This window comes from Pocillopora damicornis, chromosome 1, assembly GCF_964200805.1.
Source record: "Pocillopora damicornis chromosome 1, jaPocDami1.2, whole genome shotgun sequence".
NCBI classification, from domain to species: Eukaryota; Metazoa; Cnidaria; class Anthozoa; order Scleractinia; family Pocilloporidae; genus Pocillopora; species Pocillopora damicornis.
In genome coordinates, this window is record NC_142670.1 from 34,070,265 (window position 1) to 34,136,113 (window position 65,849).

A 65,849-nucleotide genomic window follows, 5' to 3' on the forward strand; every position below is an offset into this window, starting at 1 on the left:
ATTTCCCAAAATTTTGCACATTCATAATTAATCAAATAAAATAAAAATAAACGGGTTTTTGAAAAGTGGTACAGCTTAAAATTAAAATAACGATAATAATATTAATAACAATAGTGGCAATAATAATTATACTAATAGCAATAATAACAACAATTAATGAATTGATTGCAATCCTGTTTGGCGGAAAACCCAAATAAATGCGATCGTTGAGATAATTTATGCTCACATCGAATGACACTTTCAAGGAAATTTTTTTCTTTCTAGGAAAATAATCAGCACACTGTATTACTGCTGCTTTCATTTACCAGGTAAAAATATTAGCAATAATTGTAATTTTGATAATAACAATAGCAATAATAACAATAATAACAAAAACAACAATAATAATAATCATAGGACTAACGATGACGATGACAATGAAAGGCCTATGATAGTGACCATAATAATTCAACCCTAATATCTTAAGATATTTCAAATATTTCAACAGGTATCTGATGAGGTGGGTAGGAAAAAATTTACCTTTCACACTTTTTTCATAGCGAGCTCGCCTTGCTACAGGCATTGTGTTCCTCTATGTTAGAGGATCCCCCGAAGGATCACCACCATGTCGTGGTCGGCGGGCTTGAGTGCCTCGGAGACCCCTAAAGCTATGCCAGCGGGAGCATCGTCTCCTAGTAGGGCCACCCAAGCCAGACAGGTCGAAGGGTAGAGGTCCAACGAAGCGCGATCCACCGGTCCTCCAGTTTAGGGGGTTGGGCACAGGGATAACAACCCTGTCCCGTAAAACACCCATGATACGGAAACGGCAAAAAAAAAAAAAAAAAGCCGCCCTACGTGCCACACGGCATAATGGGCATAAGTGAGTGAGTGATGCTAGAGGATGCTTTAATGCCTCACCAGTAAACACTATGTCTTCTTAGATCGCTCGTGCCTCTATTTAAAATCAGGTATCCTGACGCTCGAGGCAAAGTCATCATAATTTGTGAATACTATGTTCCAAAAGCACCTTTTATGATGGACATGCTTTGTAAGTGAATCCGCATCGGTGCATCACTTTTCAAAAGCCAAACTCGATCATCCCTAAAACTTACTTGCATAAAGGAAAGATGGTTCCTTGAAAATCCGATATCAAGTTCTTATATCTTAAATCCTAAATGTACTTCAATGAAATTATGTTCAGAAATTGTCTCTCTAAATAAGGCCAGGCGGCCGCGCCTAAAATATTAACAACTCATCTATCACACTCAAGGAAACATCATGAAGCCTACATGTTTACGAGGTACACTGCTTTCGAATAAAACTTGTCCTGTTTTTAAGATCGTCAATTGTGTACCACGTTTCTCTGTGACAGTAGGGCTGAAACGGTTATGAAGATTTATGGAGTCAAACCGAATTAATTAAATATGGGTTAAGTTGTGATCACGCCTCACATCGGTTCATAAATTCTCGAATCACGCTCGCCATTCTATAAAATGCACGCGTCACATTTATTTTGGCTTTAATCACGCGATACGTTTACTCACTCGTTCCGTTAAAACCCTTTGCCAATTATCACAATTGTGTTGAAATCCGATTATCCTGTTCATAATTAATAATGAGTCATGCTTTGATAATTTTTGCACAATTAACAGTCACCTTCGTAAAGGTAGACTTTCGTTATCACAGCTTGTAATTAAGTTTGGGCAGTTTAGCTAACTCTATTACGTTTGAATAAAAATTTCCACGATAGGATCAGTTGCGATTAAACCTTTTACTACCACGATCTCATCAGCAATTCTCCTTGATGTCTGCCATTCAGTTCTTGTGATGTTAGTTTGGAGAATTTGGTATCGGATCAATTTATAATCCCCTAATTGATATTTACCTTTATTCTCATCACTTTTCTGCTTGATATTGTATTGATATAGTAAGGAGAAAATCTGTCCTTGTCACTCATGGGAGTTAAAGGATTAAAGATCAGAACGTGTATCGAAAGACGTTTCAATTACAGTAAGGACATCACTGATCGAAGTGAAACCTCCAAGCAGAAACAAAATTCAGACAAATGTCAGCTGAGAGAATTTTTATTTTTGCACAACAACGCTATAGCAATGAAACCAGGTCTGTTTAAAAAAACATTTTCCATCAATGAAAACTATAAAACTTTTTTAGACAAAGTTAAGCCTTTTTTCTCGTTTTCGATTTCAAAAAACTTTGCCCGGGGCAATTACAAAAATTAATGATGAAATGCCATCTGTCTCAACCAAACAGCATTTAGTAAATTCCCCCTTCTATTTCGTAAGCGGAAAAGCATTCCTTTATCCTTCCATTAAATAGGCACTGGTCGCGCTGCTCTCATCAGGGTCTTCACATTTCGCCGACGTTGGAGTAACACCCAAGTCACGGACTAGCGTCGATGCCTGGCCAGGAGGAGACTCATCATTTTGTGTTGGAGCTGACTCCACGAAAACGACGCAAATGGTCAGCAAAAACACGGCAAACAAGTAGCTTTTCATGTCTGTTAAATGAAAAATCCATGATCACAAAATTGATTCAACATAGAGGTGTAGGTCAAAGAAGGCACGAAACAGTCTATTCACGTAAAGAAAAATCTTAACCACGCTAAAACAAATGTCAAAAATACACTAAATGACATTTTAAGGGTCAGAAACGGACGTGGGGTGTGGTATTCAAACTACTTCAATATTTAACAAGCAAACAGATATTCATCGAAGTCGCAAATTCCTTGCAAAAAAAAGAACGTAACAAAGGGTATCTATTCATGCACTTTCAATCCTTATTGATTCAAGCTTGTATCTAAATTACGTTCAGCTTTCTGTGTAATCCCCCAGTGGTAGGGAAAGAAAACAATAAAGTTGAGAAGGTTTAACACAGTTTATAGGTGTTTTCCGAGTGTGAAGTGTTCTTCAAAAGAGGAAATAGAAGAGAAGATAGGGTGATGGGGTCTATCGACAGAATTATAACAGGTAGTGACATTGGATCAGGAGGCGATCTATCAAGCTGACATATTCATGGTCAGAATTTGCTCTTCGAGAAGTCACTGCTCCTGAAAAAAGAGTTGGTGAAAAAGCCATGGAATGTTGCTAATTTTCTGTATATGCAAGCAAACTATAAATGTTTGAATAAGAAATAATGGAGAGGAAGGGGACCTGTCCCTCGAATGTTGCCTGTGCTATTATTTCTATCCCAGTATTGCCTTTTCTTTCTTCTTTTTAATTCAACGATTTATCAAATTACCAGCAAGTAACCTCTCGGAGCCGCTGATTGATAAAACAATTTTTAAACTTTGTGGGTAGGTCCAGAAAATAACGTTGGCTAAAGTATCCAATCAAACAACATAACTTACCTTCAATTAGCCTCAGAAGGTCGTACGGCAAATTATGTCTGCACTAAGGTCTTCCTTCGTCAACAACAAGAGCGTCAATATGATCAAGGCTCTTCAATACCCCCTTTAAATAGTGCTTTAGTCATTAAAGTTTCAAAAACAAGGCACGTTTCAGTGTGGTATTTTAACCACATTCAACAGCTATAATTAAGCACACAAAATTCAATGGTAGAGTAATATTGAAGGAATTTATATAGCGACATATCCATGACGTTATGAAACTTTACAACACCTAGCGGGAGACTTCGCCAGACTACATTAACAACGTAAGCAATTTTTTTTTAGGATAAATTTGTTCTTAACTAGCAAATTTTGGAGCTTAAGCCTAACCACAACAGCTTGCTAACCGGTACAGAGAAGTTTCGAGAGAAAGAGTCTGCGGTTCATAGTTATTATCCGAAAATACTAGACTGTCTAAACATTTGCAGATGTCATACTAAAGAGAGCGTATTCTCCTCTGTCGCTTTAAGACCCCGACTGTTCGTCCGACCTTTGCTTCGCAGCTTTCGCGCTCTACAACATGAGCGAACCAAGCGGCGGTTTTTGTCTTAATTTTGAATGAGTGGGATATAGGAAACACTCATGTAGATAAGCATTGTAAATAATTTGGCTGATGTGTATTACCTTGCGAAAGCTAGCATCTACTTTACATGACAGACTTATACGACATGAGGGTCCAGCAGAAGGAAAATTGTATTGGTAGTGGGTCGATCTGTAGTCCTTGATGGCAATTTGACGACTATGATTTTGAAATTCGTCAGCGGAGACTGAAAAATATTCATGACCTACGTTGGAAAGTGGATGGGGTAGAGATGGGAAGAGATAGAGACATGTTTTTTTAAGTCTGTAGCCCTTGATGGCAATTTGACGACTATGGTTTTGAAATTTCGTCGGCGGAGACTGAAAAATATTCATGGCCTACGTTGGAAAGTAGATGGGGTGGAGAAGGGAAGAGATAAAGACATGTCTTTTTAAGATGCGTGTAAATTTAGTCGCTAATGTGGATCAATCTAGATATTAAAACACACATACCTTAGTATCTATTGAGTTTAAGTCATGCGACATAATCGGGCACGTTCCATTTAATCAAAATTTCCGGCGAAAGTTCCGATTGAATAGAACAAAAAGGTTCCGGAATGTCTTCGGTTATGCTGCCAAGCTCTAGGGGGTGGCCATTTTCAGGAAATTTAAAAATTCTCCAAATTTCCTGATTCATTTGGCATAAACACTCGGTGAGATTAGGTTTTACGTCTCCCAGCTTTGAATGTTGGGGCCGGGTCTCATTAGAGCGAATTCAAATATTTGCCAATTTTTCGCGAACCAAAACTTGGCAAAAATTTAGCAATACCTAAACTTTTGGCGGCGGTCGCATCAAGCTAGTATCCTCTGACCAAAACTTCATTGATTGACACATTCGTCAATCACAAACCTGTCTCTCTACATTAAAAGATAAACAAAAATTCTCGCTTGAATTACCGGGCAAGAATGGATCGTCGTCGAATGATTATCTTCGCAGCTTTCGGGATTTTTGTGGAAGTTTGGTTTTCTTTCTTGGTAAAACAACGTAGCGTTTTTTACATTGTTGGTAAAATATCAGCAGGCTTCTATGCGGCTAGTATCAGCTTTTAGACGTAGAAGACGACGACTTTGCTTAAATAGCAGGTACTTTATTGTTAACAACTGGGTTGAAAATGTAAATTAGCCACCGTAAAGGGTAAAAAAGCTGACGTTTCGAGCGTTAGCCCTTCGTTGGAGCGATGGAGCTCGCTTTCGAAACCGTCCTTGGTTGAGGTCTTTTCAGCGTCCGGCGTAGTCATGGTTCGAGATTGGGACCATGTATCCGTACTTAGCTTTCTTTTATTCCGCTGATCTTTTTTGGTTGCAGCTTGCACTGCTTGTGCTAGCTTCTGTAATTTGTTAGTTAGATAACGACGTAATATGTGAATAACAAAGTCTATAGACTGTAAGATTTTACGCCACTATCTGCGTCGGTGTATATATAAACATAACCGACTGCAAGAAATTACGCCGTTAGTTACTGGTGTAAAATCATACATACAAACACAACCGACTAAAAGAAATTACGCCGTTAGTTACTGAAGTAAAATGTTACATATAAGAAAACCGACTGGAAGAAATTACGCCGCTAGTTACTGTTGTAAAATATTCCATATAAACACAACCGACTGGAAGAAATTACGCCGTTAGTTACTGGCGTAAAATCGTACATATAAATACAACCGACTGGAAGAAATTATGCCGTTAGTTACTAGCGTAAAATCTTGCAGTACATAATATTCCGACTGGAAGAAATTACGCCGTTAGTTACTGGCGTAAAATCTTACATATAACTTTCATGTATTCTTAACCGTCAAAACTTACCCATTGTTATTATATTAATTGATAAATAAGCAGAATTCGCCGATCATAATTCAAATACGACCATTCCATCAGTGTGTGGCTAGGATCACATTGTGTCTTCGTGAATATTTCTCCTGATGGTATCTACGAAGTGAGGGAAGGACACTGTCAGACTTGTCGTTCTTAACCGGAATGGTTACACCCGCCCCAATTTGGTTTGCATAGTTTCCTGCGAACCAACACCCCTCGGAAGAATGCGTCACCTTTATCATTCTGCCTCGGAGCTGGCTCCACCAAAATGAGACAAATTGTCAACAGAAACACAGCAAACAAATAGCCGTTCATAACTGTGAAATAAAAACTCCTTGATCACAAAATTGATGAAATCTCTATACAGAAACCACATTGAAATAAATGTAAAATATAACATAAATCGTATCAAGAAAAGCGGATCAGCTGAAAGTTGAGCGGGCTTTGTTTAACGATTAACAATGACCGTATATGGCTACTTTAGAACAATGGCGGAAACAGCTTTAAAATACACGCGGGATTTTTCAAAATTTCCGATTATCATACGAGCGGCAGATTTAGACCATCGGCAAAACTGATGATACGACAAATCCTCCCCGTGGGGGTGATTCTGGTAGATTTTTTAGGATGCAAATAGTCACGGTGGGGTGGATGGTGGGACGACTGTAGCTTTAAAATCTGAAGTAAAAAAATGACACCGTTCTTTCCTTTACATTGCTTAAAACTGGCGAAAGATATATTCAATTAGAGGCTCACTGTGCGATACAAAGGTGATGAGAGCATGTGTAACCTGGTATTAACGTCCGAAGTCTACCGCGCCGTTGAATCATGTAGAAGACTATCGTCATTTGCTCGATTGTTTAATGTACGGGTATTTAAGAAAGTAGGACCCGAAAGTTAAGGTATTGCACCTTATAATGCACATGTGAATAATATGTATATTTTTTGCCTCAAAGTATTTTGGGTTTGCATTACCCTAGAAGTTCCAGGGAATGTTTGCAAGTTATAAAAATGGTTCTTCCAAGAAATCCTTCCAGGGAAAGTACTAGAAGGCTTCCTGTTTTTTTAACTGTAATATATTATTATTGAATTTGGATGGATTTGGATAGGATAGCATAAGAAAGTTAAGTGCTACTGTGATTAAAAAAAAAAAAAACGCTTCTCTTTTTTTTCAGATTTTGAAAGTATATTTTCAAAACATTTACTATGCCAAATTGTAAGCCATTATTTAACGCAGAAATATTTTTTTTAAAATGCTTTCCTGGTTTGACTGTCCACCGTTAATAAATTTTGTTTCAGTCATGTGGCATTGAGAGTTTTATGGAGCTTGAAGTGACGTTATTTTCTCACTAGTTAAAAGTTACTGTGTGTGAACAATGCTAATTTAGTATGCAGATTGTGTGTTTTACTTTTTGGAAGCTCAAAATATGGTGCCGCATAGTTTATTAGCCATCGTCACTCACCTCAATTTTTAACTGTTCAGTAAATGACATCACTTTCAATCTTAATACAACTCTATCATTGCCACTCGAATTTAGTAACGGTGGACAGTCGAACAAGAAATCACAGGACAAATAGACTTCTCCTTGAAAGAGAGGCTTAAAATTCATCATGGTAATTGTTTTGGAAAGATACTGTCTTTTGAAATCTAAAAGAAAGAAAAGTGTTTTTTGATCATTTTGATCACACTTTAAGGGTTCTGAATATTATTGATTTTGTTTAACTTTATTAACAGTTTTCATGAACAGTTACTGCAAAACTATGGAAATTCTTTTGTTTGCCCACGGTAATGCGAACCCTAAAAAAATTGCCCTAACAAGCTAGGGGGAAATGTACTTGTTAGAATTTTAAGTAAGTTGGAGGTGTCCAAGCTAATGAAAGCTCCCGGGTACCATGTTGTTATAAATGCAAATTGAAAAAACAGTGCTAAGTGATCTGAGTACGATAAATTTTGTTTCAGTTACATGAAAGAGGATTTGAGTTAATGTGATTTTATTTACTGTTCTTGTTTCTTAATAACCATATAATAATTGGGTGATAAGTGCTTTCAGTTAGTTTTGTTTGTTAAGAGGAGAACTAACCCTTCCTTGCCCCCTTTGAGATGTACTACCCTAAAATATCTCACAGTTAGTTAGACGAGGAAAACTTTATTTCAAACATATTTTTTCACCTTAAAAAAAGTAAGCAGTAGTTGTAAGTAATAGTGAGTGGGATAACCTTTTATACTCATTTTTTATTGAAAACAAACAAACAAAAGGAAGCTATCCAAAGCGAGTATTAACCTAGCAGATCTGTTTTATCCAATCCTGTAGTGAATTGTGTACAAATCTAAGTCGTCCAGTTGAAATTTCCTTTGTTTTCCTTTTTCCCACTGTTACGACTGCTGTTAAAAATAAATTAATAATAACAACAAGTCTGGATGGATCGTTTACATATTTCCGCTTTTCCACTCTACCCACTGTTCCTCTGTGCCCATTGTCACTCTGCACCCACTGTTCCTCTATGCTACCGTTCCTAGTTTTCCACTGTACTTCTGTGCCTACTGTTCAAGTTTTTCATTGGAGTCATTGGCAACCATGGACAACAGCATGACGCATAGCAATTTAATACAGTAAACTCATTCAATTAAGATAAGTTACTGACTTTTTAAATAAAAACGGAGAAAAACAGTGACACACAGCTAACACGCATAATAAAATGATTACAACGGGCTCTACTGATGTCTTTAGCTTCAATAGTGCACTTTTCGGTGCCCAAATGTACCATTTCTATACTAAATAACCGAACAAACACGCTGGTGAAACAACAAGTAGAGATTAAAAAAGCTGTTGATAGTGGCGGCGAGGGATGTCGGCCTTGACCAGCAAGGACTACACCGTACAGTTTTACTTCCTGCTACTTAATGATCACTAGACAATGTCAAGAATATACTGGGCAATGAAATTTGTAATTCTACTTTCCTCTGCTGTATTGATGGTAAAATAGTATTCTTATAGATAGAAATTAAACCAGTCATCTCCTTCGAATGTTGGCGCTCCACTTACAAAAAGTGCTCACTGTTTCTCTGTGCGAACCTTTCCTGTGTGCCTACTGTTCCTCTATGAACACTATTCCTCGATGCCCACGGTTTCTCTGAACCTAATGTTCCTCCGTGCCTACTGCATCATTTCCTTAATTTTTTTTTAAATTGAATACCGCAGATACTAATTTTGCTTATGAAGGGATACCAATCCTGCAGTGAAAAAAAAAAAAAAACGTAGAAATCTAGGTCGTTTAATATAGCTCTAAGGCTCGTTTGTTAGGCTTCTTTCCACCGTCCCGACTGCTTTTAAAAAATAATAATAATAAATAAATAAATAATAACAACAAGCCTGGATGGATTAATTACATATTGTTGCCGTTCTGCTGTACCCACTGTTCTTCTATTCCTACTCTTGTGCCCACTGTTCTTCTGTGCCTACTGTTCCTCTGTGCCTCTGTGCCCACTGTTCCTCTGTGCCCACTGTTCCTCTGTGCCTCTGTACCCACTGTTCCTCTGTGCCTCTGTACCCACTGTTCCTCTGTTCCTCTGTTCCTCTGTGCCTGCTGTTCCTCTGTGTCTACTGTTCCTCTGTGCCTCTGAGCCTACTGTTCCTCTGTTCCCCTGTGCTAACTGTTACTCTGATAACGTCAGTCAGGTCGTCGTACATGAGCCATAAGCCAGCACTCGACAAAATAAGATCAACTTCATTTTCTGCATCTGAAAACTTGCAACTCCGCAAGTGACATGAAATGTCTTTTTAACAATCACACAAGGGAACGACTTGTTCTTCTCGATAACTTAACCCACAAGTTCCACCAGCGAACGATTTAACTAAATAGCAAATCTCCATGTTAGCATGTAAGATGAGACGCTTATAAAACAGATCAGTTAGCTAAATCAGTATGTAGCTTGTCAATCAAATTGACCATTGTAACCATACTCTGACTTCAGCCGGCAAAGGAATCATTGATGGATCTGGACATTTTAGTTTTCTGAATGCAGTAATTCCTGAAAGGTTTGTCTAGATGTCATGCAAAGAGGAAAAAAAACCCACCACTTGGTATTTCAGAGGTTGATTCATCTTTGAATTTCTGTGTCACGCTTGTCACGCAACTGATATAATAAGTTAGAGAAGATATATAACCTGGAACTCAAATCTGGCTAGAATGTGGTAGAGTGATCATCAAAACAGCATATAAAATCATAAATAAACAAGATAAGAGTATTATGTTAGATTTTTTTGCAAATTGTAGAGATTTATGCCAGTTAACGGCGGCGACAAGTAGGCGCACCATGTACATTTCATAGTCGCTATCAAGTAAATTTTGCCGGACTTTGAGTTCGTCCCAAGATAGAACAACACAAATACACAAGGAAATTTTTACAGTAACTTTATAACCATCCTTTTGTCTTATGAAAGCTTGAAGCTCAGTAGATTGTGTCATATCGGTCATTGTTAAAACTGTCTTTGTTTTGATACTACTTTTCGACATAGGAAAAGTATGTCGGACAAAAATATTCACCAAAAAATAAATATTTCTTTGGCAGCTTCAATAACGACAGGGGATTAAGTTAAGATGATAAAACAAAGGATTATGTTCACAGAAATACCGTAGGTCTAGTACATTCGATACATGAGGTCACACAACTCGGGTAATATTCATGGTGAAAATTTGCATATTTGAGCGGTCAAACGAAAAAAATTATTTCTCAAAAAAACTAAAATATATTTTTACAAAAAAACTACACCCCAATTATTAGAACATATTGGGCTACAAAATATAAAAGTAGGAGGGAAAACAAATTTGGGTGACTTGCCGCTGTTTGTTTGATTCATGCTAACATTGGCTCTTAATAACAATAGAGGTAATAATAATTATACTAATAGCAATAATAACAACAATTATTGAATTGATTGTAATCCTGTTTGGCGGAAAACCCAAATAAATGCGATCACTGTGATAATTTGCGCTCACATCGAATGACACTTTCAAGGAAATTTTTTTCTTTCTAGGAAAATAAGGACACTGTATTACTGCCACTTTCATTTACCTGGTAAAAATATTAGCAATAATTGTAATTTTGATAATAACAATAATAGAAAAAACAGCAATAATACTAATAATAATAATAATAGTAGTAATAGTACTGACAATGACGATGACAATGAAAGGCCTATGATAGTGACCATAATAATTCAACCCTAATATCTTAAGATATTTAAAATGTTTCAACAAGTATCTGATGAGGTGGGTAGGAAAAAATTTAACTTTCACATTTTTTTCACAGCGAACTCGCCTTGCTACAGGCGTTGTGTTCCTCTATGTTAGAGGCTCCCCCGAAGGATCACCACCATGCCGTGGTCGGCGGGCTTGAGTGCCTTGGAGACCCCTAAAGCTATGCCAGCGGGAGCTTCGTCTCCTAGTAGGGCCACCCAAGCCGGACAGGTTGAAGGCTAGAGGCCCGACGAAGCGCGATCCATCGGTCCTCCAGTTTAGGGGGTTGGGCACAGGGATAACAACCCTGTCCCGTAAAATACCTATGTTACGGAAACGGCAAAAAAAAAGCCGCCCTACGTGCCACACGGCATAATAGGCATAAGTGAGTGAGTGATGCTAGAGGATGCTTTAATGCCTCACCAGTAAACACTATGTCTTCTTAAATCGCTCGTGCCTCTATTTAAAATCAGGTATTCTGAGGCTCGAGGCAAAGTCATCATAATTTGTGAATACTATGTTCCAAAAACACCTTATATGATGGACATGCTTTGTAAGTGAATCCGCATCGGTGCATCACTTTTCAAAAGCCAAACTCGATCATCCCTAAAACTTACTTACATAAAGGAAGGATGGTTCCTTGAAAATCCGATATCAAGTTCTTGTATCTTAAATCCTAAATGTACTTCCATGAAATTATGTGTACCACGTTTCTCCGTGACAGTAGGGCTGAAACGGTTAATGAAGAGTTATGGAGTCGAACCGAATTAATTAAATTTGGGTTAAGTTGTGATCACGCCCCATACCGGTTCATAAATTCACGAATCACGCTCGCCATTCTGTAAAATGCACACGTCACATTAATTTTGGCTTTAATCACGCGTCACGTTTAATCACGCGTTCCGTCAAAACCCTTTTGCTAATTATCACAATTGTGTTGAAATCCGATTATCCTGTTCATAATTAATAATGAGTCATGCTTTGATAATTTTTGCACAATTAACAGTCATCTTCGTAAAGGTAGACTTTCGTTACTACAGCTTGTTATTAAGTTTTGGCAGTTTAGCTAACTCTATTGCGTTTATGATCAGTTGCGATTAACCCTTTAACTCCCACGATCTCATTAGTAATTCTCCTTATTGTCTGCCATTCAGTTCTTGTGATGTTGGTTTGGAGAATTTGGTATTGGATCAATTCATAATCCCCTAATTGATATTTACCTTTATTCTCATCACTTTTCTGCTTGATATTGTATTGATATACTAAGGAGAAAATCTGTCCTTGTCACTCATGGGAGTTAAAGGATTAAAGATCAGAACGTGTATCGAAAGACGTTTCAATTACAGTAAGGATATCACTGATCGAAGTGAAACCTCCATGCAGAAACAAAATTCAGACAAATATCAGCTGAGAGAAATTTTATTTGTGCACAACAACGCCATAGCAATGAAACCAGCTCTGTTAAAAAAACCAACAAACAAACAAACAAAAAAACATTTTCCATCAATGAAAACTATAAAACTTTTAGACAAAGTTAAGCCTTTTTTTTTGTTTTCGATTTCAAAATACTTTTCCCGCGGCAAGTACAAAAATTAATTATGAAATACCCTCTGTCTAAGCCAAACAGCATTTAGTAAATTCCTCCTTCTATTTCGTAAGCGGAAAATCATTACTTTATTCTTCCATTAAATGTACACTGGTTGCAAAGCACTCATCAGAGTCTTTACGTTCGGCCGACTTTGGAGTAACACCCAGTCACGGAGTGAAACCGTTATGTGGGAAGGTGGCTGAGGCTCATCATTTTGTGTTAGAGCTGACATCGAGTCACGGAGTAAAAGCTTTTTGTGGGAAAGTGGCTGAGGCTCATCATTTTTTGTTGGAGCTAACACCGAGTCACGGAGAAAAAGCTTTATGTGGGAAGGTGGCTGAGGCTCATCAGTCTTTACGTTCGGCCAACTTTGGAGTAACACCCAGTCACGGATTGAAACCATTGCGTGGGAAGGTGGCTGAGGCTCATCATTTTGTGTTGGAGCTGACATCGAGTCACGGAGTAAAAGCTTTTGGTGGGAAGGTGGCTGAGGCTCATCAGTCTTTACGTTCGGCCAACTTTGGAGTAACACCCAGTCACGGATTGAAACCATTGCGTGGAAAGGTGGCTGAGGCTCATCATTTTGTGTTGGAGCTGACATCGAGTCACGGAGTAAAAGCTTTTGGTGGGAAGGTGGCTGAGGCTCATCAGTCTTTACGTTCCGCCGACTTTGGAGTAACACCCAGTCACGGAGTGAAACCGTTATGTGAGAAGGTGGCTGAGGCTCATCATTTTGTGTTGGAGCTGACATCGAGTCACGGAGTAAAAGCTTTTGGTGGGAAGGTGGCTGAGGCTCACCTTTTTTTGTTGGAGCTGACACCGAGTCACGGAGTAAAAGCTTTATATGGGAAGGTGGCTGAGGCTCATCATTTTGTGTTGGAGCTGACATCGAGTCACGGAGTAAAAGCTTTATGTGGGAAGGTGGCTGAGGCTCATCATTTTGTGTTGGAGCTGACACCGAGTCACGGAGTAAAAGCTTTATTTGGGAAGGTGGCTGAGGCTCATCATTTTGTGTTGGAGCTGACATCGAGTCACGGAGTAAAAGCTTTATTTGGGAAGGTGGCTGAGGCTCATCATTTTTTGTTGGAGCCGACACCGAGTCACGGAGTAAAAGCTTTATGTGGGAAGGTGGCTGAGGCTCATCATTTTGTGTCGGAGCTGAAGAGTCACGAAGTAAAAGCTTTTTGTGAGAAGGTGGCTGAGGCTCATCATTTTGTGTCGGAGCTGACACCGAGTCACGGAGTAAAAGCTTTATGTGGGAAGGTGGCTGAGGCTCATCATTTTGTGTTGGAGCTGACACCGAGTCACGGAGTAAAAGCTTTTTGTGGGAAGGTGGCTGAGGCTCATCATTTTGTGTTGGAGCTGACTCCACGAAAACGACACAAATGGTCAGCAGAAACACGGCAAACAAGTAGCCTTTCATGTCTGTTAAATGAAAAATCCATGATTACAAAATTGATTCAACATAGAGGTTTAGGTCAAAGAAGGTACGAAACATTCTATTCATGTAAAAAGAAATCTTAACCATGCTAAAACAAATGTCAAAAATACACCAAATGACATTTTAAGGGTCAGAAACGGACGTGGGGTGTGGTATTCAAACTACTTCAATATTTAACACGCAAACAGATATCCATCGAAAGTCGCAAATTCCTTGCAAAAAAAAGAACGTAACAAAGGATATCTATTCATTCACTTTCAATCCTTATTGATTCAAGCTTGTATCTAAACTACGTTCAGCTTTCTGTGTAATCCCTCAAACGTAGGGAAAGAAAACAATAGAGTTGAGAAGGTTTAACACAGTTTATATGTGTTTTTCGAGTGTGAAGTGTTCGTGAAAAGAGGAAATAGAAGAGAAGATAATGAAAGGGTCTATCGACAGAATTATAACAGGTAGTGACATTGGATCAGGAGGCGATGTAACAAGTTGACATATTCATGATCAGAATTTGCTATTGTTGGTGAAAAAGCCATGGAATGTTGCTAATTTTCTGTATATGCAAGCAAACTATATACGTTTGAATAAGAAATGGAGGAGAGGAAGGGGAAATGTCCCTCGAATGTTGCCTGTGGTATTATTTCTATCCTAGTATTGCCTTTTCTTTCTTCTTTTTAATTCAACGATTTATCATATTACCAGCTAGTAGCCTCTTAGAACTGCTGATTGATAAAACAATTTTTAAACCTTGTAGGTAGGTCCAGAGTATAACGTTGGCTAAAGCATCCAATCAAACAATATTATTTACCTTCAATTAGCTTCAGAAGGTCGTACGGCAAACTATGTCTGCACTAAGGTCTTCCTTCGTCAACAACAGGAGCGTCAATATGATCAAGGCTCTTTAATACCTCCTTTAAATAGTGCTTGAGTAATTAAAGTTTCAAAAACAAGGCACGTTTCAGTGTGGTATTTTAACCACATTCAGTGGCTATAATTAAGCCCAAGAAAATTCAATGGTATAGTTACATTGAAAGAATTTCTATAGCGACGTATCCATGACTTTATGAAATTTTACAATACTTAGCGGGAGACTTCGCCAGACTACATTAATAACGTAAACAATTTTTTTGAGGATATGTTTGTTCATAGCAGCCTAATTTTGGAACCTTAGCCTAGCCACAACAGCTTGCTAACCGGTACAGAGAAGTTTCGGGAGAAAGAGTCTGCAGTTCATACTTATTATCCAAAAATACTAGACTGTCTAAACATTTGCAGATGTCATACTAAAGACAGCGTATTCTCCTCTGCCGCTTTAAGACCCCGACTGTTCGTCCGGTGTGGGGCTTGAACCCTCGACCTTTGCTTCGCAGTTTAGCGCTCTACAACATGAGCGAACCGAGCAGCTGTTTTTGTCTTAAGTGGAATATAGGAAACACTCATGTGGATATGCATTGTAAATAATTTGGCGGATGTGTATCACCTTATGAAAGCTAGAATCTACTTTACATGACAGACGTATACGACATGAGGGTCTAGCAGAGAAAAAATTGGATAGGTAATGAGTCTGTAGTCCTTAATGGCAATTTGACGACTATGGTTTTGAAATTTCGTCGGCGGAGACTGAAAAATATTCGTGGCCTACCTTGGAAAGTGGATGGGGTGGAGAAGGGAAGAGATAGAGACATGTTTTTTTAAGATGAGTGTAAATTTAGTCATTAATATGGATCAATCTAGATATTAAAACATAAATATTTTAGTAACTGTTGAGTTTAAGTCATGCGACATGATCGGGCACGTTCCATTTGATCAAAATTTCCGGCGAAAGTTTCGATTGAATAGAACAAAAAGGTTTTGGAATGTCTTCTGTTATGCTGCCAAGCTCTGGGGGTTGTCCATTTTCAGGAAATTTAAAAATTCTCCAAATTTCCTGATTCATTTGGCATAAACACTCGGTGAGATTCGGTTTTACGTCTCCCAGCTTTGAATGTTGGGGCCGGGTCGCAGTAGAGCGAATTCAAATATTTGCCAATTTTTCGCGAACCAAAACTTGGCAAAAATTTAGCAATACCTAAATTTTTGGCGGCGGTCGCATCAAACTAGTATCCTCTGACCAAAACTTCATTGATTGACACATTCGTCAATTACAAACCTGTCTCCCTGCATTAAAAGATAAACAAAAATTCTCCCTTTAAATACCGGGCCAGAATGGATCGTTGTCGAATGATTATCTTGGTAAAACAACGTGGCGTATTTTATATTGTTGGTACAATATCAGCAGGCTTCTATGCGGCTAGTATCAGCTTTTAGACGTAAAAGACGACGACTTTGCTTAAATAGAGCTCGCTTTCGAAACCGTCCTTGGTTGAGGTCTTTTCAGCGTCCGGCGGAGTCATGGTTCGAGATTGGGACCATGTATCGTACTTCGCTATCTTTTATTCCGCTAATCTTCTTGGTTGCAGCTTGCACCGCTTTTGCTAGCTTCTATAATTCCAATGGAAGGAGAAGTACTCGTTGAAACCGATTTTTCTCCAAATTGCCGCCAGTGACCGGGCTTATGGTACGGGCCGACCATTCGAATAAAAAGGTCGCTAAAACTCCTCGTTACCCTGAGGGTCAGATGGACAAGGAAAAAAAATTGTGTCCTGCTATCGCGCGGATAGCTGCACTAGCGGCCCACAAGGTACTTCTCCCGCCTAAATATTATCTTAATATGTCTCGCGTACAATGACAGCTTAATGGTTAAAAAAACACGAGCCAGGTATTTGGTTTGCTAAAATTTGTAAGTCTCCGAGGCAGGACATCGTGCTCCTTTGAAGATTGGCGAAATTTTGGCGATCCGGAAAAATTAGACGATTTTTTTTGAAATTGGGGGTCGCACTTTTTTTACACCACTTTTTGACAGATTTTCCGCTTAAACAAAAAAAAAGAAAGGTCCAGTGCGACTTGGGCCTTCCTTCGACGAAGCTTACAAGATAGCGTTGTAACCTGAGCTGTATACCATTGTTCTGATCTCTCTCTGAAAAGAAGCAAAGTGGAAAAAACAAAACAAAAACAGGGAGCGATTGTGCCTGAAACACACTTCATTCGGCTTCAAACTTCGCAGATCTCCCGTGGAATAATTTACCGAGCCACATTATACAATATGCAAAATAAAGCTTAACATACTAAACAAAACAAGCACATAATGTAAAACCAATAAGCCAAAGCTACAAGAACACAAAAACTTAACTGAGCAAAACACGAATCGAAAATCTCTAACAAAGAAAAGGAGGTAACTAATCCTGCCAACATTAAGCGCACAAAAGAAGCTTGCTAATTGCTTGCACCATATGTGCGAACTAATTACATAAACGGGAAAATAAACCTGTCGCTTCATTGGCGCTGTGAAGGAGTTGTATTTTGTGGATTCAATTCTAAGCCTTCTAAGAAAACACACGTTTGTTTATTAAGGGAAAAGTTAATGGAACATCACCGTGTGGAAATGACACAAGATCTGTTTGGTTATGCAGAAATTACAGTGCCTTTTGATGCGAAAAAATTTTAGAAATTCAATCCGGAAGTTCTTGTCAAATGGAATGCACTTATGATCATGAGCCTCAACATTATCAATTTTTGTACAATCAAGACAACCATCAAGCACCAAATAATTACCCCTCTATCCATGATAGTTCGACAGCTGTTATTAGAGTTATGAAAGGTACTTAGATTTTGCAATATACTTATCACGAGAAAACGCATAGTTTGCTTGTTTCTCTTTGGTTAAATCCTAAGCTCTGTACATGAGATGTTCCATATCTATACGTTCTTTCTTAAAAAAAAAAATAAACAAGAAATGAAGGCAAAGTTGAACTTATTTTATGCTTCGTTGTCCTAAGAAGGAATAAGCAGTAAATGGATTTTTCATAAAGATGAAAGAGAGATGCTTTCATTGCATGTCTGAATGTCTGCAGAGCGCTCTTCCTACCCGTATTGTGTAGTAAATATAAGTATGTATTGCACAGAGGATATCAGATCTCTCTGATCTCGCTCCTGCGCTTTAATTGCTTATCAGAGAAGTGCCATTTAAAAGATGAAATTCTAAAAAGTTGTTTACTTTATATGAATGCGATTATTTGGGCAGATATGCCTCTTTAGTCTTCGCCTCGTAAGCCATTTGTCTGAAAAAGCGGTATTTAAGCTCATCCATTGGTTGATAGGATACTGTTGTAAAGTTTCAGTGGTATAATCAAGCCTATCGAAAACTGTTAAATCAAGGCAATAATTTTCAAGTAATTCTGCCTTGCTAATCTAAATGATAAAATAAGATAAAACCTATCATGCCGTGCGGCTTCTTTTCATGCTTAAGGTGATGTGTTTCATTCAAAGTGTTGTGATGACGTAGTCTGCACTGTGTTACCGAACGTAGATCTTGGGATAGGCTGTTCCACACCTCAGCACCTTTGTTGGAGAACTTCTTTTCATATAGTTGGTGTGAGGATGTGGAATTCCTTAATCGGTAGGAAGTGTCGTTATTGCGAAACACAAATTGAAAACTTAGATATTCGGAGTCAGTATGTGAAGAGTCTTGAACATTATAATAGATGTGGCTATTTAGCTTTTGATGATTGAGTTTACATCAACTTAGTGCCAGAAACAAATCATCGATATCATTTTCATTGCTTGAATTCGAGCTGCGCGGTTTTGAAGCTTTTTTTCAGAAAGGCCGAAACCGCAGCTGCCCCAAACAATCATTACTATGTAAATAGAATAAGCAAGTTCGAAGTGGGCCTCGCTCATCATATAGTCTTTACGGCTCGGTGGTAGAGCATTGGAGCGCGGAATCCGAAGGTCTGAAGTTCAATTCCTCACGGGAACTCAACGAAAACTATCTCAGTTTCTCTACAATAGTTACTGTGGTCGAACTAAACTATTGTACAAGTCTAACTGAGGAACCCCGTGTTTGCTGATACTCCAACCTTGTTGACGTTAAATCGTTTACCACGGTTTCGTAACTGATGCGTGTGAATCCCTCTGATTAATACAATATCAATACGTCTTTGTCTCTATTGAGACTAGGCGTCCGTCTCTAAGTTGTTTACAACTGATCTGTTGTTGTTACTCAGGAGAAAATTACCAATTTAATACACTTGTATCAAAATACACCGCCTACGAAGTCAAATCAAACCAGAGATTCCCGTGAGAGATTGCGTCAAAGGGGTTTTAAGAAGATTTATGGGGTTCAATTTTTACCGATAATTATAATATCACTGATTTTATCTGACAGAGTTCAGTGATTTTGTAAAGAAAAGTTTATAAAGAAAGACACCTAAGGCCTGGATTAAGCTTAGATTCTGCAACAAATTAGCGAGATAGGAATCTTTAATCGCACAGTAATTACCCGTTGTGTACAATGGCCGAACGTGCTGATATTTGGCAGTCATGTAGATATCTCAACATATTCGCATAATTTTTACCAAAACTGGAAAAACGCTGCTCGCGTCAACTTGTCACTTATCTCATGACGATATCGTGGTAAAATACATATCGTTGCGGCCGCGCTTCGCGAGTCCACAACGTTTTGACCACTGTGATGACGAATATTGTTGTCGATAAGAATATAGAATATATATTGCTAAACCGATGTCGATTTGTTCATGTTTTGTCAAGCATGGCTTTATAAAGCGTAAGTCATGCCTAAGTGATTCTTATAAAACGAGAAAGTAAAATAGCCTTAGGTAATCGATTTATGCGTGTGAATCGCCTTTTAGAAGGAAACTAATTTGGTTGACGTTAAAGACTTCGAAACTCAATCAAAATGGGCTATTCGTTGCACTGTAAATTTAATTTGAATATTTACATCGAGGTGGGTTTTTTATTTTGAAGTTACACTATAAATAAGATTTTATCCGAGGGGAATTTGTTGAAACTAAAACTTACCCATTGTTATTATATTAATTGATAAATCAACAGAATTCGCCGATCATAATTCAAATACGACCATCCTATCAGTGTGACTAGGATCACATTGTGTCCTCGTCAATATTTCTCTTGATGGTATGTACGAAGTTAGGGAAGGACACTGCCAGACTTTAATTCCCCTTAAACTCTGATTGTCAGCAAGGAATTAATAACCTTAATCATACAAATTATATTGAGCACACTGTTCCCATGATAAATTCAACCTGATATAATTTGCACCCCTATTACATTACTTGTCGTGCATTGCTAGTTTGTTGCATATAAACAGACATACTCTCATTAACGTGAATTTCAAATCCGCTGATTTATTTATGTTTTTGTCCCTTACCAATACACTCTAAACCTCTAAAGAGGCGCACGAGAGACAAAATTTCTCTGACATGCAGCTAAATGGTCTCGAACAACTGATATGTAAATAAAACGTGTCTAATTGTCTACGTCAAGGACATTTTAAGTATTACAAAGCAGACTCTAGCTGGGAGTGGAAGCCAAGATTAATAAACGTAACACTGTTTTTTCTTGCCGTTGAATGAACAGATTGCAGCTGAACCGCCACAGCACTCTCTGGAATCGTTACACTCGGCCCAATTTGGTTTGCATGGTTTCCTGCGGACCAACACCCAGTCGCGGAAAAATGCGTCAGCTTCATCAATCTGCCTCGGAGCTGGCTCCACCAAAATGACACAAATTGTCAACAGAAACACGGCAAACAAAGAGCATTTCATACCTGTGAATTAAAAACTCCTTGATCACAAAATCGGTTCAACTAGGTGAAATCTCAGAAACCACAATAAAAGAAATGTAAAATATACCATAAATACCAAATGAATAATTTTAAGGGTCGCAAATTGTAAACTGACATAGAAGTCGCATGGGAAATGTTTCGATATCAACCACAAACATATATCCATTGAAAGTCATACAATTCCAAGATAAGACATAACTAATGCATGGTATTCATTAACTAACCATCAATAGTTAGTTAATCAAAATCTAGTTCACTGCTTTATCATCCATAGGTGAATTTAGGCCTTTCCGGATTAGACTCGGAAAATGCTGGAAAGTTGCTCACTGGAATGCCAAAGAGTTGCTTTCTAAATTTAAAAACACCCCACCTTAGATTTCATAATTCAAGGCCTGCTTTACTGGAATAACTAAAGATGTAGGATACAGTTTTGCTCACCCAAACTGTTTCCCACAGTTTAATGGCAGAGCATTCAAACTCCTCTCAGGAGACCTTCTTTAGTTCAGAAATTGCTCGACATGCTCGAGGTCACCTCAGGTAGTTCATAAATGGTGAAACAGAGAATTAACTCTGAAGTGTAAATTAAAGTGCTATTTAAACCCATGAATAACCCACAGGGCGTTAGCCCTAATAAAGGGAAACAGGGAACCACACGAGGCAAAGAAAAATCTTTTGACCTCGGTGGGAATCGAACCCACGACCTCCGGATTAGATCTACCGTTACTCTGCCGACTGAGCTACGAGGTCGCACAGAGAAAGTCGGGGACGATTAAGGATGGTAAATCGCGGCGAAGAGAAAAGTAAGGGTACATATGAATGTTGTGCCGCGTAGCACTGGGAACACAAATGGTGAAACAGAGAATTAACTCTGAAGTGTAAATTAAAGTGCTATTTAAACCCATGAATAACCCACAGGGCGTTAGCCCTAATAAAGGGAAACAGGGAACCACACGAGGCAAAGAAAAAATCTTTTGACCTCGGTGGGAATCGAACCCACGACCTCCGGATTAGATCTACCGTTACTCTGCCGACTGAGCTACGAGGTCGCACAGAGAAAGTCGGGGACGATTATCGATTATCGATTATCGTCCCCGACTTTCTCTGTGCGACCTCGTAGCTCAGTCGGCAGAGTAACGGTAGATCTAATCCGGAGGTCGTGGGTTCGATTCCCACCGAGGTCAAAAGATTTTTTCTTTGCCTCGTGTGGTTCCCTGTTTCCCTTTATTAGGGCTAACGCCCTGTGGGTTATTCATGGGTTTAAATAGCACTTTAATTTACACTTCAGAGTTAATTCTCTGTTTCACCATTTGTGTTCCCAGTGCTACGCGGCACAACATTCAGGTAGTTCATAATTTTGTTGATAGGAAATGTAGGTAAAAGTATTTAACTTTAAAGCTCTAGTTACCTTAAGCTAGATTCAGAAAGTCGTGCGGTGAATTACTTTTCCACTGAGGTCTTCCTTTCCCGACAACGGCAGCGCTTATATGATCAACTCCAATCAATCCCTCCTTTAAACAGTCCGCTAATTGAGATATAAAGTTTCAAAAACAACGCCTGTTGGTGGTATTTTAATTGCCTCCATTAATTTAGAGCTTAAGGGAATTCATCCTCATTAGTGATTGATATGTTTCGAAAACACCTACGTAGATGTTGGTAGTAAATCATTCTACAATTCAGTACACGTCATCCATCCGACATGAAAGAAACTGCATTTATATTCCCCCCTCCCTACCCCCAAAGAAAAATCGAACAAACATGATTTAAAATCAAATTTCAGTGAGATAGATGGTATAATTTGAAGATTGGGGGGGGGGGGGGGGATAAATAAATACTTTCAAGTAGTCAGTATTACCGCAGTGATCTTATCATTTTCCAAGGCGTGTCTAAGTTTAGTCATTAATAAACAACAATGGAAGGCGTAAAAATCCACCGCAAACCGCCGAAACTGAGTGAAGACAACACAGCACAAAAAGGACATTTTAAGTAACTTATTCCTGCAATAATTTCAAAATTTTTGAATAAAAATCCCACCCAAGTCTCTCGAAGGTGAATAGCAAAGGGCTTTCGGTGTTTGAGTAACCAATCAGAGCGAGCGTTTAATGCTAACAACTTTTTTAATAAAATACTGATTTAGAATATTCTACATTTGAAACAAGCACACCTCAGGTTTTATTTAACCTGAATTATGCAATATCATTACGATTATCATCATCATGATCATCAAATGTAATCTAATCTTAACGAGATAAGCATCTCATAAAGCTCACTGAAAAGATTACTCGTCTGCCCACAAATATAGAGCTTTTGTTTAAGTTATTTAGTTGTTGCAATAGCCTTTTGACGAAACCTTGTATAGTTTTATCTGTTTGTTTTTCTTTTTTTTTATTGATCCTTAGACTATACATAAGCTGCTCCATGGTTTTATATCCCTTCAAAAAGATACAAGCAAACAGAAGTAAAATGGAACACATTTTAGGCTTCGTTGTGCTTCAATCAGATGAAAATAGCCTTTTCATGAATATCAGAGAAAGCCGACACAATCGCCCTTTGAAGCAAATAGTTTAAGACAATCACCCGTTCAGGCAAACGTTTCAACTCAATCGCGCGCTAACGTAAACAAGTCAAACAAAGCACCTTTAGAGGCCAAACCTATGTTACCGGCAAATTAATCACCTATTACGTGACAAATACTGATCTACCCATTAGAGCCCGTTGAGGCACAAATCAATGCAAATGAAAACATGTTAACATCGCAGAGGCTATTTGCCTTTACTATCAATGTATGGTTGTGTAAATAAAGCTTTTTATCGTTGTTGTTGTATTTCGTTCGTCCCCTCGCAGCACTTAATTTGCTATTAGCAACCCCTAGTTGATAAAATTATTAAGAGAATTTTTTTTTGTGGCGGCACATCTTTGACTTATGGCACCTTACAACACTTTGCGGGGAACTTCGCCGGACTTCATTGATGAATTTTACAAATTTTTGAAGGGAAATTTGTTGATAAGCGGCCAATGTCGGAAAGTAGGTCAGACCACAACAGTAAGAGCTTTGTTGCCTAATCTTTGCGAGATTTGCTTGAGTTCTTTATAAGGTTTCTTATTAACCAGTACACGAAAGGTGCAGGAAAGAGAGCCCGGTTTAAACCTTGATAGGGTGAGGGAGAGAGCAGATAGAAACATATTTGCTAAAGTCGTAAATGTAACTCCAGAGGTCCTATCTTTGTAAAAGGTATGTCGAAGCTTAGTCATAAACGTGGGTTAATCTACATTTGAAACAAACATACCAGATAATTTATTGTGTCTAGATCATTCAACATTATCGGGCACGGTTGAAGATTGAATAGAACAAAGAAGTTCCAGAAATTATTTTCTATTATTCTGCAAAGCTCTGGGGGTTGTCGATTTTCCGTAAATTTAAAAATTCTTCTACTTCATTTGGCATTTCTACTCGGTTACATTCCGTCCTAAGCAAACAGTCTTATACAATGAACACAAACATTTCATTAAGAACCACATCACTAACTTTCTTTACATAAAAGCTTAACTACTTGAATTTCCAAAATATGCGCTCAAAATGTTTCCTCTCGATGCTGATGTCGCATGATTGTTTTTTTTTTTTTTCATTATTTAAACGAACGCAGCGTTCCTCCTTTTGAACTGTTGCTTTAGAAATCGAATTTAGAAAATCATGCAGACGCTGTTTCCAGGTTCTCGACAGCGCCAATGAAATGGCACGTGCATTGTCATATTAGGTCGAATGACGGGAGTGATTAGGAAGCTTATTTCTCTATGTAAACGTAGATGTAGTCACCAGGATTTCCTAATTGCCCTCATTTAAGCTTTTCGTTTTTGCTTTTTTTTAGTTTTTTTGTGCCTTCTTGGAAGTTATTTAAATTAGTCTTGTACTGTGTCCTTCTTTAGTTTCATGATTATGTTAGTTTATATTTTGTACATAAAACTTGGCTTGGCTGATTGTTGTTCGGTACTTCAGCAATGGTTAAGGTCGAGTGTTACTGCTTAGCTTCTTTTCACAGAGACAAACCATTCCAAATTGTCCACCATAGAGAAATCAACTGAACAATGCATGGTACTTTCTTGTAAGCTTTGTCGAGGCGACATTCACAGCTGGGAGACGTGGAGCGAAATCTCACCGAATACAAAAGGCAAATGAAGCACAATAATTTAAAGATTTACGGAAAATTAAAATCTCTCAGAGATTGGTAGAATAACCGAAGATAGTTTTCGGAACCTCTTTGTTCTATCTCATCTTCAACCGGAACTTTCGGAAATTTCAATCGAATGAAACGTGCCTAATAATGTCGTTAAAGATAATGTCGCTTAAGACTCAATGAATACTATGGTGTGTTTGTTTCGATTGTAGTTTAATCCACACTAACGACTAATTTTATAAGATACGCTGTTCACGAAATCAAATCTTCTTTAAAATTATCTATTGTATACAACATCGCCCCGTGACAATTACATTGAAAGGATAAAAGAAGATCTATAGCCAAAGTTTATTGGGGAGCCGGCCAAACTGAACTGAACAGATATGTGCTAAATTGGAATCTTTAACCAGAGGTTTCAGTGATTTTTTTAAGGATATTTAACGGCAGGGAAACACCGCAGGATATAGCGAGCTTAGATTATGCAACAAATTAGCGGAATAGGCATCTTAGAAAGCTATGCAACTACCCGTCTGTCCACATTAGCTAAACGTGCTGGTATTTCACGGTAATCTTAGGGGTGACTGGGTTAAGTGATTTTCTTAAGTGATTTTCTTTTTCTTAATATGATATTATTTTAAAAATTTCTTGTTTATTTAAAGAAGGAAACACCACAGAATATAGTGAGCTTGGATTATGCAGCAAATATGTGGAATAGGCACCTTAGAAAGCTAGACAACTACCCGTCTCTTCACGTTGGTTAAACATGCTGGTATCTTGCAGTAATCTTAGGGTTGACTGGGCTCAGTGATTTTCTCCTTTTAATATGAAACTATTTTCAAAAATCGCTTGTTTCTCCATAGAACCAGACGACCATACTTAAGTTGTTTACGACTCATCCGACGTGTTTACTCAAGAGGAACATTATAAAGCCGACATGTTTACAAGATACACTGTTCACGAAATCAAATCTTCTTTAAAATTATCTATCGCATACAATATTTTCCCGTGATAATCGCGCAGAAAGGATAAAAGATGTCTGACGGCCAAAGTTTATTGGGGAAATCGAAATGATCAGATATGTGCTAAATTGGGATCTATAACCGGAGCAGCACTGATCGTTTCTCAGGGTTGACTGGTTTCAGTAATTTTTTTAGGATATTTAACGGAGGAAACACCACAGAATATAGTGAGCTTGGATTATGCAGCAAATTTGCAGAAAAGGCATCTTAGAAAGCTAGGTAACTACCTGTTTGTCCACATTGGCTAAACGTGCTGGTATTTCACTGTAATCTTAGTGGTGGCTGGGTTCAGTGATTTTCTTCGGTGATTTTCTTCTTCTTAATTTGAGTTACTTTCAAAAATCGCTTGTTTCTTTAAAGAACCAGACGACAATGCTTAAGTTGTTTATAACTCATCCGACGTATTTACTCGAAAGGAACATAGTGAGGCCGACTTGTTTAGAAGATACACAGTTGATGAAATCAGATCCTCTTTAAAAATTACCTATCATATCTAATATTTGCCCGTGACAATCGCAGTGAAAGGATAAAAGAAGATTTATGACCAAAGTTTATCAACGAACCGGCCAAACCGAAATGAACAGATACGTGCTATCTTCAGTGATTTTCTTCTTCTTAATTTGAAATTATTTTCAAAAATCGCTTGTTTCTTTAATTAAAGAAACAGACGACCATGCTTAAGTTGTTTACAACTCAATTGACGTGTATACTCGATAGGAACATTATGAATCCCACATGTTTAGAAGATACACAGTTGACGGAATCACATCTTTAAAAATTACCTATTGTATAACAGAAAAGCACTGATCGTTTCTCAGGGTTGACATGTTTCAGTAATTTTTTTTAGGATATTTAACAGAAAAAACACCACAGAATATAGTGGGCTTGGATTATGCAACAAATTTGTGGAACAGGCATCTTAGAAAGCTAAGCAACTACCCGTCTGTCCACGTTGGCTAAACGTGCTGGTATCTTGCAGTAATCTTAGACTGGGTTCAGTGATTTTTCTTTAGAATATTTAATGTAGAAAACACCAGAGAATGTATCGAGCTTGGATAATGCAACAAATTAGCGGAATAAGCATATCAAACCCTCAGGCAACCACGCATCCAGTGTTTACGCTGGCCCGTCTGTTTACATTGACTGAACATGCTGGTATTTTGCAGTTATCTTAGGGATGACTGGGTTCAGTGATTTTTCCATCGACATAAGTGAAATCAAAGGAAATCACGCAACAAATTAGCAGAGTATGCATATCAAATTCCTTGACAACTAGGTGTCTAGTGTCTACACTGGCTTGATGTGCATGTTTCTCCGCAGTAATCTAGATGTTTTATGCAACCCCTGTAAAAATTCTCCACTGTATTTTTCATCTTGTACATTCAAATATTCATTTATTGGGTTTCTTATGACCATCAGTTGGCCCGACACTCCGCACTTCGTGTTTCTTCCCTAAATATATATAATGACCGTGGCTAAATTAGGTTAACTGTGCCTACGTGGTTTTTCCAAATTAAAATATAAGGGCAAATGCTCTTTGCTAGTCTAAATATCTGTTTCGCTCCTACCATCTGCATCAAAGATATTTACTCCAGTATTACGTGCATTGTAGGGAGATGTCAGAATAATGTAACTTTTGATTCTGCAAATCGTGTTTTAGAAGAGAGAAACTAACACCCCATCCACACCCGCAAAACATGTTTACATACACCGGGTTTAACTGAATGAAAATCCGAAACAGAGAACTGAAAAGCTGAGTTTTACACTCGTTTCAAGTAGTCACTAACTTCTACTTTCAATGTGCTAAATTTTAAGTCGACAAACATCGGTTTAAACAGCTGCTATGAAGAATAAAAATTTTGACGTGTTTAACAAAACAGCTTTAGAACATGTTTAAGCTTTGCTGTGAATGAGGTGTAGGAGAGTCGATGATTTGCTTTGAGACTAAACTTAACATACAGCGTTAGACTGTGGCCTTCATTAGGTCATTAATAGAAGGATGGTTCTAATTTGGAGGTTCCATTTCAAATAAGGAAATTTCAATGCGGGATATTCCTTGAAATCAGGCTTATTATTTTCCCTCGGAGCTGATACCAATTCACGGAGTAACAGCCTGTTGTGGAAAGGTGGCTGAGGCTCATCGTTTTGCGTCGGAGCTGACACCCAGTCACGGACTAGCAGCCTGTTGTGAAAATGTGGACGAGGGTTATCATTTTTCGTCGGAGCTGACTCCACCAAAATGACACAGATGGTCAGCAGACACACAGCAAACAAGTAACCTTTCATGTCTGTGTAATAAAATAAATTGTGTTCAAAAAATTGAATCAACATAGATCAAAGAAGAAGAAACACTTTCAATTTTTGCGTCCAGTAGCTTACACCTTGAAGCCAAACAGCTATGTTCCGCAAATACGTACGTATATGTGCATCCTGTTTTATTTTGTTATTGTGCATCGCTTCAGAAAAACTGTAATCATTTTTAACTAATTATCGTCATTGTCATCGACATCATCTTATCAAGATAAGCAATTGACTGATAACCAAGCAATTAATTGGAAAATCTCATTCATAAATCCTTAGTCATGTTGTAAGCGTAAGATGTTCCACAATTATAAATTTTATCCTTTAAAAACCAGAAAACTGTTGTGATAATGTCTCGGGCCCCTCCACCTACATCAAGAAAATATGTACTACGTGAAAATCCTCCTCTAAGGAAGGGCAACAAAGAGAGTTCATGTTTAGACATTTGGGCTCAATTGATTATGGAGGGTTTATTAGACTGTGGACTTAATTGGTTCATCAACAGCATAAGGGGTTTTGCTTTTGAACTTGCAAAACAAACACCTAATTTTCATGAAGCTGAAACATTTGGCACATAAATATGGGATAGAAACCAGAATCCTTAGCTCTAATGTAAGTGACAAATATATGACGCAGGGTCTTGTGGACAACTTTCCGAAAGAGCCCGATACTCCCTCCTAGACAATGAAACTCTATTCTAGAATGTTCTCTTAATTGAGTCAGTATCTTGAGGCAATTAATCTCAATTTGTAAATGCAACGTCTCAAGAACACTGTAGTATAAATGCCTACTAAATCACTATGCTATGACGTATAGGATTTTCGAGGAACGGAGTGTGCATCAGAAGTCCCCAAAAACTTGAAATTCACGGTGAATGAGCAAAGACCTCTCGGTTAATGTAGAACATTGTGGAGAGATCAGGTAAATTTTATGGTGACGCAGCCAAACTACTTCAAAGTCCCCTTCCACTGAGGCAATGATGAACAATATCCCCCCTCCCCTTGTGACTCATACAGTTTAATTATCTACGCATCTGCCCGAAAGCCAAATTAAGAAGGAAACAGAAGCAAATGTTTTTTTGTTAACAAGACCAGAAACTTGTGTTGCAGAATCAAGTTTAGCTGCTAAGAAAAAAGGCAATGCCTTCTCCCTTGCATGACGCAGATTACGCTTTCTAAAACTGTTTTTAGCGGCTTTGCCACTACGAAATAAATTTTGACTAGTTTCCATGGCTGCTCTTCAAAAAGGTTTTGTAAGAACTGGGACCGTCAACAATGGCTGACGGCAAACTCGAAAGAGAAGAGACTTGAGCAGGTACCACAATGGGGGAGGGAAAAAAAGGAGAGGGAATTTGTTAGACGAGGAGATAAAGTTACTTCTTAGCTTTTTCTAGTGCGGTTTTTGAAGACTTCGTGGTATGTTGTCACAAAGGGAAGATTAAAAATGCAAATAAAAATGCAAAAAGTTACTTTATTATTCAGCGCACATGTGGCCATTTGTCTTCCGCAACCGCAATGCTTCCTTTCTTAGCCATAGGGAAAGCAAAACCTCCTACAAAATAAGCAATGCTGCAAACATAACAAGGAACGATCCATGTTTAAAGGAGGGTTTAGCGTACACAACTTGAATGAACTACACAAGAACTTAGTGACTTCTTGTATGATACTATTCGCATCGTTCATCTCCTTCCCAAATCATGTGCAGAAAGTCCCTTCCTTTTTTTAACTTTTTTTTTAGACTTTATTTCCGTTATTCCTTAAGTAGTGCTGATTAAGAGCGAAGATCACTCTCATCTCCATGCAGTTTAATTATCTAAGTATCTACCCAAAGGCCTGGCCAAACTTGGAAACATCATTGCGGGGGCAAGATGTTTCCTACTTAGCCACGAGAGAAGCATATGTTGCGGAAATTAGTTTTGCTATGAAACAAGACAAGACTTTTACCTCAGGTCATAAATGCTTTTTGCCTCCAGTCCCAGAATTGGAAAGGAAATGGATGAACGAGGATATAAAAGGACTCTTTACCTTGTGTGAGGGCAGGGCTAATATGTGGGAAGAGTCCATAATCAACGATAATAAGAAATAGGCTTAAAGTCGAATCCAGGCACAGATGCTAAAGAGTAGCCATTTGTTTTATGAAACAATGTTACCTCGCTTGCCATCAGGGAAGCAAATTTAAAACTCCCGATAACTAAGCCATCCTGGAAACATAAAGAGAAACAACCCATGGCAACTTTAAGTATTTTTATGGCTTGAAGCCTATATTTTTAATGCGGTGCTAATTAGAAGCTTAAATTTTCTTCAATAATAGATTCACATTTCATTTTCTTAGAGGTCTATGGCACACTGGAACAAAATTACCGATCTTAAGAAAGCTTACTGCACGATTCAGCTTATAATTTGAACTATCAAAATCACGGTTTACGCGTACACAACCTGAACTAAACGAGAATTGAGTGACTTCCTGTCTGACGCCATTCGCATCGTTTTTCTCCAGCCTAAAGAACAGAATATATACATTTTGAGCAAAAATAGACAACAAAGGAAGCCATACGCGCTCAACAGAGTTGTTATACACTCCACAACAGTTACATACCATCCATCCAAGGACAATTCTATCAGGTGATAATAAAGCAATAAGAGCAAAAATATGTACATGGAAAAGGCGATTCATTTGGCTCCGAAATTTTCAGGAATTTTCCTTATCTTAAGGGCACAGACCGACGACACAAGCACTTGCAAGAAAATATAAAAGCATGTTGCTAAGAATAGAGATTTTCCAAGTGAGCTGGAGTATGCCTTGCATTCGTTAAAGGTGTAACGTTTCGGATAGATATGTTGCAAGTTGAAGGATGGCATTGTGGAAGTTAGAAGAGCATCGCTCAAAATCCACACACGTCCAGTTAGGTTTTGCCTCTGAACCTCTGCCAAAAACTTCGTTTGGTAATTTTTTTTTATAACCATAAGATCACAACTCTGATATTGTCCATCTGTTTAAGCTTTCTTACTATGTTCCCAATACTCAGATTCAGACTTTCGTGGCGTACAAATTCCGTCAAAGCAATACAGAACGAGCTTCTTCTTGAGGTACTTTCACTAACTATTGCCCATGCTCCATTTCGTCCATACGAATCATCTAGTCCAACGACAGCAACATAACTCCAATTGAAGTGCGTAACCAAGTCAACCATCGCTTTTATAAGAAAAGTATCCGAAGGCACTGTTCGAAATAAATAGTCATAGGTAAGGGAGCTAAGTTCAGCACTAGTAGCTGTTCCACTTATGCTCGAAACATTGAGCATCCGAAGAAATCCAGCAATGAATGGCGCAGTGCTCGATTCGCTTGGGCCTATTAAAGAAATGATTGCTTTCTTTCTTGAGGCATTTCGGCTTAAATTTACACAAGCATCAACAGTCAAAAGTTTGTAAACAAGTCCTGCAGCTTCTGAAAAGTTTTCACAGTAATCCCTTACGTCATATCCTAGGGTAATGTTAGAAAGAACACTTGTGTCGTTGTTTATTCGTTCCATTGCGAAGATCATGGCCTGCATCTGACTAAGTTCTCTCATATTTATCTCTCCACATTGGCTCCCTGGCATGTCTGGCGGCTGGTGCACGCTGAAACGTCCGCCCAACATGATATCGCCTTCTCTGTATGGAGCCTGAACAGCAGCATAGAAGCACAAGAAAAGAAACAACTGATAGTGCAACGAACTCATAGCATTATTCTTCTTTCTCCGCTTACTTGTTGGTGAACCCAACGCATAGACATTAGTTATTTGTACATACGTGTATTTTGCAGATAAGGTGGTGATCAGTAACTTTTTATGTTAATTTCAATTTAGAAACCTGAAGTGTTACTCTACAAACAACAGCCAATCGTTATCACTTGCGGGCTTCTAGCTCGCTGGTTTAATTTATAAACTATAAATTAATGGTGACCACATGTTAGGGGTGTATGAATTTAAAACGTTCTCGGACATTGTAAAGCTAGCTTGGTGACAAAACAAATTAAAACCGTTGCTCTTAAGTTTTCATTTTCTCTTGCTTTTTTTCTCTCTCTCCCTCTCAATTTTTTTTGACAAGTTACCATATATATTGGAAAGAGCAAAAGAGATACAGAACCTCGCCTTCGTTGCTTTTATAATTGAAAACTAGCCAGACAGTTTGACGCAGCTGCTAAATGGAGCTGTTGTGTGGCGAATAAAGAGAAAAAACAATAACCTATCTATATAGAACTTACTTCTTCAATTACAGATAAACACGCATTAAAAATTTTCAAATGCAAATACTACTCCAACTAAGTAGGACTTATTTTTCTGAATTTGACAATAATTTACATATAAATTCAAACTTACCTTCTTACAAACAGTGTTAAAATAACTTCCAATAAAATAGATAAATATTTCACTAAATTATAAGAAAGGAAGATAACTAGAACATCACCATGCCCAGATGTCACCATATGTTTTTCAAAACAATGTTTTCTTATTTTGCCATCGGTGAAGCTAGCTAGACCTTCTGCTGGTCAAACCATCCCAGAAACATAACAAAAAAGCATTCCGTAGCTTTATCTAGTGTTTGTTGCAGAATTCTTTATTGCGTCAAGGAAAATCTACGCGGAGCGCTGGCTCGACAATCAGTAGAACTGAATCTTTCCTATTTCTTGCGTTTATTTTACGATCCATCCCATATCCGAACTTCCAACATTCAAACGATCTCAACTCTTAAGTCTTCTGTTACAGGATAGCGATTCTATTAATCTGCTATTATAACGGAAATACACGCCTAGACCACGTTAAACCAGGATTGACATTACTTATTCGTGATTTACCAAAATCCCAAGCTATTTCCTGTAAACTTGATTTTAACAGCTGTTTCCCATTATACGCCGATCAATACTTAAGTAATTTACAACCGCACGCACGCACGCACACGCACACACACACACTCTCAGACAGTTAGGTTTTGCCTGTGTACCTCTTCGAAAAAACCTTCGTTTGGTAATGCGCGTAGCACCACAACATCACAACTTTGATTTTGTGCATCTCCTTTGGTTTAATAACCACTTTCCAAATGCTGCGGTTCAGACTTCCACGGAGTGTAAGGTCCGTCATAGCAATACAGAATTAACTTTTTCTTGACGTAGTCTTGCTAACTACTACCCATATTCCATTTCGTCCATAAACAAAACAACACAAAACAAAACGAGACAAAAATGGACTAAAAAGCGAACCAACATTAAAAAACAAGACACATAAAACCACCAAGCAGAAATATAGGGTTACAGGAATCAACTGATCTTATGTTTAAAAACAATATCGAACTAAACCACAAACCTGAAGCACACCTGGAAACAGGAATTTTAAAAACACGACATGCTCCGATGAGAATATTTCAGTTCACTTTCATCTTCGTTGTATCCTACGTTATTTAGGCTGGTAACACAAAATGATCATAGAAATAACTTACATAATATAATACATATCAATAAATAAGAATTAGTAGTATTCATTGATAACGAAGTGCAGCAACAGCGGCAATCCTTTTTATCGCCAGCTGCTGATAAGCCTAAATGTAAATAAAAGATCAAGAAAAATATATGTTATCCATCAAACAAACAGAGAGTCAGTGTCAGTATCCATCATACCTCTCGCCTTAACAAATCCATTTCCCTTTTACTAAGATCACACGTGATGACTCGGCATCGACTAACTTATAGCGTTCGATCGTAACTTCAAAGATTTCAAGCATTCGATACCATTTCTTTTTGCAACGGAATCCCGAAAAAGCCGCCACTTACCCAGTGTAAAATCAAGTATTAAAGTCCTTAACAACATGAGGGGTTTAATTTTTGAAGTTGCAATACAAATACCTAATTTTCATGAAGCTGAAATATTTGGTACATAACTATGGCATGGAAAACAGAATTAGTAGCTCTAATGTAAGCGACAGATGTTCCATACCCGTATCTTTTATCTTTAAAAACCAGAAAACCGATTCAAGGGCAAGTGTGTATCCTTGATCATCTAGTGACCTTCCCTCGTGTAGCGAAATATGTGCCGTGGAGTTGTCTGGACAACTTTCCGAAAGCTGTTAGCCAAATTAACTCTGCTGAGCCAGATCTTCCTTCCTAGACAATGAAAACTATACTCTAGAATGTTCTCTTAATTATATCAGGTACCTTAAGGCTCGCTGTAAATTCATCTCAATTTGTAAATGCAACTTCTCAAGAACACCGTTGTATGAATGCCTAGTAAATCACTATGCTATGACGCATAGGATTTTTGAGGAACGGAGCGCGCATCAGAAGACCCCAAAAGAATATTAAGTGAGGACTAAAGAAACATGAAATTCACGGTGAAAGAGCAAGGACCTCTCGAATAACGTAGAACCTTGTGGAGAGATCAGGTAAATTTTATAGTGACGCAACCAAACTACTTCAAAGTCTTTTTCCACTGGGGCAAGATGAACAATATCCCCCCTTGTGGCTCATACATTTTAATTATTTACGCATCTGCCCGAAGGCCTGATTAAAGAAGGAAACAGAAGCAAATGTTTTTTAGTTAGCCAGACCAGAAACATTTACTGCAGAGACAGGTTTAGCGGCTAAGAAAAAAGACAATGCTTTCTTCCTCACATGACGCAGATGATGTTTTCTAAAACTATTTTTAGCGGCTTTGCCACTACGAAATAAGTGTTGACTAGTTTCCATCGCAGCTCCTCAATGTGTCCTAAGAACTGGGACCGTCAACAATGGCCAGCGGCTAAGTCGAAATCGAGGAGACTCTGATAGGTCCCAAAATAGGAGAGGGAAAAAAAGGAAGATTAAAAATGCAAATGAAAAATACAGAGGGTCACTCTATTATTCAGTGCACACGGGGCCATTTGTCTTCCTCATCCGCAAGGTTTCCTTGCTTAGCCATCGGGAAGGAAACCTTCCTACAAAATAAACAATCCTGCACACATAACAAGGAACGATCCATAGCAGTATTTCCTGATGATTTTAATCGTTACTGCCTATGCAAAAGTCAAGTTATAAATATTGTTTCAATAAAGTGTCAGTTAATAACATAAATTTTCCTCAATCATAGATCTATTTTTTATTTACGTACATGTAGAAGTCTCTGACACACTCAAAATAACACAATGATTTTAAGAAAGCTTATTTTACGACTCAGCTTCCTTATTAGAACTATCAAAACTGGGTTTACGCGACTTTACGTATACAATTTGAATGAGCTAAACGAGAACTGAGTGACTTCTTGTCTGATGCTGGGCGCATCGTTCATCTCCTTCCCAATTCATGCGCAGTAAGTCTTCTTCCTTATTTTTGTTTTTTTAATTTTTTGTTGGCGTTACTGCTTAAGTAGTGTTCATAACAGCTAACATAATTCTCATCTTCATGCAGTTTAATTATCGAAGTATCTGCCCAAAGGCCCGGCTAAACTTGGAAACATCATTGCGGTGGTAAAATGTTGCCTAATTAGCCACACAAGAAGCAAATGTTGCGGAAATAAAAAAAGAAGACGAGGCTTTTGCTTTAGGTCACAAATGCTTTTTCCTCCAAGCCACAAATTATGCTGATGTAAAAAAATTTACCCGGTTTAGCCAAAATTAAAGCAATTTAGACTAGTTTCCAGTGTTGTTAATTTTAATGTGTCCTATTTGGACGGCGAAGGCTTAGCAATGGTTAATGGCGAAGTCAGTAGAAGAGAATTAAGCCATCCTGGAAACATAAAAAGAAACAATCCATCACATTATAACTTGTTTTCATACCTTGAAGCCTTTAATTGTGATGCAGTGCTAATTAAAGGCATAAATTTTCTTCAAAAAGGAATTCACATTTCATTTCCTTAGAGGTCTATGGCACACTCAAACAAATTTACTAATCTTAAGTACTATCAAAATTACTAATCTTAGTACTATCAAAAGCACGGTTTCCGCGTACGTACGTACGCGTACTTGATCTAAACGAGAACTGAGTGACTTCTTGTCTGATGCCATTCACATCGTTCATCTCCTGCCTAAAGAACAGAATATACATTTTGGGCAAAAATAGACAACAAAGGAAACCATAGGCGCTCAACAGAGTTGTTACACAATCCACAACCGTTACATACCATCCAACCATGGACAATTCTACCGGGTGATAACAAAGCAATGAGAACAAAAATATGTACATGGAAAAGGCGATTCGTTTGGCCTCGCTGAAATTTTCAGGAATCTTCCTAATCTTAAAGGCACAGAACGTGGACAAAAGCATTTGGAAGAAAATATAAAAACATGTTGCTAAGAATAGAGATTTTCCAACTAAGCTGGAGTATGCCTTGCATTCGTTAAAGGTGTAACGTTTCGGATAGATATGTTGCTTGTTAAAGGGTGGATCCAAAAGCAACCATGGCATCAACACCAACAACAGTGGAGCTAGAGATGCTATAACAATCCCAACTTGTGCTTTGTTTGAGAGAGAAGTGAATTCCAAACTGGTCGAAATGGGAACCTGAAAAGCACTGGAAATAAGCAACACCTTAACCAATAAGATGGAGAGACAGAAGTTATAGGTCAGATAACGTAACGGGTATATGATCTTGCAAATTGCATTGGTGGATATAAAGACATTTATGAATGCCAAAGACAATAAGGACAGAATTGCGAGTAAAAGAATAAGGCTTACTTCTCGATTGGAAGCCTTTACAATGGGACTATTCCAGAATTTATAGAGGGCTGCCAGACAAAGTAATGTAGCAACTACACCGAGCGTAGCAAAGGTAAGAATTACAATTCCACTCGCACTACTATAACTTATGTTCGCAGAGGGTAAAGCGACACACTCTGTTTTAGCCTGGTTAGACATTGTTCCGATGGGGCATTCACTGCAGCTTTCAGAACCAGCGGATGGGCTGATGGTTCCACCAAGACATGGAAGGCACTGCCAACAACAAGGAGAGGTAAAAGATTTCCTTGTTCCGGGAGGACATTGTTCCGAGCATTCAGATTTGGGAGGGCGACCAGATGTAGTCGTCCAATTCAGGGCTTCATGAAAAATCAAGCGAGTTTTGTTTCTCTTTGAATTTTTCCATTCTCCTATCAGTACCACTTCTATGCTCTCGACATCTCCATTGGGTACTTTTTTAAACCTGAAAATGTCATAATAGGCCGAGCCCCTGTCACCAAATCGATCGAAGTTGATTTTTCCAGTTAGTCCGTGAAAAATGACTTTGCCAAGAAGCTTCTGCACGTCAAAACTATTGGCTACCTGCAATTTCGCCCGATCTTTGGTCTCGTTATAGCTAAAATTTTTATTGAAAATATGTAGTGCATGTGCCACGGTATATACTGCGTCGATGATGTTTGGAACATAGGAGCTGTAGATTTCTTCAATCAAGTCTTTAGTGCATTGCTCAATTTGGCGATGAACACACTTCTTGCTTTTCAAAAGCTTCCGTATTTCGCTTGTACTGTAATTCCATTCAGGAAAACTTTTACTGTCTCTCTCCCTGACCAATAGATCTTTTAAATATTTCTTGAAACCAGAGTCGCTGAATTCATGGAATAGAAATCCCAAAGAGCTGTCGAGAATACCTTCTACTGGCAGTGTAGAAGTTAAGTGAACCTCGCTCAAAATCCACACACGTCCAGTTAGGTTTTGCCTCTGAACCTCTGCCAAAAACTTCGTTTGGTAATTTTTGTATAGCCATAAGATCACAACTCTGATATTACCCATCAGTTTAAGCTTTCGAACAATGTTCGAAATACTCAGAGTCAGACTTTCGAGCCGTATAAACTCCGTCAAAGCAATACAGAAAGTGCTTTTTCTTGAAGTACTTTCGCTAACTATTGCCCATACTCCATTTCGCCCATACGAATCATCAAGTCCAACGACAGCAACATAACTCCAATTGAAGTGTGTAACCAAGTCAACCATCGCTTTTGCAAGAAAAGTATCCGAAGGCACTATTCGAAATAAATGATCATAGGTAAGGGAGCTAAGTTCTGCACTAGTAGCTGATCCGCTAATGCTCGAAACATTGAGCATCCGAAGAAATCCTGCAATAAATAGCGCAGTGCTCGATTCGCTTGGGCCTATTAAGGAAATAATGGCTTTCTTTCTTGTGGCATTTTGGCTTAAGTTGACACAAGTATCAATAGTCAAAAGTTTGTAAACAAGTCTTGCAGCTTTTGAAAGGTTTCCACAGTAATCCCTTACGTCATATCCAAGGGAAATGTTAGAAAGAAGACTTGTGTCATTGTTTATTCGTTCGATTGCGAAGATCATGGCCTGCATGCGACCAAGTTCTCTCAAATTTGTCTCTCCACATTGGCTCCCTGGCGTGTCTGGCGGCTGGTGCACGCTGAAAAGTCCGCCCAACATGATATCGCCTTCTTTGTATGGAGCCTGAACAGCAACAAAGAAGCACAAGAAAAGAAACAACTGGTAGTGCAACGAACTCATAGCAATGCTCGTCTTTTCTCCGTTTAACTGTTGGTGAACCCAACGCATAGACATTAGTCATTTGTACGTAGGTAAATTTTGCACATGTGGTAGTGATTAGTAACTTTTTATGTTAATTTAAATTCAGAAACCAAATTTGACTCTTCAAAAAACAACCAATCATTATGACTTCTTAGCTTTTAGCTTGGGGCATGGTGTAATTGATAAGCTATAAATTCATGGTGAACATATGTTAGGAGAGTATGAATTGAAAACGATCTCGAACATTATAATGCTAGCTTTATGACGAAACAAATTAAAACCGTCGCTCTTAAGTTTTCACTTTCTCAAGGGTTTTTTTCTCTCTCTCTCTCTCGATTTTTTTAATCAAGTTACCGTATATATTGAAAAGAGCGAAAGAAAAACAGAACCATATCTTTGTCTGCTTTGACGCAGTTGTTAAATGGAGCTGTTGCGTGGCGAATAAAGAGAACAAACAATAATGTATTTGTATATATGTTAATTACAACGCAGCTTTTACAGATTAACACGCATTAAAAATTTTCAAATGCAAATACCACTCCAACTAAGTACTTACTTTTCTGAATTCGACGATAATTTGCATATTGATTCAAACTTACCTTCTTACCAACAGTGTAAAAGTATCTTCCAATAAAGTAAATAAATATTTCACTGAATGAGAAGACAGGAAGTAAATTAGAACATCGTTCTGCCCAGATGTGACCATATGTTTTTCGAAATCATTTTTTTTTTTGCAATCGGACAAGCTAGCTAGATCTTCCGCTGATCAAACTATCCCAGAAACATAACAAATAACCATTCCGTGACACTATGCGGTGTGTTGAGACCTCGATTTAGCTAGCATTTCGATGTTCGAGATCGTTTTAAATTCATACACTCCTAAAATATGGTCAGCATTAATTTATAGTTATTAATTACACCATGCAGAGAGCTAAAAGCTCACAAGTCCTAATAATTGGCTGTTTTTTGTAGAGTAAAATTTTACAATAATTTGCATATTAATTCAGACTTACCTTCTTACCAACAATCTAAAAGTAACTTCCATTAAAATAATAAATATTTCACTAAATGATAAGACAGGAAGTTAATTGGAACATCAGATGTCACCATATGTTTTTCGAAACCATATTTTCTTATTTGCCATCGAAGAAGCTAGTTAGACTCTCCGCTGATCAAACCATCCCAGAAACATAACAAATAACCATTCCGTAACACTATGTAGAGTTTTGAGACCTCGATGCGAGTTCGAGATCGTTTTAAATTTATTCAGTCCTAACATATGGTCACTATTAATTTATAGTTTATAGATTAAACCAGCGAACTAGAAGCTCACAAGTCATAATGATTGGCTGTTTTTCGTCGAGTAAAATTTGGTTTCTGATTTGAAATTAGCATAAAAAGTTACTGATCATGGGCCACTTCGGCCTCTATAAAGCCATTCTGCTTGGAACTCTCGTAGTTGCCCTTCTCTAGAGGATGATTTTCACATAGTGCATACTTTCAGCAGCAGTTTGCACAAGGATATGAATTGAGTTCTTTATTAGATGTATGTTAAATCCTCAATGACATGAAATGTGCCAAGCCATGCCGTAGACGCGTCTTCTATGTCCCACATATTACTTTACAATGTAGGCCACTAATCAACTTGAAAGAGTTACTTGTTTATTTTTTGCCCTCTTAATATTTGATTTTACCCTGGGTAGGTGGCGGCTTTTTTTGAGATTGCGTTGACGAAAGGAGACAAAAATGGACTAAAAAGCGAACCAACATTCAAAAAACAAGACACATAAAACCAGCCAACAGAATATAGGGTTACAGGAATCAACCGCTCTTATGTTGAAAAGCAATATCGAACTAAACTACAAATGTGAAGCACACCTGGAAACAGGAATTTTAAAAACACGACGTGCTCCGATGAGAATATTTCATTTTATTTCCATCTTCGTTGTATCCTACGCTATTTAGGCTAGTAACACAAAATAATCATAGAAATAATTTACATGACATAATACATATCAATAAATAGGAATTAGTGGTATTCAAAAGTCTTCGGTGCGCTTCGTTCTACAGGTAGTAACGTTTTGTAAAAGTACAGATGGTCTGATTTGTGCCTTAGGGAGTAGGGACAGGTATCGTCTAAGCGTGTTAGTGGAGCAGGATGAAGAGGCTGGTTTAAGTCCTTCATTTTGCACATATACTCTTTACACATATCTTATCTCTTCTACACGCAAGGGTCTCCACCCCCGTACTAACTCGAGGGCATCTGAGTAGCTATCAGCACACGGGAAAATTATCTTAAGCGCCCTTTTCCGTATGGATTCAATTTTGCTGACAGATAACCTGGAATGGATTGCCACACAGGCACGGCGTACTCTAGAACAGATCTAACAGAGCTTGTAGAGGCCTTTAACATGCTACCATGATCAACGCCAGCTTGACGTAGAATACGTAGGGAGTAGAACCTCTCGAAAGCTTTTTTATATACGTAGTCAACATGACTATTCCACCTAAGGTCGTTATCGAAAAATACTCCTAGAATTTTGTAAGTCGATACACGTTCTGTATCGTTGTTGCCTACAAGTAATGGTATGAGAGTTAATTAACATCTCTTTAAATTTAATAGGATTTATTCTCATGTTTTGATCCATAGAAAAATTGTGAATGTCAGATACGGTCGAATTGAGCAGACTGAGAGAGTTCCTGGGTAGCATTTCTATGACAGACGTGTCATCCACAAACTTGACTCTCGGGTGCCAATCAGCTAAAGGATTGTTTGTCATTAGTGTGAAAAGTATCACTCCTAGTTTAGTTTCTTGAGGCACACTTCCCATGAGGAATTTCCAATTTGATGATGCTGACCCTATTCTTACAGCCTGCTGTCTGTCTGTTACGCAGCAATCCAACTGATGAGCGCGGGATCAACCTCTAGTTTTCGCAACTCAGTCATTAAGATGTTATGGTCAATTAGATCAAAGCCTTTCGAAAAGTCAGCGAAGAAGACCCAGGCACTTTGAAATTTGTTTTCCTTAAGGACGTAGTCGTGGTCTTTAAGAGAAATATCAGTAGAAACGCGGAAAATTTTGGCGGCAAGTTCGTCTATGTTGTCATCGCTAGCGTCTTGTTTTCTCCCCTCATTCGACCTTTTTCGCGTTGATTTGGACTTCTTCGGACTGTTTGCTGATTAAATATTGTTGGAACCGTGCCACGTGCTAGCCTTTTAATTCCAGAAAGTGTCTTCACGATTTTTTTAGTCTCGCAGTGTTTGGAGCATACATGCAAGTTCTTTATGGACGTGAACTCCTTATCAGCGCGACGACCGAAGGCACTCCATTTCTTTCTTAGTCCCTCTTCGCCTGGAAACTAGAAAAAGTTGAGGTCCGGCCTTGTTTAGAGTTATTTTTGCGCACAGGGATGGCACAAAACTTCACATTCGACTTACAGTCACTCCGATCTTGCTTTCAAAATAAGCGCATATTACCCTCGGCCTCGGCTTGGTGCTGATAATTAGTTACCAGACTATCTCGCACAAAAAATTCGAAACTAGCCTTTTACAACGCAATTTTTTACAGATAATCACGCTTTAAAAATTTTCAAATGCAAATGCCACTCCAACTAAGCAGAACTTATCTTTCTGAACTTAACAATAACTTGCATATTAATTCAAACGTACCTTCTTACCAAGAGGGTCTCAATTGGGTTAACCGTTAGCCGTAAATGGCCAAAAATGCAAAGGGTCACTGATTCGCTCCTGTCATTGAAGCGGCTACTTTAATTTGAAGTAAATTTTTATTTTCAGTTGAACTGATTTTTGCGTACATGGAATTTATTTTGCACTCGTAATAGAAGAAGTAGTCAACTGAACAAATAAACTAATATTACAAAGAAGGTTATTACACATGTCAATTTCAGTTGAAGCGACGGGCCAATATTATACTTAAAATTTGTGTTCCATATGCGGCTAGTAAGCTTCGATGTACGATCGGTGGTGACACTTTTGAAATGTAGTTGCGTAAAGAACTTCTCGATTTTTAAAAAACTAGTCGCCTGTTCTATATTTGGCATGTTGCGCTAAAATAATTAAATATTCACACAAAAAAATGACAAACGGCTTGAAAAATGCAAATTAGTCACTCAATTATTCAGCGCACACTGACAATTTGTCTTCCTCAACCGCAATGCTTCCTTTCTTAGCCATCGGGGAAGCAAAACCTCCGACCAAATAAGGCATCCTGCAAACATAACAAGGAACGATCCATACTAGTATTTCCTGGTGATTTTTATCAAAAGTCAAGTAATAAATGTATTTGCAAAATAGTGTCAGTTAATAAAATGAATTTTCCTCCACCATAGATTCCATTTTTTATTTACGTGCACGAAAAAGTCTTTCACACACTCAAAATAACAAAATTATTTTAAGGAAGCTCATTTTAAGATTCAGCTTCTTGATTAGAACTATCAAAAGCAGGGTTTACGCGTACACAAATTGAATGAACTAAACGAGAGCTCATTGACTTCTTGTCTGATGCTATTCGCATCCTTCATCTCCCTCGCAAATCATGCACGAAATGTCTTCCTTTTTTTTCCTTTTTTTTTTTTAGACCTTATTTTCGTTTCTGCTTAGGTAGCTAGTGTTCATTGCAGCGAAGATCGCTCTCATCTCATGCAGTTTAATTATCTAAGCATCTGCCCAGAGGCTTGGCTAAACTTGGAAACATCATCGCGGAGACAAAGTGTTTCCTAATTAGCCATGCAAGAAGCATACGTTGCGGAAAAAAGTTTTGCTGCTAAGAAACAAAACACGGCTTTTGCCTCAGGTCACAAATTCTCTTTGCTTCCAGTCCCGAAATAGGAAATGAAATGGATGGACGAAGGTATTAAAAGACTCTTTGCCTTGTGTGAGGGCAGGACTAATATGTGGAAAGGAGTCCATGAATAGGGATAACAAAGAATAGGCTTAAAGTCCAATCCCAGCACAGATGCCATAGAAATAGTCAATCATGAGGGAAGATTAAAGATGCAAAATGTCGTTTTATTATTCCGCGCTTTCGTTGCTCTTTGTTTTCTTAAATAATATTTCCTTCCTTGCCATTAAGGAAGCAAATTTAAAATTCCCGACACCTAAGCCATCCTAAAACATAAAAAGAAACAATCCATGGCAACTTTAAGTGTTTTTATGGCTTGAAGCTTATATTTGTAATGCAGTGCTAATTAAAAGTTAAAATTTTCTTCAATATTGGATTCAAATTTCATTTACTTTGAGGTCTATGGCACACTTGAATAAAATTACCGATCTTAAAAAAGCTTATTGTACAATTCAGCTCGCTAATTTGAACTATCAAAAGTACGGTTTACACGTACACAACCTGAAGTAAACGAGAACTGAGTGACTTCTTGTCTTATGCCATTCACATCGTTTATCTCTTGCCTAAAGAACAGAATATACATTTTGGGCAAAAATAGACAACAAAGGAAGCCATAGGCGCTCAACAGAGTTGTTACACAGTCCACAACCGTTACATACCATCCATTCAAGGAGAATTCTACCGGGTGATAACAAAGCAACGAGAACAAAAATATGTACATGGAAAAGGCGATTCGTTTGGCCTCGCTGAAATTTTCAGGAATCTTCCTAATCTTAAAGGCACAGACCGAGGACACCAGCATTTGGAAGAAGATATAAAAGCATGTTGCCAGGAATAGAGATTTTCCAACTGAGCTGGAGTATGCCTTGCATTCGTTAAAGGTGTAACGTTTCGGATAGATATGTTGAAAGTTGAAGGGTGGATCCAAAAGCAACCATGGCACCAGCACTGACAACAGTGGAGCTAGAAATGCTATAACAATCCCAACCTGTGCTTTGTTTGGAAGAGAAGTGAGTTCCAAACTGGTCATAATGGGAACCCGAAAAGCACAGGAAATAAGCAACACCTTTACCAACAATGTGGAGAGACAGATGTTATAGGTCAAATAACGTAACGGGTATATGATCATGCAAATTGTATTTGTGGTTTTAAAGACATCAATATATACCAGAGAGAATAATGCAAGAATTGTAAGTAAAAAGGAAAGGCTAAGCTCCCTATTAGATGCCTTGACGATGGGACTATTCCAGAATTTGCAGAGGGCAGCCAGACAAAACAATGTGACAACAACTCCGAGGGTGCCAAACGTTAGAATCACAATTCCGGTTATATTCGTATAGCTTATGTTGGCAGAGGGTAAGGCGACACACTCTGTATTCGCTGGGTTAGATATTGTTCCGTTGGGACATTCTCTGCAGCTTTCAGAACCAGCAGATGAGCTGATGGTTTCACCAAGGCACGGAAGGCACTGCCAACAACAAGGTGAGGTAGAAGATTTCCTTGTTCCAGGAGGACACTGTTCCGAACATTCCGATTTCGGAGGGCGACCAGATTTAGTCGTCCAATTCAGGGCTTCATGAAAAATCAAGCGAGTTTCGTTTTTCTGTGAATTTTTCCATTCTCCTATCAGCACCATTTTAACACTCTCCACATCTCCATTGGGTACATTTTTAAAGCTGAAAATGTCATAATACGCTGAGCTCCTGTCGCCAAATCGATCGAACTTGATTTTTCCAGTTAGTCCGTCAAAACTGACGCGGCCAAGAAGTTTCTGCACGTCAAAACTATTGGTTATCTGCAGTTTCGCCCGATCTTTGGTCTCGTCATAGCTAAAATTTCGATTGAAAATATCTAGTGCGTGTGCCACGGCATATACGGCGTCAATGATGTACGGAACATAGGAGCTGTAGATTTCTTTAATCAACTCGTTAGAGCACTGCTCAATTTGGCGATGAACACACTTCATGTTCTTCAAGAACTTCCATTTTTCGCTTCTAATGTGGTTCCATTCAGAAAAACTCCTATCGTCTCTCTCCTTGACCAATATATCTTTTAAATATTCCTTGAAGCCAGAGTCGCTGAATTTATGGAATTGAAATCCTAAAGAGCTCTCCAGAATACCTTTTACTAGCAGTGTAGAAGTTAAATGAATCTCGCTCAAAATCCACACACGTCCAGTTAGGTTTTGCCTCTGAACCTCTGCCAAAAACTTCGTTTGGTAATTCTCGTATAACCATAAGATCACAACTTTGACATTGTCCATCTGTTTAAGCTTTTCAACTATGTTCCCAACACTCAGATGCGGACTTTCGAGGCGTATAAACTCCGTCAAAGCAATACAGAACGAGCTCTTCCTTGACGAACTTTCACTAACCACTGCCCATGCTCCACTTCTTCCATACGAATCATCTTGTCCAACCACAGCAACATAACCCCAGTTAAAGTGCGTAATTAAGTCAACCATCGCTTTTGCAAGAAACTTGTCCGAAGGCACTGTTCGATATAAATGTTTATAGGTAAAAGAGCTAAGCTCCGTACTGGTTGCTGTTCCAGTTATGCTCGAAACATTGAGCATCCGAAGAAATCCACCAATGAATAGCGCTGTTCTTGATTCGTTTGGGCCTATTAAAGAAATGATGGCTTTCTTTCTTGGGGCATTTTGGCTTAAATTGACGCAAGAATCAACGGTCAGTAGTTGATAAATGAGTCCCGCAGCTTTTGAGAGGTTTCCACCGTAATCCCTTATGTCATATCCTAGGGAAATGTTCGAAAGAAGACTTGTGTCATTGTTTATTCGTTCGATTGCGAAGATCATGGCCTGCATGCGACCAAGTCCTCTCAAATATATCTCTTCAAATCGCGACCCTGGCCAGTATGGCACCTGGTGCACGCTAAAAAGTCCGCCCAACATGATATCGCCTTCTCTGTATTGAGCCTCAACAGCAGCATAGAAGCACAGGAATAGAAACAAATGGTAGTGCAACGAACTCATAGCAATACTCTTCTTTTCTCCGTTTACTTGTTGGTGAACCAAACGCGGAAACGTTAGTTATTTGTTCGTAGGTTTATTTTGCACATATGATATTGATAAGTTTGACAGTTTGACGCAATTGTTAAATGCAGCTGTCGCGTGGCGAATAAAAAGAAAAAACAATAATATATATATATATATAGAACGTTCTTCTTCAATACAACGCAAATTTTTACAGATTAACACGCATTAAAAACTTCCAAGTGCAATTACCACTTCAACTAAGTAGTACTTATTTTTCTGACCTTGACAATAATTTGCATATAATTTAAAACGTATCTTCTTATCAATAGTCTACAAATAACTTCCAATAGAATTAACATTTCACTAAATTATAAGATAAGAAGTAAATAAGTGCATTGTTCTTCCCAGATGTGAACATATGTTTTTCGAAACAATGTTTTTCGAAACAATGTCTTTCTTAATTTGCCATCGGAAAAGCTATCTAGACCTTCCGCTGATCAAACCATCCCGGAAACATAAAAAAAATAAACCAATCCATAGCACGTTAGACGAATGAATTTTCTTCAATAATAGATTAAATTTTGTTTAAACACGTAGAAATTAGCAATATTAACCGACGTTTCGGAGTTTTCATGATGCCATTGCCAAGGTAAATGTTAGGATAATGAATTCTGTGAGAATTATTAACCACAATGAAGTTACATGATGAAGAATGTGAGATTACATTGCAGAAGTATTTTAACACGGATCGAGGCGGATTGTACGTTCATAGTTAGTTTTAGTTCTCTGATGAATAATATCTCATGCAAGAAGCAATCGAATTTATTTTCCCATTTTTATAGAACATCGAAGCACCTCACTAGGTCTTCATGGAGCTTGTCATCTTTGTCTTTGTAGTGTTTATATAAAGAAGATGACCGTTGTTTATGTTCGTCCACACGTACGTGTGAGTGTCCGCGCGTATAGCCCACACGAGTACTCCACTACAAAGGACTGCGATGATGCTGGGAACGAAAAATACAAAAAAAAAATTTCTTGTTATCATAATATCTCGGAATCAATGCAATAAACATCATACCAGAGACTTTCAGATCTTGACGCAGCCAATCGTTTTTCCGGCAGAATCGACTAGACCGATCTACTCAGGGTTATTCTACGATTGCGATATATGGCACTGTGGTCCATATTGCACTGTGCCTTATATTGTACCATGTTTGCATTGTGCTACCTTTCAAAGGCACACTGTGATGCACAAACGCTTAAAATTAAAAGGACCTTATTTTCTTTGCAAAATGCCATCTACTTTATCAGTATGGTTGTATTTTAAAGGTTTTTTTTTAATTACGTTGGGGGATAGTTAGAGAAAGAGGGATTTGTAGCCAACAACTACGAAAAAAATATTTTACCACGAGATCACACAACTGAAGGATAACTGAATTCGCCTTATCATATCCATTTCCCTTTTATTAAGATCGTACGTGACGACTCAATCCGTTTGATCGGATCTCTTTATTTTTCAGAGTTTTACGGAAATTAAATTTCACTCGAACAAAGGCTTGTCGTGACACTTTTTACGACTCTAATTTAAGACAACTTTGGAGGACAATTTACAAAAAACTACGGAATTGAGCAAAAAACAAATACTACAGCCATGTAGATTAACTCTATCTTATCCATCGAGGTGACTTTCGTGAACATCACATTTCAATCAAGTAAACAGGAAGACTTGAATGACACCTTATCGGTTCACCTAATTCACACACGCGAAAACCGATCAAATGCAAGGTAAATTTTTGAAAAAGTGAGGCGTTCTTAACTGATCTAACTACCATAGCTGGGAAGTAGGTGCCATAGAAAAGGTAACTATGGAAGAAACTTTGCCGCCCGATCTTTACGAAAACTTTATAACTCCGTGAACTTACTTAATTTTCGGCAATCTCCAAGTTTGGCCGCCATTTTGAGGGACTTTTCAACATTAAGCGTAGCAGATAACCATCAGAAATACATACGAAAGCAATTCAAATGAACCTTTATTTCCAATTCAAGCGGCAAAATTTGAAATTGTTCGTTAAACTTACCATTCCTACATCCCCATGCGACCATTTCTTCCAACAATTCAAACTCTACAACTAGGGCTCGAATTCCTCTTGTCGATTCCACCGTAAGAAATAATCTGTGCCACCCAAGCTTCGACTCCAATGTTAAGTACGAATCAAATAACATAACTGCTTCATCTTCGAGGTAATATCACACTGGTATTTTGATTTTCGGATCGATAAGAACGGCAATCAGGAAGCGATCGCCATGTTTACCTCATAAACGTAACCGCTGACCAGCCACTGTTTGAAAACAATACGGTTCGGTGGTGAGGGGCGGGGTGTGGGGTGGGTGTGGGCAGATTATCAGAAGATTTTTGGGAACATTCGAACATATGCATTAAATTATCATAATAAGCATTAGGTCTCTCAGTCTTAATGCGAAGCCATGCTTCGTGTTGCAGACAACTTTTTTCAAGTACATTTCGTTCCAAATAGGACTGGCATCAATTCATAGATTTATGAACAAATCTTTACTACGTAAATAAATGTGTTTAGATAATCGAGATATCCACTGAACCTCTTGTATCGCATCAGAAGTAACGTGTCTTGTCTTTGCCCAACTCTGAGAGCGTGGAGTGGCAAAGAAGCGAGACACGAGTCTCGCGTGGAGCGGCTTCTATATGCTCACAGGATACGCGTGACCCCACTATCTTTAAGAAAAATAAGAGACTGCTTGGAGTCTGTATTCCGTTCAACCATTTCATAAGAGTGACGCGACTCACGAATTACAGTAGGCTTCTCCTTTGGCCTGGAAAATAAAATCAAATCGAGTATACAAAGTTTAGTGAGTTCCTTTAGATCTCCCGAACTTGTATCGCGTTAGAAACAATTACAAGTACAGGAAGACGTCGTTCGCTAGCGAGACGTTCATTGTGTCTCAGGACTGCTTTTTAAATAGCAAAGATGGAAAAAACGTTGGTTCATCGCATGGCTTAATTGTGGTTTGGTACGACTGTTTGAATGCAATGATGAAGTAAAACATCACTTGATAAGCTGCCACCTGTCTAAAGAGGTCTTAAGTGAAAATGAGCTAATCTTGGCAAGGACTGGCCTATTTCACCTCGCTCAGGAGGATAAACAAAAAATGTGAATTTGCTAGAGGCAACGCCACACTTCAGGGAAGTTTTGGAGAAGTGCAAAGGTAACATGTCAGTATCCTATCATGATGGTGTCAGGAAGCGTATCCAAGGCAAAGATGTAATTACGTTGCATTTGTCTCAGGGCATTCAAAAGCTGTTTGGAGTTATTATTCCAGTTGAATCAGGTAGTCTTCAATAACATTTTCTGTTATCTATTTTTATCTCGTGACATTTCTGCTTGAAAAGAGAAGAAACTCTATATTAGATTAACGGTACTTAAGTACACATCACATTGAAAAAACATAGGTGTAAGTGCTTTTAATTGCAGATGGAAATATTTACAAGGTTGCTTGGTTGATAATCAATAATGTTTTTGTAGAAGATCAAATCACCTGACAACGCAATACACTTATTCATGCGTACGGTTCACAATTATTAACGGTAAGTTTTCCTCTGTTTATATGATTCTCATTAACCAGTATGAAACAAATTTGCACACCAAAACACCCCTTATTTTATTAAGAATAATAAAAGTAAACAGTGCGTGTCGGTTTTCAATTCTTGATGGATGCTACTTGGCTTCACTTTCACTGAGAAATTTGCAATCGCTTACCTCAGTTCTCTGTGTCCCATGCCGTAAGAAGCACAAGAAAAAAGTTAAAGTGAGTCTTGGCTGAGACAAGAAGGATCAGAGAAGAATCTACGGTCTCCTGAAACGCCACTTTTAAACAAGAGACAACTAAGGTAAATTGAATTCAGTGATATTTGTTTTATTGAAAACCATTGTTCAGATATAAGATATGCGAATTACTCTCCCCACCGATTTTTTCTTACATTCTGTTAATCAAAAAATTTCGTAATTATTAAGGCTTTCTTGTTGATCATCTTAATAGTTACAGTTTCCAGGATCCAAGGGGAGCAAAGAGAGAATAATTTTCTGTGTAGTTAAGTAAGGCAACGTGCCGGATTTATACTTCTTCCGGCGTGATAACGATAGTGATGACAACAATGGGTAAAAAGCACAGTCCGCTAATAATGACGATTATCATAGTTATAAACAAATCTCAGTTATAGTCCTGAAAAAATCTTAGGGGGTCCTTTGAACCATCCACTTCATCTCGCCAGAAGTCAAAGTTGCCTACACTCATTCTAAGGTTCGTGCGATTTTACGGCGAGTTTTCAATTCTGGTGTGTTGCGCGCGCACGACTTTAAGAACGTGTCAGCTGAATGAATCAAATCTCTATCATTTCGCATATATTCTTGGGAACAGCAAAAATAACCTAGAACAAACATTCTTAGTATAGTGTTCATTCCGTGCAATGGGGCATACATAAAAGGTTCTTGTAGAAAAGATATCTTATTTTATACCACTGATGACAAGCAAAAAGGTCATATGGGTACCCCGGTTAAAAATATATTGATAACTCTATTAATTAATACCATTTCTAATTTAAAGGAGAATATTATGAAAAAAAATAATAAAAGTTGTCTGTACCACGAAGCCTGCCTTCACTGTTTAGACTGGGAGTCCTAAAGCTTTTTAAGCATGTATTCGAATATCTTATGACGATAAGCCCTCCACTCACCCTCACTCAGCGGCTGGTCAGCGGTTACATTTATGAGGTAAACATAGCGATCGCTTCCTGATCACCGTTCTTGTCGATCCGAAAATCAAAATACCAGCGTGATATTGCCTCGAAGATGAAGCAGTTATGTTATTTGATTCGTACTTCACATTGGATTCGAAGCCTGGGTGGCACAAATAATTTCTTACGGTGGAATCGACGAGGGGAATTCGAGCACTAGTTGTAGTGTTTGAATTGTTGGAAGAAATGGTCGCATGGGGATGTAGGAATGGTAAGTTTAACGAACAATTTCAAATTTTGCCGCTTGAATTGAAAGTAAAGTTCATTTGAATTGCTTTCGTATGTATTTCTGATGGTTTTAGATTTACCTGCTTGTTTTATATCTGCTACGTTTCATGTTGACAAGTCCCTTAAAATGGCGGCCAAACTTAGAGATTGCCGAAAATTAAGTAAGTTCACGTAGTTATAAAGTTTTCGTAAAGGTCGGGCTGCAAAGTTTTTCATTGTAGTTACCTTTTCTATGGCACCTACTTCCTAGCTATGTTAGTTAGATCAGTTAAGAACGCCTCACTTTTTCTAAAATTTACCTTGCATTTAATCGATTTTCGCGTGTGTGACTTAAGTGAATCGATAAGGTGTCATTCAAGTCCTCCTGTTTCTTTAATTGAAACGTGATGTTCACGAAAGTCACCTCGATGGATAAGATAGAGTTAATCTACATGGCTGTGGTATTTTTTTCCCTGAGTTTCCTAGGTACATGAATGTCTTACAACACACAAGAAATAAGCGAAATCCGTGTCTCAAGGAAAATCGACCGGACCGCTTTCATCTCATTGAGGATTTAACATACATTTAATAAAGAACTCAGTTCATATCCTTGTGTGAACTGCTTCTGAAAGTATGCACTATGTGAAAATCATCCTCTAGAGAAGGGCAACTCAGAGAGATCATGTTTAGAAATTTAGGCTGGATTGATTATGTAGTGTTCATTTGACTGTGGATTTAATTGGGTCATTAACAGCATATGGGGTTTTACTTTTGAAGTTGCAGTACAAATACCTAATTTTCATGAAGCTGAAATGTTTAGTACCTAACTATGGGATGGCAACCAGAATCCTTAGCTCTGATTAAAGCAACAGATGTTCCATACCCGTATCTTTTATCCTTTAAAAACCAGAAAACTGATTCAAGGGCAAGCGTTCATCCTTGACCATGTAGTGATTTTCCCTCGTGCAGTGAAATATGTGCCGTAGGGTCTTCTGAACAACTTTCCGAAAGTTCTTCGCCAAATTAACTCTGCTGAGCCAGATCTTCCTTCCTAGACAATGAAAACTCTATTGTAGAATGTTCTCTTAATCGCCAACAACAAGGTGAGGTAGAAGATTTCCTTGTTCCAGGAGGACACTGTTCCGAGCATTCAGATTTCGGGGGGCAGACAGATAGAGTCTTCCAATGAAGTCTCTATAAAAATCTATGTTTGTTTTATTTTCATTTGAAATGATTCACTCTCCTTCCAGAAGTGCGCCGAGCCTCTGTCACCAAATTGATCGAACTTGATCTTTCCGGTTAGTCCGTCAAGCCTGACTCTCTGAAGGAGCTTCTGCATGCCAAAACTATTTACTATAGGCGATTTGTCCCGATTACTTGTATTGCTTGAAATAAAATTTCCAGTTGATAGATCTGTTGCATGGGCCAGTGCATATACGGCATCGAGAGTGTATGGAATAAAGGAACTATAGATTTCTTTAATCAAGTCGTTAGAGCAACGCTCGATTTGGTCATGAACGCACTTCTTGCTCTTCAAAAGCTTCCATACTTAGCTTCTACTGTAGCTCCATTCATGGAAACTACCATTGTCTCTCTCCCTGACCAATATATCTTTTAAATATTCCTTGAAGCCAGAGTCGTTGAGTTCATGGTGTACAAATCCTAAAGAGCTCTCGAGAGTATCTTTTACTGGCGGTGTGGAAATTAAATGAGCCTGGCTCAAAATCCACACACGTCCAGTTAGGTTTTGCCTCTGAACTTCAGCCAAAAAAAATTCGTTCGTTAATTGTTGTATTACCGCAAGATCACAACTTTGACATTGTTCATCTGTTTAAGCTTTCTAACTAAGTTTGGAATACTCAGATGCTGACTTTCGAGGCGTACAAACTCCGTCAAAGCAGTACAGAACGAGTTTCTTTTTTGATGTACTTTCGCTAACTACTGCCCATGCTCCATACGAATCATATAGTGCAACGACAGCAACATAACTCCAATTGAAGTGTGTAACCAAGTCAACCATCACTTTTGCAAGAAACTCGTCCGAGGGCACTGTTCGATATAAATGTTTATAGGTAAGGGAGCTAAGTTCAGCACTATTAGCTGATCCACTTATGCTCGAAACATTGAGCATCCGAAGAAATCCACCGATGAATAGAGCTGTGCTAGATTCGTCTGGGCCTATTAAAGAAATGATAACTTTCTTTCTTAGGGCATTTTAGCTTAAATTGACACAGGAATTAACGGTCAGAAGTTTGTAAACAAGTTTTGCAGCTTTTGAGAGGTTTCCATTGTAATCCCTTATGTCATATCCAAGGGAAATGTTAGAAAGAAGACTTGTGTTATTAATTATTCGTTCGATTGCGAAGATCATGGCCTGCATGCGACCAAGTCCTCTCAAATGTATTTCTCCACTTCGGCTCCCTAAGTGGTCCGGCTGCTGGTGCACGCCGAAAAGTCCTCGCAATACGATATTGCCATCTCTGTATGGAGCCTGAACAGCAACATAGAAGCACAAGAAAATAAACAACTGGTAGTGCAACGAACTCATAGGAATACTCGTCTTTTCTCCGCTTACTTATTGGTGAATCCAGCGGATAGACATTAATTATTTGTCCGTAGGTGTATTTTGCGGATATGGTGGTGATCAGTAACTTTTTATGTTAATTTCAATTCAAAATCAAATTTTACGCTACAAACAGCAGCCAATTGTTATCACTTGTGAGCTTCTAGCTCGCTGGACTAATTTATAAACTTTAAATTGATGGTAACCATATGTTGGGAGTGTTTGAATTTAAAACGATCTCGGAATTTGTTATGCTAGCTTTATGGCAAACAAATTAAAACCATCGCTCTTAATTTTTCATTTTCTCTTGTTTTTTTTTCTCTCTCTATCTCTCTCTCAATTTTTTTAAAAAGTCACCATATTGGAAAGAGCGAAAGAAAAACAGAATCATGGCTTTATTTGCTTTTCTAGCCTTACAGTTTGACGCAGTTGTTAAATGGAGCTGTTGCGTGGCGAATAAAGAGAAAAAAGATAATGTATCTCTATAAAACGTACTTCTTCAATAGCCTAGTTTCGAACTGTTTGTGCGAGAAAGTCTGCTAACTAGTTTTTAGCATCAAGTCGAAACTGAGAGGAATAGGAGAACCACGGCATAATTGATGATGGCATTATCCTGGCCAAAGTTGGAAATGCCGTGAAGAATTTCATCGATTCATCATTTTTCAGTACATCATCCATGAAAAGTTTCCGTTTCAATACTGGCTTGCTATTGAATTCGTTTCGAATTGCTTTGTTAGCAGCACTTTTTTCATATCATCCACTTGTTGAAGGTCAATGTCTGTTTGACAAGAAACAGTCACTTTAAACTTTGTTTTCCTTAAGGAAATAGTCGTGGTATTTCAGAGAAATATCAGTAGAAACGCGGAAAATTTTGGTGGCAAGTTCGTCTATGCTGTCATCGCTTGCGTCTTGTTTTCTCCCCTCATTCGACCTTTTTCGCGTTGATTTGGACTTCTTCGGACTGTTTGCTGATTAAATATTGTTGGAACCGTGCCACGTGCTGGCCTTTTAATTCCAGAAAGTGTCTTCAGGATTTGTTTAGTCTCGTAGTGTTTGGAGCATACATCCAAGTTCTGATGGACGTGAACTCCTTATCAGCGCGACAACCGAAGGCAATCCATTTCTTTCTTAGTCTCTCTTCGCCTGGAAAGTAGAAAAAGTTGAGGTCCAGCCTTGGTTAAAGTTATTTTTGCGCACAAGGATGACACAAAAACTTCATATTCGACTTACAGTTACTCCGATCTTGCTCTAATTTCAAAATAAGCGCATATTCCCCTCTGCCTCGACTTGGTGCTGATAATTAGTTACCAGACTATCTTGCACAGACAATTCGAAACTAGCCTATTACAACGCAATTTTTTACAGATAATCACGCTTTAAAAATTTCCAAATGCAAATACCACTCCAACTGAGTAGAACTTCTCTTTCTGAACTTGACAATAACTTGCATATTAATTCAAACGTACCTTCTTACCAAGAGGGTCTCAATTGGGTTACCCGTTAGCCGTAAAATGGCCAAACAATTTAGCCGTCAGGTGTAAAAACTGGCAAATTCTAACCGTTAGTCGTAAAAAAAGTTTACTGTAAAAAATATGTCTGGTGGAAACAATGAAAAAGTGTTAACTGTTAGCCATAAATTTGCCAAAATTTTAACCGTCAGCCGTAAAGCATCACCCCATTGAGACCCTATACCAACAGGGTAAAAGTAACTTCCGATAAAATAAATAAATATTTCACTTACTTATATGACAGGAAGTTAATCAGAAATCATTCTGCCCAGATGTGACTTTATGTTTTTCGAAACAATGTTTTCATATTTTGCCATCGGAGAAGCTAGCTAGACTTCTACTGAACAAGGAGATAGTTACTTCTTAGCTTGTATGAGGGAAGTGAAATTGTTTAACGCAGTTTCTGAAGACTTCCTGGTATGTTGTCATAGAGGAAGATTAAAAATACAAAGAGTCACTGATTCGCTCCTTTGATTGAATTGGCTACTTTAATTTGAAGTAAACTTTTATTTTCAGTTGAACTGATTTTCGCGCACATGGAATTTATTTTTTTACTCGTAACAGAAGTAGTCAACTGAAAAATAAACTAATATTACAAAGAAGGTTATTACACATGTCAATTTCAGTTGAAGCGACGGGCAAATATTATACTAACAATTTGTGTTCCATATGCGGCTAGTAATGTACGATCGGGGGTGACACTTTTGAAATGTAAGTTGCATAACGACTTCTCGGTTTTTAAATAACTAGTCGTTTGATCTATTTTTGGCAAGTTGCGCTAAAATAATTAAATATTCACAAAAAAATGACAAACGGCTTGAAAAATGCAAATCAGTCACTCTATTATTCAGCGCACACTGGCCATTTGTCTTCCTCAACCGCAATGCTTCCTTTCTTAGCCATCGGGGAAGCAAAACCTCCGACCAAATAAGCCATCCTGCAAACATAACAAGGAACGATCCATACTAGTATTTCCTGGTGATTTTTATCAAAAGTCAAGTAATAAATGTATTTGCAAAATAGTGTCAGTTAATAAAATGAATTTTCTCCATCATAGATTCCATTTTTTATTTACGTGCATGTAAAAGTCTTTCACTCACTCAAAAGAACAAATTATTTTAAGAAAGCTCATTGTAAGATTCAGCTTCCTGATCAGAACTATCAAAGGCAGGGTTTACGCGTACACAAATTGAATGAACTAAACGAGAGCTGAGTGACTTCTTGTCTGGTGCTATTCGCATCCTTCATCTCCCTCGGAAATCATGCACAAAAAAGTCTTCCTTTTTTTTTCTTTTCTTTTTTTTTGAGTAGCTAGTGTTCATAGCACCGAAGATCGCTCTCATCTCACGCAGTTTAATTATCTAAGCATCTGCCCAAAGGCCTGGCTAAACTTGGAAACATCATTGCGGAGACAAAGTGTTTCCTACGTAGTCATGCAAGAAGCATACGTTGCGGAAATAAGTTTGCTCACTGCAAGATTCAGCTTCCTGATTATAACTATCAAAGGTAGGGTTTACGCGTACACAAATTGAATGAACTAAACGAGAACTGAGTGACTTCTTGTCTGATGCTATTCGCATCCTTTATCTCCCTCGCAAATCATGCACAAAAAGTCTTCCTTTTTTTTTCCTTTTTTTTTTTTTTTAAGTAGCTAGTGTTCATAGCACCGAAGATCGCTCTCATCTCATGCAGTTTAATTATCTAAGCATCTGCCCAAAGGCTTGACTAAATTTGGAAACATCATCGCGGAGACAAAGTGTTTCCTAAGTAGTCATGCAAGAAGCATACCTTGCGGAAATAAGTTTTGCTGCTAAGAGACAAGACACGGCTTTTGCCTTAGGTCACAAATTCTCTTTGCTTCCAGTCCCGAAATAGGAAATGAAATGGATGGACGAGGGTATTAAAAGACTCTTTGCCTTGTGTGAGGGCAGGACTAATATGTGGAAAGGAGTCCATGAATAGAGATAACAAAGAATAGGCTTAAAGTCCAATCCCAGCACAGATGCCAAACAAATAGTCAATCATGAGGGAAGATTAAAGATGCAAAATGTCAGTTTAATATTCCGCGCTTTTGTTGCCCTTTGTTTTCTTAAATAATGTTTCTATCTTCGCCATCAAGGAAGCAAATTTAAAATTCCCGATAACTAAGCCATCCTAAAACATAAAAAGAAACAATCCATGGAAACTTTAAGTGTTTTTATGGCTTGAAGCCTATATTTGTAATGCAGTGCTAATTAAAAGTTACAATTTTCTTTAATATTGGGTTCACATTTCATTTACCTAGAGGTCTATGGCACACTTGAATAAAATTACCGATCTTACGAAAGCTTATTGTACAATTCAGCTCGCTAATTTGAACTATCAAAAGTATGGTTTACGCGTACACAACCTGAACTAAACGAGAACTGAGTGACTTCTTGTCTTATGCCATTCACATCGTTCATCTCCTGCCTGAAGAACAGAATATACATTTTGGGCAAAAATAGACAACAAAGGAAACCGTACGCGCTCAACAGAGTTGTTACACAGTCCACAACCGTTACATACCATCCATCCAAGGACAATTCTACCGGGTGATAACAAAGCAACGAGAACAAAAATATGTACATGGAAAAGGCGATTCGTTTGGCCTCGCTGAAATTTTCAGGAATCTTCCTAATCTTAAAGGCACAGACCGAGGATACCAGCATTTGGAAGAAGATATAAAAGCATGTTGCCAGGAATAGAGACTTTCCAACTGAGCTGGAGTATGCCTTGCATTCGTTAAAGGTGTAACGTTTCGGATAGATATGTTGAAAGTTGAATGGTGGATCCAAAAGCAACCATGGCATCAACACCGACAACAGTGGAGCTAGAAATGCTATAACAATCCCAACCTGTGCTTTCTTTGGAAGAGAAGTGAATTCCAAACTGGTCATAATGGGAACCCGAAAAGCACAGGAAATAAGCAACACCTTTAACAATAATGTGGAGAGACAGATGTTATAGGTCAAGTAACGTAACGGGTATATGATCATGCAAATTGTATTTGTGGTTTTAAAGACATCAATATATACCAGAGAGAATGATGCAAAAATTGTACATAAAAGGGAAAGGCTAAGCTCCCTATTAGATGCCTTGACGATGGGACTATTCCAGAATTTGCAGAGGGCAGCCAGACAAAACAATGTGACAACTACTCCGAGGGTGCCAAACGTTAGAATCACAATTCCGGTTATATTCGTATAGCTTATGTTGGCAGAGGGTAAGGCGACACACTCTGTATTCGCTGGGTTAGATATTGTTCCGTTGGGACATTCTCTGCAGCTTTCAGAACCAGCAGATGAGCTGATGGTTTCACTAAGGCACGGAAGGCACTGCCAACAACAAGGTGAGGTAGAAGATTTCCTTGTTCCAGCAGGACACTGTTCTGAACATTCCGATTTCGGAGGGCGACCAGATTTAGTCGTCCAATTCAGGGCTTCATGAAAAATCAAGCGAGTTTCGTTCCTCTTTGAATTTTTCCATTCTCCTATCAGCGCCATTTTTACGCTCTCGACATCTCCATTGGGTACATTTTTAAAGCTGAAAATGTCGTAATACGCCAAGCTCCTGTCGCCAAATCGATCGAACTTGATTTTTCCAGTCAGTCCGTCAAAACTGACGCGGCCAAGAAGCTTCTGCACGTCAAAACTGTTGGCTATCTGCAATTTCGCCCGATCTTTGGTCTCGTCATAGCTAAAATTTCGATTGAAAATATCTAGTGCGTGTGCCACAGCATATACGGCGTCAATGATGTACGGAACATAGGAGCTGTAGATTTCTTTAATCAACTCGTTAGAGCACTGCTCAATTTGGCGATGAACACACTTCATGTTCTTCAAGAACTTCCATTTTTCGCTTGTACTGTAGTTCCATTCAGAAAAACTTCTATCGTCTCTCTCCTTGACCAATATATCTTTTAAATATTCCTTGAAGCCAGAGTCGCTGAATTTATGGAATTGAAAACCTAAAGAGCTCTCGAGTATACCTTTTACTGGCAGTGTAGAAGTTGAATGAATCTCGCTCAAAATCCACACACGTCCAGTTAGGTTTTGCCTCTGAACCTCTGCCAAAAACTTCGTTTGGTAATTCTCGTATAACCATAAGATCACAACTTTTACATTGTCCATCTGTTTAAGCTTTTTAACTATGTTCCCAACACTCAGATGCGGACTTTCGAGGCGTATAAACTCCGTCAAAGCAATACAGAACGAGCTCTTCCTTGACGAACTTTCGCTAACCACTGCCCATGCTCCGCTTCTTCCATACGAATCATCTTGTCCAACCACAGCAACATAACCCCAGTTAAAGTGCGTAATTAAGTCAACCATCGCTTTTGCAAGAAACTTGTCCGAAGGCACCGTTCGATGTAAATGTTTGTAGGTAAAATAGCTAAGCTCCGTACTGGTTGCTGTTCCAGTTATGCTCGAAACATTGAGCATCCGAAGAAATCCACCAATGAATAGCGCTGTTCTAGATTCGTTTGGGCCTATTAAAGAAATGATGGCTTTCTTTCTTGGGGCATTTTGGCTTAAATTGACGCAAGAATCAACGGTCAGTAGTTGATAAATGAGTCCCGCAGCTTTTGAGAGGTTTCCACCGTAATCCCTTATGTCATATCCTAGGGAAATGTTCGAAAGAAGATTTGTGTCATTGTTTATTCGTTCGATTGCGAAGATCATGGCCTGCATGCGACCAAGTCCTCTCAAATATATCTCTTCAAATGGCGACCCTGGCCAGTCTGGCGCCTGGTGCACGCTAAAAAGTCCACCCAACATGATATCGCCTTCTCTGTATGGAGCCTGAACAGCAGCATAGAAGCACAGGAATAGAAACAAATGATAGTGCAACGAACTCATAGCAATACTCTTCTTTTCTCCGTTTACTTGTTGGTGAACCAAACGCAGAAACATTAGTTATTTGTACGTTGGTATATTTTGCACATATGATAGTGATAAGTTTGACAGTTTGACGCAATTGTTAAATGCAGCTGTTGCGTGGCGAATAAAAAGAAAAAACAATAATATATATGTATCTATATAGAACGTTCTTCTTCAATACAACGCAAATTTTTGCAGATTAACACGCATTAAAAACTTTCAAGTGCAATTACCACTTCAACTAAGTAGTACTTATTTTTCTGACCTTGACAAAAATTTGCATATAATTTAAAACGTACCTTCTTCTCAATAGTCTACAAAAAACTTTCAATAGAATTAACATTTCACTAAATTATAAGATAAGAAATAAATAAGTGCATTGTTCTTCCCAGATGTGAACATATGTTTTTCGAAACAATGTTTTTCGAAACAATGTTTTTCGAAACAATGTCTTTCTTAATTTGCCATCGGAAAAGCTATCTAGACCTTCCCCTGATCAAACAATCCCGGAAACATAAAAAAAATAAACCAATCCATAGCACGTTAGACGAATGAATTTTCCTCGATAATAGATTAAATTTTGTTTAAACACGTAGAAATTAGCAATATTAACCGACGTTTCGGAGTTTTCATGATGCCATTGCCAAGGTAAATGTTAGGATAATGAATTCTGTGAGTATTATTAACCACAATGAAGTAACATGATGAAGAATGTGAGATTACATTGCAAAAATATTTTAACACGGATCGAGGCGGATTGTACGTTAAGAGTTAGTTTTAGTTCTCTGATGAATAACATCTCGTACAAGAAGCAATCGAATTTATTTTCCCATTTTTATAGAACATCGAAGCTCCTCAGTAGGTCTTCATAGAACTTTTCATGTTTGTCTTTGTAGTGTTTATGAGAGGGTCTGAATGGGGGGGTCAAAATGTCGGTTGTCGGTTAAAATTTCATTACTTTGTCGGTTGTCGGTTAAGATTTTTGACCTTTGTCGGTTGTCGGTAAATCTCAGTTAATAATTAAAAATACACGTTAATTATTCACATTTATTATGCAATTTGCCCAGTTTTAAGACTTTAAACTCTAGACGAAGTGTAATACTTGTAATAATTCATTATTTGTTTTCACTTAAACCTCGTTAACGCAGTGATTTCCGTTTCCTTCTCACTTTTGACTCGTCACCTTTCTTCTCATCCGTCACAATTGCAAAATTTTCGCATTTGCCCGCAGGCGATTTCGCCAGGCGAAATAACTTTAACGAAAATCCGCCAATTCCATATTGATGTGCCTGCTCCTTTAGTCCTAAAAACTCCGTAAGATGTTTTTTTTAGTTCAGATACTCCTCTATGAGCTTCTTTGTCTACTGGGACCCTGCTTTGATGACGTTCGATGGCGACTTCTTCACCTTTTCGAAAAAAACTCACGATGACTTTAGCAATCCCAGTCATGACCCGACCGCATGAATAAACAACGAGCAATAAGAAGACAACAGCAGGGCGTCTCGTCGGCTCGATTGTGATCCGCTGTTCTTGAAATGAGACAGCAGGGCGTCTTGTCAGCCCGATTACGAGCCGCTGTTCTAGAAATGAGCCCACGCTGCTCACCGAAAAGAAGGATCCCGTGGATTTAAAGTAATTTGAAGACAAGAAATTCTATAATTCGGCTAAATTTGGAATTAATGTGGTTACGTTGGGTGAAGAAGGATTTTCTGAGCTAGAAATCATCAAAATGCTGTTCTTTCTGAATACAAACATCCCTATCACGTCTGACCATGTCGGTTGTCGGTTAGAATTTATTTGTCGCTAGTCGGTAATTTTTTCCCCATTTCGTCGGTAGTCAGTAATTTTTTACGCCCTTTGTCGCTAGTCGGTTAACCCCATTCACACCCTCTTATGAAGTACTCCACTACAAAGGACTGCGATGATGCTGGGAACGAAAAATACAAAAAAAAAATATCTTGTTATCATAATATCTCGGAATCAATGCAATAAACATCATACCAGAGACTTTCAGATCTTGACGCAGTCAATCGTTTTTCCGGCAGAATCGACTAGACCAATCTACTCAGGGTTATTCTACTGTTATTGCGATATATGGCACTGTGGTCCATATTGCACTGTGCCTTATATTGTACCATGTTTGCATTGTGCTACCTTTCAAAGGCACACTGTGATGCACAAACGCTTAAAATTACGAGGACCTTATTTTCTTTGCAAAATGCCATCTATTTTATCAATATGGTTGTATTTTAAAGGTTTTTTTTAATTACGTTGGGGGATAGTTAGAAAAAGAGGGATTTGTAGCCAACACCTACGAAAAAAATCTTTTACCACGAGATCACACAACCGAAGGATAACTGAATTCGCCTTATGATATCCATTTCACTTTTATTAAGATCGTACGTGACGACTCAATCCGTTTGATCGGATCTCTTTATTTTTCAGAGTTTTGCGGAAATTAAATTTCACTCGAACAAAGGCTTGTCGTGACACTTTTTACGACTCTAATTTAAGACAACTTTGGAGGACAATTTACAAAAAACTACGGAATTGAGCAAAAAACAAATACCACAACCATGTAGATTAACTCTATCTTATCCATCGAGGTGACTTTCGTGAACATCACATTTCAATCAAGTAAACAGGAAGACTTGAATGACACCTTATCGGTTCACCTAAGTCAAACACGCGAAAACCGATCAAATGCAAGGTAAATTTTTGAAAAAGTGAGGCGTTCTTAACAAATCTAACTAACATAGCTAGGAAGTAGGTGCCATAGAAAAGTTTAACTATGGAAAAAAACTTTGCCGCCCGATCTTTACGAAAACTTTATAACTCCAAGTTTGGCCGCCATTTTGAGGGACTTTTCAACATGAAGCGTAGCAGGTAGATCTAAAACCATCAGAAATACGTACGAAAGCAATTCAAATGAACTTTACTTTCAATTCAAGCGGCAAAATTTGAAATTGTTCGTTAAACTTATCATTCCTACATCCCCATGCGACCATTTCTTCCAACAATTCAAACACTACAACTAGTGTTCGAATTCCCCTTGTCGATTCCACCGTAAGAAATGATCTGTGCCACCCAAGCTTCGACTCCAATGTTAAGTACGAATCAAATAGCATAACTGCTTCATCTTCGAAACAATATCACACTGGTATTTTGATTTTCGGATCGATAAGAACGGTGATCAGGAAGCGATCGCCATGTTTACCTCATAAACGTAACCGCTGACCAGCCACTGTAAAACAGTACAGTCCGGTGGTGAGGGGCGGTGTGTAAGGTGGGTGTGGGCAGATTATCAGAAGATTTTTGGGAACATTCGAACATATGCTTTAAATTATCATAATAAGCATTAGGGCTCTCAGTCTTAATGCGAAGTCAAGCTTCGTGTTGCAGACAACTTTTGTTTTGCTAAGTATTCTTTTTTTCTTTCAAGTATATATCGTTCCAAATAGGACTGGCATCAATTCATAGATTTATGAACAAATCTTTACTACGTAAATAAATGTGTTTAGATAATCGAGATATCCACTGAACCTCTTGTATCGCATCAGAAGTAACGTGTCTTGTCTTTGCCCAACTCTGAGAGCGTGGAGTGGCAAAGAAGCGAGACACGAGTCTCGCGTGGAGCGGCTTCTCTATGCTTACAGGATACGCGTGACCCCACTATCTTTGAGAAAAATAAGAGAATGCTCGGGGTCTGTATTCCGTTCAACCATTTCATAAGAGTGACGCGAGTTTCAATTGAGTGAAAAAGTCACAAACCCATTCTTTACCTCACCAGCGTAACCACTGACAACTCACGAATTACAGTAGGCTTCTCCTTTGGCCTGGAAAATGAAATCGTATCGAGTATACAAAGTTTAGTGAGTTCCTTTAGATCTCCCGAACTTGTATCGCGTTAGAAACAATTACAAGTACCGGAAGACGTCGTTCGCTAGCGAGACGTTCATTATGTCTCAGGACTGCTTTTTAAATAGCAAAGATGGAAAAAAAACTTTGGTTCATCGCATGGCTTAAGTGGTTTGGTACGACTGTTTGAATGCAATGATAAAGTAAAACATCATTTGATAAGCTGCCACCTGTCTACAGAGGTCTTAAGTGAAAATGAGCTAATCTTGGCAAGGACTGGCCTATTTCACCTCGCTCAGGAGGATAAACAAAAAATGTGAATTTGCTATAGGCATCGCCACACTTTAAGGAAGTTTTGGAGAAGTGCAAGGATAACATGTCAGTATCCTATCATGATGGTGTCAGGAAGCGTATCCAAGGCAAAGATGTAATTACGTTGCATATGTCTCAGGGCATTCAAAAGCTGTTTGGAGTTATTATTCCAGTTGAATCAGGTAGTCTTCAGTAACATTTTCTGTTATCTATTTTTATCTCGTGACATTTCTGCTTGAAAAGAGAAGAAACTCTATATTGATTAACGGTACTTAAGTACAAATCACATTGAAAAAACATAGGTGTAAGTGCTTTTAATTACAGATGCAAATATGTACAAGGTTGCTTGGTTGATAATCAATAACGTTTTTGTAGAAGATCAAATCACCTGACAACGCAATACACTTATTCATGCGTACGGTTCACAATTATTTACGGTCAGTTTTCCTCTGTTTATGTGATTCTTATTGACCAGTATGATTAAATTTGCAGACCAAAACACCCCTTATTTGATTAAGAATAATACAAGTAAACAGTGCATGTCGGTTTTCAATTCTTGATAGATGCTACCGGGCTTCATTTTCACTGAGAAATTTGCAATCGCTTACCTCAATTCTCTGTGTCCCATCCCGTAAGAAGCACAAGAAAAAAGTTAAAGTGAGTCTTGGCTGAGACAAGAAGGATCAGAGAAGAATCTACGGTCCCCAGAAACGCCACTTTAAACAAGAGACAACTAAGGTAAATTGAATTCAGTGATATTTGTTTTATTAAAAACTATTGTTCAGATATAAGATATGCGAATTACTCTCCCCACCGATTTTTTCTTACATTCTGTTAATCAAAAATTTTCGTAATTATTAAGGCTTTCTTGTTGATCATCTTAATAGTTACAGTTTCCAGGATCCAAGGGGAGCAAGGAGAGAATAATTTTCTGTGTAGTTAAGTAAGGCAAGGTGCCGGATTTATACTTCTTCCGGCGTGATAACGATAGTGATGACAACAATGGGTAAAAAGCACAGTCCGCTAATAATGACGATTATCATAGTTATAAACAAATCTCAGTTATAGTCCTGAAAGTCAAAGTTGCCTACACTCATTCTAAGGTTCGTG

The 65,849-nt window shown here is 38.3% G+C and overlaps 4 protein-coding genes, 2 long non-coding RNA genes and 2 pseudogenes across 7 annotated transcripts; all 8 read right to left on the reverse strand.

The window, feature by feature from the left end:
- Nucleotides 1-2,047: 2,047 nt before the first annotated feature.
- LOC149053441 (uncharacterized) lies at nucleotides 2,048-4,495 on the reverse strand. Of its 2 annotated transcripts, none has more exons than XR_016185428.1 (3): nucleotides 4,418-4,495; nucleotides 3,347-3,449; nucleotides 2,048-2,497 (listed from the first exon to the last, which is right to left on the reverse strand). It is a non-coding gene; the product is annotated as an uncharacterized LOC149053441 (long non-coding RNA). The 2 variants fall into 2 exon arrangements; XR_016185429.1 differs by having other exon boundaries at nucleotides 3,347-3,461; nucleotides 4,418-4,489.
- Nucleotides 4,496-12,562: 8,067 nt separating this feature from the next.
- LOC149053442 (uncharacterized) lies at nucleotides 12,563-14,982 on the reverse strand. The gene is made up of 2 exons (XM_089202370.1): nucleotides 14,849-14,982; nucleotides 12,563-14,027 (listed from the first exon to the last, which is right to left on the reverse strand). The coding sequence occupies exon 2, from the start codon at nucleotides 14,023-14,025 to the stop codon at nucleotides 12,700-12,702; it is 1,326 nt and encodes a 441-aa protein (XP_089058496.1). The 5' UTR covers nucleotides 14,026-14,027; nucleotides 14,849-14,982; the 3' UTR covers nucleotides 12,563-12,699.
- A 5,295-nt stretch (nucleotides 14,983-20,277) lies between these two features.
- LOC113670458 (uncharacterized) lies at nucleotides 20,278-22,284 on the reverse strand. Its single transcript, XR_003446166.2, has 2 exons — nucleotides 22,149-22,284; nucleotides 20,278-20,725 (listed from the first exon to the last, which is right to left on the reverse strand). It is a non-coding gene; the product is annotated as an uncharacterized LOC113670458 (long non-coding RNA).
- An 8,617-nt stretch (nucleotides 22,285-30,901) lies between these two features.
- LOC149053443 (metabotropic glutamate receptor 2-like) lies at nucleotides 30,902-32,003 on the reverse strand (annotated as a pseudogene).
- Nucleotides 32,004-35,052: 3,049 nt separating this feature from the next.
- LOC113670471 (extracellular calcium-sensing receptor) lies at nucleotides 35,053-38,852 on the reverse strand. The gene has a single exon (XM_027186614.2). The coding sequence runs from the start codon at nucleotides 38,739-38,741 to the stop codon at nucleotides 36,126-36,128; it is 2,616 nt and encodes an 871-aa protein (XP_027042415.2). The 5' UTR covers nucleotides 38,742-38,852; the 3' UTR covers nucleotides 35,053-36,125.
- A 3,955-nt stretch (nucleotides 38,853-42,807) lies between these two features.
- LOC149053444 (extracellular calcium-sensing receptor-like) lies at nucleotides 42,808-46,595 on the reverse strand (the record flags this gene model as incomplete). Its single annotated transcript, XM_089206220.1, has 1 exon — nucleotides 42,808-46,595. A coding segment is annotated over one exon (2,565 nt), but the record flags the coding sequence as incomplete, so codon positions are not given.
- A 6,019-nt stretch (nucleotides 46,596-52,614) lies between these two features.
- Nucleotides 52,615-54,199, reverse strand: LOC149053445 (metabotropic glutamate receptor 4-like; annotated as a pseudogene).
- A 3,652-nt stretch (nucleotides 54,200-57,851) lies between these two features.
- LOC149053446 (extracellular calcium-sensing receptor-like) lies at nucleotides 57,852-60,602 on the reverse strand. Its single transcript, XM_089201467.1, has one exon. The coding sequence runs from the start codon at nucleotides 60,600-60,602 to the stop codon at nucleotides 58,017-58,019; it is 2,586 nt and encodes an 861-aa protein (XP_089057593.1). The 3' UTR covers nucleotides 57,852-58,016.
- Between the last annotated feature and the right edge of the window lie 5,247 nt (nucleotides 60,603-65,849).

Bases quoted from the DNA above. Each gene is read 5' to 3' on its own strand.
- LOC149053442 (XM_089202370.1), bottom strand. From the start codon at position 14,025: ATGAAAGGCTACTTGTTTGCCGTGTTTCTGCTGACCATTTGTGTCGTT.
- LOC113670471 (XM_027186614.2), bottom strand. From the start codon at position 38,741: ATGTCTATGCGTTGGGTTCACCAACAGTTAAACGGAGAAAAGACGAGC.
- LOC149053446 (XM_089201467.1), bottom strand. From the start codon at position 60,602: ATGTTTCTGCGTTTGGTTCACCAACAAGTAAACGGAGAAAAGAAGAGT.